Below are 72,089 nucleotides of genomic sequence, written 5' to 3' on the forward strand. Positions count from 1 at the left end.
AGTTAATCTAAATTTTTTCGTAATTTATAAGATTAGAGGCATAAGATTAGAATTTATCTTTCAGTTGAGGCCAAGATCGACACATACAAAATATTGTAAGCGGATTAAAAATCGTGTTGAAAATGGTTCCAAAACTATGTTTAGTGCATGAAGAAGAAGCTAAAATGGCATGACAGACATGTTCGGGGAGTATTTTTGAGAAGTTAATATGAAATTTTTTGTAATTTACAAGATTAAAGGCGTAGTATTTTCGTAATTTATGATTTTGTACATACGAGATATTCTAAGCAGTGTAAAAACCATGTTGAAAATGGTTGGAAACAAAAAGAAATTGAAAACTAACGAATATATTTTGTTAATTACAAAAGCAATACAATGAAAAAGCACAATAAATCGATATGAGGGCGTGATTGATTAGGACATTTGTTTTTCATATGTTCAGGATTCCTATAGATAGTGCATAGTTTCAGCTCTTTGGTTTATGAGATATGTGGGTTTGATGGAACGAGAAGTTTCACCAAAAGGCCAGGTTTTGATGGAAAGATAAATCTCCCGAGAAGTTTCTCAAATTCTATGTATGAGGGAAGCCCTTGGTTCTCGAGTGGATGTGTGCCATTTGTTATTTCAACGTCACAAATGATAAGAAGATATGTCTTTTTAGAAACGATAAGTTTCTCAAGAAGGCCAAATTACTTGTGTTGAAGAAGGTTAATGAGAAAGTCAGGTTTGATTAAAGAATCAGACAAAAAAATGGAATTCGAAACCACACCCACTACTGCAATAGAAGTGAACACCCTCCAATGACTTATTTGTTTGATTAGTGGTCATGATTAATGCCATCAAAATAGGGTGCTTTTCTAGAAACGATAAGTTTCTCGAGAAGGCCAGGTTACTCATGTTGAAGAAGATTAATGAGAAAAATGGTTTTGATGAAACAAGAAGTTTTTCAAGAAGATCGTGTTTGACGGAAGAAACTCAAAGGGTGGCGTCCTTATAAAAAGGCATCCTCTTCAGGTGACATAACTTATAGAACCGATATTGAGACAAGGATCTCTAAGTTTCGTGTCACCAGAAGAGGAGCCCCTTATAAGTAGAGACCTCGCATTAAAATCTAGAATGTCACTAGAAAAGGACGTCCTACATAGGCAAGGACTTAGCGCTATGCAAAACGCGTTTTCCATTGAGATTTCGGATACATGCCTTCGATCTAGTTTTACTAATCCTGCCATAATAACTGCATAATGGAATAGATAAGAGAGAAAACACACACACACACAAAGAGAGGGAGAGGGAGAGGGAGAGGGAGAGGAGAGAGAGAGAGAGAGAGAGAGAGAGAGAGAGAGAGAGAGAGAGAGAGAGAGAGATAATTAGGGAGGAAGGTGTGGTGACTTTGGTTGAGGAGGGCCTATTTTTAGGAGTCTTCGCACCCTTTCCAAAGTGAGGTTAAAAGTACTTTGCGTTCTACAAGTCGTGAGTTCTGTTGAAAAGATGTTTATTCAGACCAAACACGCGCTGTGTAGGACGTGAGGTCGTGGAATCTAATTTCAAATTTTAAATTTTTTGAAGAACGTGATAAATTGTGAAACATTTTAATTTCTCGCGTACGTCGTGTTTTGTATAACGCAAGATCGTTTAACCTAATATTAAATTGTATTATCTGAAAAGTGTTTCCACGTCAGAGGAGTCTCGCGCCCTATATAACATGAGGCCTTTACACACATTTTGTAAGACGCGAGGTAATCTTACGTGTGTAATTTGGGAGTATTTTTCTAATTAATGTCGTTTGAAGTTATTTATCTAATAAATGAATTTTTAGGTTGTTTTTAATAAAAACGCCGTTATCAAATCCTTTGCCTATTGAGAAAAAAAAAGGAAGAAAAAAGCTCAATTGAATTGACTTCCTATGTTTATCCATTCACATCTACTCAATTTAGCATTTACTTCCTGAGAAGTCTGGTGGTCTCGAATTATAAATGTTAACTAATTGGATTAGTTTGGGTTATGAATTTATAAGTAGAAAAATAATAAAATGATAAAATAAAATACTTATAAAAGATGAAATCGAATGTGATTCAATTTTATTTATCATTACAAATAAGAGAAATAAATAATCTATTATAGATACTAAAAATAATTATCTTATGATTCTAAATTTGAGATCTACCCTATTTATATAGTCAAATAGTTGATTATTCATGAAATCTAATTCCATAAAACTCTTTATATAAAATAAATATTTAGTTGTTAAAAAATAATTTTTAAATATTCTAATCATTAAAACTATAGTAAAATATAATTTAATTATGAATTAAAATCTAACGATTTAAATTCTAACAATTCTATGGAATCCATGGGAGCCCATTGAAAGCATTGCAAACCCAAAACAGGCCACCTTTAAGATGGCCTTTTACCATGGAAAACAAGTATCTTGAGGAAGACAATGGAAACATCAGCAAGTTGTGCATAGTTTTATCCTATAACTTAAAATACATTTAGCTTCAGCTAAAAACTCTCCTCGACTGTGCTTTGACAGCCGGCAACTAAAGTCCACATTACTTTGAAGACAATTCATGTGACAGGTCTGTCATATTTTAAGATATCTGTCAATTGGAACCAAATTAGTCATACACTGTTTGTCTGGTACTGGTTGTTGGAACATCCTTGAGTTTTATGTTTCAGATAGTAAATTTTCTGTCATGTGGGTCAACACTGTAGAAAACTCTTCAATGCTTTTGTGCATGGTTTTCAGAACCGGATCGATTAGCGAACAGGTCATGCTATCGATTCACTGGTTCAATCGGTCGAATCGGTCTGACCGGTCGAAAGAACCGGACGACGTCATAATTATTTAAAAAAATTAAATAAAAATACCAAAAATATTTAATAAAAAATAAATTTTTTATATCACAAGTTATATTCAAAGCAAGTCATAACATATATAAGTTAAAAATCATAAAATCAAGTGAAACAAAATGATTCAAATTAACTACAACATAATATTTAAGGTAAAACATATTAAATAATAAATATAATTATATAACTATAATTAAAAAATAAATTTGGGGTTAAAAAATCATAACAAAATGATATTGTTTGGTTTAATTTTTTTTAAAACAATCTCACATGGCTAAGAAACATAGAAGAACATCCTAAAAGTCTAAAGAGTAAAAATATGAGAACAAAACAATCTCACATTGCTAAGAAACATAGAAGCGCATCACAACTAACTTCTATAAATAATAGAGGTAATTTGGCATTCAAAATCATGGAACCTTTTGGTGAGCATTGAGTGAACTATTCTTTTACTTCAATCAAGCTCGAATTTTAGGCTTCAATCGAGTTTCTAATTTTTTTTTGAGTTCAAGCCTTTTTGAGTTCAAGTTTCAATATTATATTTCGAGTTTGAGTTGAACTTGATAATTTTTAGCTTGTGAGTTTGAGTTAAGTTGAGCTTACTTTTAAAGTTTTCAAATTCGAGCTCAGCAATACTCAAGTTCGACTTGGCTCGTTTAACAAACGACGTTGTTTGGTTTAATTTTTTTTTTAAAAAAAACAAAAATCCCGGTTTTCCCCGATTTTTTCCGGTTTTTTCCGGTTTTCAACCGGTCTGGTTCGAACGGTTCAGCGGTTCTGGCCGGTTTACTAATAGCGGTTCAATCTGTTTAGATTAAACAGGACTAAACAATGATTCTCAGTTAAATCGGTTGAACTGACCGGTCCGGTCCGATTTTCAAAAAGCTTTTGTGTTTTTGATTCATTTGTTTTAAGAATCTGCCAGATTCTTGTAGTTTCAGTCAAATTTTAATATAAAGAAATCTCAAATATTAGAATTAAATCGGATCATAAACTAGTTTAAGCCGGCTCATCACTCCACATTTCGATATGATTACAAATATAAAGTTTTTTCTTTTTGGAGTCTTCTTTGAATATTTGATCATCACATTAACATTTTACCACCGGCCTTATTCACTGATAGATCAGTTTCATTCAACAGAAAGCTGATTTCTGGAACTTTATGACTCCAATTTTCTAGGCAAGTGATCATTCAATAGATAAGATTATGAAGTAGGATTAATATATTCTTCATCTTATACTGCAAGGACCCATCAAGTAATTTAACCATTTCGATCGACAATGGCAGGTGCCTGTTAGGAGCAAGTATTCGATCGAGTCGAGTCAAAATTTGTTGAATTAGTCGAGTTGATGAGTCTTATTTTATAATTCAAAACTTTATTTGAATTTTTTCGAATCAATTCGAGTTTATAAAATTAGATCAAATCAAAATCCGTTGAATTCTGGTAAAATACCTACGTGTGTATCTACTCCTGGATTCGCGTCCTGATCATTAAAAACAAAATTATGATCTTTTGCAGTGATAGTGTGATACTTACAATCAAACAGCCAAAATTATGATATTTTGAAGTGATAGTGTGATACTTACAATCAAACAGCTAAGACAATCTTAAAAAGTTGTAAATTTAACTTAACGCGGAAATAAACAACGTTTTCTTCCTGCTCCAATGGCTTCCTCGCAAGGAAATTCCTATCAAACACTAGAGGAACAGCTAAGGGGGACAAAACAGGAGCGTTGTACTTGACAGTTGAAATAGTAATGAAAATAAATGGATTAAACCCAAATTCCACCACTAGTTTGTTGTTTCTTTCCACCATCCCAAATCTCCCGTTGTTATGAGTTACGCAGTTCCAAGCCACCCAGAATGGAATCAGAGGACCTGTTTCATGTCTTAAACGGCCATTACCTGTTCTTTGATTGGTCCGACTCAACCTTTATCCTTTTGTCTCACTTTAACTTTGAAGTATCTATTTAGGCCCCATCGTTTCCCTTTTGGCACCAACTATTTGCCGGCCACCTCTCGGATTATAAACCGGTCTCTCTTTGCCTCCATTGTTGTCATCCTCCAAGCTTTTCCTACTTTTTGTAACCTTTCTTTACAGCAACTCATGGCGGATCCTTTAAAGATGGAAGAAGGGCTAGCTCGTTCAAATGTGGATCATGTAGGAGAAGACAGAGAAAACATGGGGAAAAAGGAAGACAAGCTGGTTGAAGAACAACAACATTTGCAGCAGCAACAACCATTAGTAAAGCAAAAGACCAAGAGGGTTGCGACCTTGGATGCCTTTAGAGGACTCACCATCGTGGTAAGTGTGTGCATGCAGGTCGCCAGTTCCTCGAGTTCTCCGAATTCAGTTCTATCATTGTTGATAGTTTCGAATCTCGAATTTTCGATCTGTGGGTGTAGCTGATGATATTGGTAGATGATGCCGGGGGAGCATATGCTCGAATTGATCACTCACCATGGAATGGATGCACACTGGCTGACTTTGTCATGCCTTTTTTTCTTTTCATTGTTGGGGTGGCCATTACCTTGGCTCTCAAGGTACTAATTTCAAACGATTCCCTCTTGATTTTCAGTTTTTCTTATAAATATTACCTGTTGCAGAAAATTCCCAAGGTAAAGGATGCAATTAGAAAGATATGCTTGAGAACTCTAAAGCTTCTATTTTGGGGGGTTTTGTTGCAAGGTACTCATCACTCCCAAATATATTCGGTATTCGTATCCGACACATATTCAGATATATAACTCTGGGATATAATTCTCCAAATATATGGGGGGGAAAACTTAGAAACAAGTCTGGAATATTGCAATTGAAATCTGCAGGTGGATACTCCCATGCACCAAATGATCTCGTTATGGGGTTGACATGAAACAAATCCGATGGTGTGGAATCCTCCAGGTAAATAACATCTTTCATCCTTAGCAGACTCGAATGGCGATTGCATAATTTTGTCTTGAAAATGGATCCATCAGCTAATTATGAATTTCTTATGTGTAAACAGAGAATAGCTTTGGTTTACTTCATTGTAGCTTTGATAGAGACTCTCACCACAAAGCTCAGACCAACAGTTTTGAAACCTGGATATTCATCTATTTTCACTGCTTACAGCTGGCAATGGTAAATGAAGACACAGATTCTATGTTTTCAATCATAATCGATGCTATTTGAACTCTTCAATTTCGTAAAGTACCGATATACACTGTGCCAGTATTCATTTCACCTGAAGTTTACAATCCTTTTGTCTAAGTGAAAATCTAGGCTTGGATGATTTGTTGCTTTTGTCATTTACATGGTCACAACATATTCACTATACGTCCCAGATTGGAGCTTTGTTGTAAAGACAGACGACGAAACAACACGATACACGGTATTGCTAATATTGTATCTCAGAAGCTTAATGCATATAGTTTATCAACTTCCTCCAGCCTTCAGTTAACTGACAATCTTTTGTTCTATTTTTTTTCTGCTCTGCTGTTTTAAGGTAAAATGTGGGATGAGAGGACACTTAGGGCCGGCTTGCAATGCCGTTGGTTACGTCGATCGACAGGTTTGGGGCATTAACCATCTTTATGCTTATCCGGTCTGGAAACGCCTTAAGGTTAGTCTTTTGTGAGCTTCAATCTGCAATAGATTAGTCAAGTCATCACCGCTTACCATCTGATATTTTACTTTGTTTCAACAAAATTGTAGGCTTGCACTTATAGTTCTCCAAGTGAAGGTCCTTTCCGTGAGGATGCGCCGAGTTGGTGCCGTGCACCATTCGAACCAGAAGGCTTGCTAAGGTTTCCTTTAGTTAACCATAACTTCATTCTAAACATAATCCATATGCAGTGATTTTATTGGTTCTTGTTCTTTCTTAGTTCGATTTTAGCTATCCTCTCGGGCACTATTGGAATCCATTACGGACACGTTTTAATTCATTTCAAGGTTAGAAACTTTTGAAACTACGAAATGTATCATGGAATTGTAGTTTCCAGGGAACTGAAAAAAATTAAAGTGTTCTATTTGTAGGGTCACTCAGAGAGGCTCAAGCAATGGGTGCCAATGGCACTAGGCTTACTTATTTTGGCCATCATTCTTCATTTTACAGATGGTGAGGCTCCTGAAATCGGTTTCCATTAAACTACGCAAGTCGAAATCTAAAACTCGAGTATTTTCTCTCTGCAAATTTGTAGCTATTCCCATCAACAAACAGCTTTACAGTTTCAGCTGTGTGTTTCACTGCCGGTGCAGCCGGGATCGTATTCTCAGCATTCTACATTCTGGTAAAAACAATTCCGTACTCTTGAAAACATCATATTCTTATCCTTCAACGCTAACTGATCATATTCTCCGATGTTCCATTGGTGAACTGAATGAAACAGATAGATGTTTGGGGGTTGAGGACACCATTTTTGTTTCTTGAATGGATAGGCATGAATGCAATGCTGATATATGTGCTTGGGGCGCAAGGCATCCTTCCTGCATTTTTAAACGGATGGTATTATGAGTCAACAAACAATACTCTTGTAAGCAACATCAATCACCCATTCTTTTAAGATCAAAAAGTACTAATTCGATAATCACAATTTCATGAAATTTTCTGTATATATGCTCAGGTCTTTTGGATCCAAAAACACGTTTTCAACAACGTTTGGCACTCAGTGCGGTTAGGGACCCTTCTGTACGTGATATTTGCGGAGATCGTGTTCTACGGAGTCCTTTCGGGCATCTTGCACAAACTGGGCATCTACTGGAAGCTATAAGAAGTACAGAGATCATGTTGTATACTAGATTTTAAGCATTTCTGTTTGCTTGTTAAAAATGATCACCTATTTGCTCATACTGATTAAGTTTCTAATTTCTCTTGCTAAAAACAGAGGCATATCAACATGAAAGTAATTGAAATAGCGATGTTAAAGAACAAACCAAAGCTGCTTCTCATGTGAAATTGTGTTGCGTAGACCTCTAAAAAGACATCCATGATTTGCTGGTTAAATTACAATCTGAGAACTTTTGGAGTGATCTCAGTGGTTAAGGGAATTTTACTCTCTTAATGATCCGGGTTACTCGAGTAACATAGTCTGTTGCGTTAGTTTAAATCTAAATCTTTTAAACAAAAAATTAAGTTGCAATCTAAGATTGCGGAAAACCCCAAAACATTTAACATTTCAAAAAAATTCGGTGTCAAAATCTGATAAAATAACCAGTTACTTAAAGATTTTAGAGGGTTATTAAATAAGCAGCCAAGGATGATGGCATAAACAGAAAAAACTAAGAATAATCATTTGGATATTGACAATAAATTCCCAAGTAATTGAATTGGGTTGGTGAGTTTAAATACAACATTCTGTTTTGTACAAATGAATACAACAGTTATATGTACATCATGCACAAAGGGAGACAACAATGTAATAATGGTTAGAAGAAATTCAAGAAATATTTACAAAAATCCCATTGCCAATAAACCTTCTCAACAATCCCTCCACCGCTTCTTACTGCAAGGTGAAGCGTATCAGAAGAGATATGGCACTGGAACTGTCATGGTAAGCTTTTCGTGCAATCCACCTTTGATGGCTTTCTCCGCCGCAACGACCTGAACATTATGGATAGATGTGAATATCTTGAAACTACAAGTAGCCACAAGAAGGCAAGCAGACCTTTCCAAGGATCAGCAGACAATGATCATACGAATGCAGAACAGAAATGAAAGAAATAATGCATGTCGCAATGCGTGTAAGAGAACAGTTCAGAATGGAGGCGTGAAACCACGTTTTGAAAGTTTAACCAATAGGTTTCTAATAATAACATGTTGCTTTTGATTCGATGTTCAAGAAAGCTACTAAAATGGAAGACCACTCAAAGCTGAGGATTCTACCTGGAAAACTCAGCAAATACATTTTCATGATTTGTTTAGTAAATAGATCAGACTTGTATGTTTGATTGAATATGTGAATGGGGTCAACAACTACCAATTGTGAACCTACGTTACTCGAACTCTTCATTTTTCTTGAATATCGTGTCTGACACATGGATATGGAGACATGACCTCTAAAGATCTTCCAAATACATGGAGAAAACATAAAAAAAAAACCATATCCGTTTCAGATCCATACTCATACCTGATACTTACACCCGAGTCCCTGACTAAACAAACAAAAAGATTGCTCATTAACTAAAACATTAATATGGACTCTGGTACCTGATAAAACAAAGGAACAAAGAGCTCAAACAAAAGACACGGTGAGAGAATCTTAAGGCTATATTGTGAAATATTAGTTTAGAATGTCTCGGATACTATATTAAACTACGATTTTCAACTCAATTTCTTTATGTATGTAAAAGTGGAATTTGGTAATGATTTAAGAAAAGATGATTGATTCTGGTCCAATGCGGCATACCTCCCCACCATGCTCTAAAACAATATCTTCTACAGCATCACTGAGCATATCAAAGGAACGGCAAAAACCAATGATACAAAGCCGTCTGCCCATATCAAGTCCCTAGAGTCTTAAGTCTTTTAGAATTGAAAACCTCCGGTTTATGACAAATTAACAGCATGGAAGTTTCTTACATTTGTCGCTGCAATGTTGAAAAGAGCACCTAGACATAACCCTTGGTTAGAATCCATGTAATTACTCTCTTGAAACCATTGTAATCTTTGAGATGCTTTTGACTTCGCCTGCTTCTTCTGCACAAAAATTCAAAATTCTTCAGCCAAAATCCAAATAACTACATATTCTAAAAAGATGAACCAATGAATGAAACGAATGTCAAGACTAGAGTGAAGAAAATGTGGATTTATATTATCTTGCAATGAGTATGGATGAAGGGGAGGCTAAAGAATTGGGGGAAAAAAGAATATTGCAATATCAAAAAATAAGAAATTTAGAAGACAGGTGAAGGGTTAAGTTTACTTTTTAATGTTTATTTGGATAAATCATCTTGTTTTATGAATAACTTTAAAAGTATCCTTTTTTGAGAATTAAGATTCCAAAATATTTTGGGGGGAAACTCAATGTTAAAATTGTCAAATTATAGCTTTCATCTCTGTTCTATACTCAATCTAGGATTAAGTCCCCATACTTTTGGCATAATTATGTCCTAATTATTAATATTATGCATTGGTTGAACCAATCAAGTGGTCACAGTGGTTAAAAGGAGTGTTATTCTTTTGTGTGCATTGTCAATGACCAACAAATATTTTGAACAGATACTTCCTTGCGCAATAGACTATTCAAAAAAATATTATGCATTGGTCCAAATCACTAAATTAGTGGAAATAACTACTTTGATAACCATTATTGAATCAAATACAGGTACTAAGTCACCAAATTGAGTGTAGTACAGGGACCGAAACAATAATTTGACCGAGTCATAAAAAGGTAATAACAAGGTAATAAGAACACATACATCAGAAGTAGCTATACGCCGCGGAACCATTGAACCTCCGATTTGAATTAATCCATCTGAAGTGAACAAAGTGACTCTCTCCTCTTGAATCCATTCCACATCTGCAAAATCCAGTCAAATACAAAGAACAATAATATTAATTCAGTTCAATTCTTAACACCTATGACCCTTTATTGAACAATAATATAAATCACAACGCAAAACTTAAAAAAAATGCCCCAGTATCCTCAACACCCATGACTCTTTACTCAATTCAATTTAATTGTCTATTTCGTTACGTAAAAGAAGCAACATTACTCTATAAAAGAGAACATTTCTCAATACCATTTTCGGAAAGGGACCAAGGAAAGAAACCAAAAGTGTCATCACCGAGGAAGCCGCCGGAATTGAAGCTTTGGAAGAGAAACGAAGGAATCGAGAGGGGCGATTGGAGAACCTGGAGGAATTTGGGAGAGAAGAATTGGGTTCTCTCCATCGTGAAAGGGAAGGAAAGGGAGAGAAAGAACAGAAGAAGGCGACCGATGTTTTAGCCGTTAAATTATTGTTTTTATTATTATTAAAAGTTATCAATAGAGGAAATGGAGGAACATAGATGATCGGAGATAAAAAGGAGGGAAAGAGGGGAAACCGAGGGAAGAGAAATGGCAGAGATTCGACTCCACAGATGTCGTAGGATGGACACGTGGTGAAGGAACGGACATGTGGCCGAAAACGATTGGCTTCTGACTATAAATTAATTTAAAAATAATATTATTTAATTGTTTGAGAACAATAATCTAGTCGATTTTCCCGATATATCACCGGTGAACAATATATTTTTTGATTTAACACTCTTAGCAGTAAAGCGCGCCTCCTACACCGCGCTATACGGTGCGCTATACCTGGATATCTGACACGTGGGGTATAGAGCGGTACAGGGGTCGCGTTATACCCCTAATTACCCCCCTCACGTCTCCATCCTCCCTATAAATATCCCATCCTCAATCACTTTTATCACACCAAATTCTCTCAAATTCCCTAAATTTCTCTCAAATACTCTCTTTTTAAGGTATATTTTATAATATTTTTTCTATTATATTTTTACTTTATTTAATATTTTACTAATATAATTCTTTTACAGATATATAATGGAAGGCAGTCTACTTCGCTCGGATGGAAATCATATATCTCGACACTTTGCTGATACGGTAGCATTTTAACGTTTTAATTTAATTTAAATTATTAGTAATATTTAGTTATTTATTTAATGCATGATTATTAGATTAAGAATTAAATATTTCAACACTTTGCTGATACGGTAACATTTTAACGTTTTAATTTAATTTAAATTATTAGTAATAATTAGTTGATTCATTTAATGCATGATTATTAGATTAAGAATTAATTTTTGTAATTATTTATTTTTAGGAGAAGGACCGTGTGTTATATCCTTTTATTATGAATCTTAAGTTAGTAATACCCAGTTGTGTCTTGCCGTATTTAGTAGAGGTTGGATTCGGTTAAATAGGTAGATATCAGGGTCACTGTAAGATAGAGTCAGACTTGATTTCTGCCTTAGTAGAGCGGCGGAGGCCGGAGACCCACACATTCCATCTTCCATGCAGAGAGTGCACGATCACGCTTGAGGATGTTTCTATGCACCTGGGGCTTCCGGTGGATGGAGATGTGATATCGGGGATAACTTCCGGTTCTTGGACTACTTTGTGTCGGGATAGTCTAGGACGTGTCCCGGAAAATTTTATCGAAGGTAGGATACCGTTAAATTGGTTAGATGCCAATTTTTGGGAGTTGAGCGCAGACGCCTCTGAGGATGAGGTTAAGATGTATGCACGGGCATGCATACTGCAGCTGATAGGAGGGTTGCTGATGCCGGACAAATCGCGCAACCTAGTTCACTGCATGTGGTTGCGGCATCTTAGCGACTTTCGTCTCGCCGGATCATTCAGTTGGGGCTCGGCAGTTTTGGCTTTGTTGTACAGGGAGATATGTGGAGCCACTGACTACAGGCGTAATGCTATCGGCGGATATCTCCTGCTGCTGCAGTCTTGGGCATGGTATCGATTACCCTTTTTATGTCCCGTTGTGAAGAACACATTCGTATTTCCACTACTTCTGAGGTAATTATAAAACTGATTTTGTATATTAATAATTTTATACAGCATATAACAAATTGTTGAAAACATTTTTGATATTTCGATATAACAAATTAAGTTAAATGAATTTTAAGATTTTACAAATGATTTTATAATTTTATATTCGATTCAATTAACCGAATATCAAATTATTACTCCAAGTTTTTCAAGATCAATTTTAATCCTTACTAAATGTGTAAAATTGTGATTTGTACTTAAACTATTTTTGAAACAATTTTCACAAAGTATTTTGAACCAAAAACAAGCCTTAAATCAATTATTCAAAGGCATGCACCGATGCATCAGTACATGCATCGATGCATCAATGAATTAATTGAACATCGAATGCATTCCATGCACCGATGCACTCTCCATGCATCGATGCACTCTGAATATTTTCAAAACATCGAATGCATTTGATGCATCGATGCACAAGCCATGCATCGATGCATCAGGCTATTTTTCAAACATCGAATGCATTTCATGCATCGATGCACACTTGGTGCACCGATGCATCAAGTGTTCCAACGGTCAAAATATTTGAATTTTACACGAATGCACCGATGCATACTTGATCATGCATCGATGCATGAGATGCTCCACCTAGAAAAATTAATTGTTTTCACACTTAAACGGCTCTATTATCCCCACTATCACCAACGTTCAGAATTGATTCAAGGGGTATTTAAACAAGTTCTGGAGCCATTGATCAAGAACAAGAAACATCAATCAACTAGAATCAAGAGAGAATCAAAGAGAATGCATCAAACCTCAAGTTTGAGTATTTCAAGCCTATTTTTCATCCAATATTCATTTGCTTTCAAGAACACTTTTGTACTCAATTGTATTTATCCTTGAGTGTTCTTTTCTTTGTTCTAGAATTGTGCAAACATCTTACCTTGTGAGGTTTTCTTGTAAGTTTGCAAATTTGTAATCTTCTCTTTGGGAAAAAGAGTGTTCTCAAGAGTTGGGGTATACTCTTGAGGGATTTTGTAAGGTTATCTCTTTGGCCTCAAAAGAAAGAACAAATTAGTGAATTTGTTGGAAAATCCTTAGTGTGGATAGCTAAGGTAGTGGACGTAGACTTTGTTTAAGAAAGTCGAACCACTGTAAATCGCTGTGCAATTTCTTTAAATTTTCTGCAAAAGCTTCCACGAAATTTTTAATTGCCAATTCACCCCCTCTTGGCCGATTCCGTAGATCGATTAACTCAACAATTGGTATCAGAGCCTCACTCATTTGAAGGTTTAATCGCCTCTTGAGTCGATTCGGGAAGAGTTACATCGATTACCAAGTCATCAATGGCCTCCACTTCAAATTACGACTCCGGTCTTGATTCGATGCCCGTCAACAAGCCTCATTTCTTCAATGGAGCTAATTACGCCTATTGGAAGAATAGAATGATGTACTTCATTCAAGCAAGTGACATGGGAGCATGGAATGCCGTAGAAGAAGGATACATCAAGCCTATCACTCATCCAAGGTTGTGGAGTGAAGGAGAGACAAGAATGTTCCAGCTCAACTCCAAAGCCATCCATATTATTTTTTGTGCTCTTGGACCAGATGAATACGGAAGAGTTTCATCGTGTACAACCGCCAAAAATATGGGACAAGCTTCAAGTCACACATGAAGGTACATATGAGGTAAAGAAATCAAAAATTAGTATTCTAACGCATAGCTATGAAAATTTCAGGATGAAACCAAATGAAGACATCAAAGCTATGACGGATAGATTTTCAACGATTGTCAATGGTCTCAAATCATATGGAGAGATCATCTCAACTGAAAAGCTTGTGAGGAAGTTAGTCTAATCCCTCCCAAAATCATGGCAATCAAAGAAGACGACAATCATCGAGTCTAAGGACCTATCGTCCTTAACTCTTGAAGAACTTATCGGTTCACTCCTCACTCATGATATGATGCTTGAAGATGAGGTGGACCTTGATAAAGTTGAAGAGACACCAAAGGAAAAGGAGAAGAAGAAAAATATTGGAGTTGCTCTCAAATCCACAAAAGATGAGAGTGATTCTAATAATGATGATGATGACGAGGAAATGGAATTGTTTGCCAAATGGTTCAGAAAAATGATGAGACCTTACCAAGGAAGAAAATTCAAACGAAACGAAGGCCTCAAAAATGAACCAAAAGAGAAGGACCCAATCATTTGCTATGAATGCAAAAAGCCGGGGCATGTCAAATATGATTGCCCACAATTGAAGAAAAAGGGTCAATCAAAGAATAAGCACAAGGCTCATGTGGCTACATGGAGCGATGAAGAAGGTTCCGATGAAGAGGAACAAGAAGTAGCAAACTTGTGCTTGATGGCATTCGGGAAGATTCTAAGGTAACCTCTAACTCATCCGATTTGATGATTTATCTTATGATGAGTTATTTGAGGAGTACAATGGGTTGGCTTCGGATTATGAGAAATTTTTTTTTAAATATAAAAATGATGTTTCAAAATTGAAAAATGAAAACAAACTCATATCCAAAACCAACAACAATCTTGAAAGTAAAATCAAAGATTTGCAAATCAAACTAGAAGAGTTTGAAAAGAAAAATTTAGATTTGCAAAATTTACTTTCAAAGATCAATGATGATCATCAAAAGAAAATTGATGATCTTAAAACTTCTTTTGATAAAGTTGGAACAAAACATTTTGAAAAAGGTGGAAATTCAAAATCCAACTTTGTTAGAAAAAGTTTTAGAAACTACAATCATAGAGGTCCCCAAAGAACCTCTAATGGAAAAATTATTAGAAGTATGTGGGTTCCTAAAGAACTCATTACTACTAAAGATAAAAATATCCTACACAAATGGATACCTAAGGGGACTAGGATTTTGGAAACTAATGAATATGGACCCAAAATAATTTGGGTACCAAAAATCAAAAATTAATCTATGTTTGTAGGGAAAGGAGCATTGCTACAAGGCACGGGAAACAAATTCAAACTCATGGTACCTTGATAGTGGATGCTCAAGACATATGACCGGAGACAAAAGCCGGTTCATTGAGCTTAACACCAAAAATGGAGGAGAAGTGACTTTTGAGACAATTCAAAAGGTCACATTGAAGGTATTGGTACAATAGGTAATACCTCTTCCATACAAATTAAGAATGTTTTATATGTGAATGGATTAAAGCATAATCTATTGAGTATTAGTCAATTATGCGATAAAGGATTCAATGTCTTATTTGAAATTAATGGTTGTAAAGTCATTGACATTGCATCTAATCGGATTATGCTTGTTGGTCATAGAATAGGAAACATTTACATGGTGCATTTAGATTCTATTGATATGACTAATTTATGCCTAGTTGCTAAGGATGAGCATGATAGTTGGTTATGGCATAGGAGACTAGGTCATGCTAGTATGAGTGTTTTGCAACGGTTAATTCAAGGAGACTTAGTAAGAGGGTTGCCTAAGCTTAAATTTGATAATGATAAAATCTGTGATGCTTGTGCTAAAGGAAAACAAAAACGAGTTTCTTTTAAATCTATTAATGATGTATCAACTAGTAGAGTATTACAATTGATCCATTTAGATCTTTTTGGGCCAACTAGAACTACTAGCTTGGGAGGAAAACAATATGCATTTGTCTTGGTAGATGACTATTCTAGATACACTTGGGTTCTATTCTTAAGTACTAAAGATGAAGCATTAGAAAATTTCATCACATTTTCAAAAATAATCCAAAATGAAAAAGGTTACTCTATCACTAGTGTTAGAAGTGATCATGGAACTGAATTTGAAAATCTTGGATTTATTGAGTTTTGTAATTCTAATGGTATTAGCCATAATTTTTCAGCACCTAGAACCCCTCAACAAAATGGAGTTGTTGAGAGGAAAAAATCGAACTTTAGAAGAAATGGCTAGAACCATGCTTTGTGAAAATAATTTGCCAAAATATTTTGGGCGGAAGCCACAAATACCGCTTGTTATGTTGTAAATCGAGTAATGATTAGGCCAATTTTAAAGAAAACTCCATATGAAATTCTCAAAAATAAAAAGCCTAACATTAGCTATTTTCATCATTTTGGATGTAAATGTTTTGTTTTAAATAACGGTAAAGAAAATCTTGGCAAATTTGATGCTAAAAGTGATGAAGGAATTTTTCTGGGTTATTCCTTAAATTCTAAAGCTTATCGTGTATTTAATAAAAGAACTTTAGTTTTAGAAGAGTCTATACATGTTGTTTTCGATGATAATCCCCTTCCAAGGAAGGATTCTTCTGTTAATGATGATGTAAGTATTGCACAAGCAAATGACGTTAGACATGACGTTGGAGAATCATCATCAAAGGAAGAAACAAAAGATGAGGAAACTCATGATCCCCTCGAGAATCCAACCATTGAAGAAAGGGAAGTATCTTTTCCAAGAGAGTACAACTATGTCAATGATGGTGAAATTATAGGTGATCCATCAAAAGGGGTAACTACTCGATCTTCTGTTAGAAATATCTGTAATTATGTTGCATTTATTTCATGCATAGAGCCTAAGAACATCAAAGAAGCATTAAAAGATGAACATTGGATTATGGCTATGCAAGAAGAATTAAATCAATTTGAGAGAAGTAAAGTATGGACATTAGTTGAAAGGCCTAGTAATAAATCTACTGTAGGTACTAGATGGGTTTTTAGAAATAAACTTGATGAAAGTGGTAATATAGTGAGGAACAAGGCTAGACTTGTTGCTCAAGGCTATACTTAAGAAGAGGGCATAGACTATGATGAAACATACGCTCCTGTAGCTAGGATGGAAGCAATTAGAATGTTATTAGTATTTGCATGTTTTCATGAATTTAAATTATATCAAATGGATGTTAAAAGTGCATTTTTAAATGGTTTTATAAAAGAAGAAGTGTATATGGAACAACCTCCAGGTTTTGAAGATTCAAAATTTCCAGATCACGTTCTTAAATTGACAAAACCTCTTTATGGTTTAAAACAAGCTCCTAGAGCTTGGTATGAAAGATTGTCAAATTTTTTAATTGAAAAAGGTTTTTCAAAAGGAAAGGTTGACACTACATTGTTTTAAAACATAAAGGTAAAGATTTATTAGTAGTTCAAATTTATGTTGATGATATAATATTTGGCTATACTAATGATGTTCTTTGCCAAGAATTTTCTAAGCTAATGCAAAGTGAGTTTGAGATGAGCATGATGGGGGAGCTCTCATTTTTCTTGGGACTCCAAATCAAGTAAAGAAAAGATGGCATCTTCATTAATCAAGCTAAGTACGTCAAAGATATGCTCAAGAAGTTTGGACTGGAAAATGGGAAACCTCATAACACTCCAATGAGCTCTTCAACAAAGCTTGACTTAGATGAAGGAGGTAAATGTGTAGATGTTAAATTATATAGGTCAATGATTGGCTCTTTGCTTTATCTAACTGTAAGTAGACCGAACATTATGTTTAGTGTTTGCTTATGTGCTAGATTTCAATCATGTCCTAAGGAATCACATTTACTAGCTGTTAAGAGAATCTTTAGATACCTTAAGGACACTCTTAGTTTAGGACTTTGGTATCCTAGAGACTCTAGCTTTAGCTTGCATGCCTTTTCTGATGCGGATTATGGAGGATGAAAATTAGATAGGAAAAGCACCTCCGGTACTTGTCAATTCCTTGGAAATATATGCTGATTTCTTGGTTTTCAAAGAAGCAAAATTGTGTTGTATTATCTACCACTGAAGCGGAATACATTTCAGCTGGTAGTTGTTGTGCACAAGTTTTATGGATGAAACAACAACTTTTTGATTATGGAATTGAATTAGGTACCATTCCTATCAAGTGTGACAATACTAGTGCTATTTGTCTCACTAAAAATCCCATCCAACACTCTAGAACTAAGCACATTGAAATAAGACATCACTTCATTAGGGACCATGTCACTAAGGAAGATGTAGTTCTAGAATTTGTTGATACTTTGCACCAATTAGCGGATATTTTTACAAAACCCTTAGATAAAGAAAGATTTTGGACACTTAGAAGAGAATTAGGTTTAACTGACCTATCTTCACTTAGTGTTTAAAATAATTTAGCACTTTTAATAAATACTGAAAAATGCTTATAATAATAATTTTTGATTGTATTCTTGCTATTAGTTAGGGGGAGTTTATGATTCTTAATAAAAATTAATTTTATGTTCAAATAAAGTTTGAAGATTAATTTGATTGATTGAACATAATTAATTTTTGATATATGAGTTGCCATTACCATTAGAGCCAAATTATTTAGCATTTTAAGTGTTTAAAACGGATTTTTGACATTTTTGTGCTTCATGCACCGATGCATTTAACAATGCATCGATGCATCCTTGAATATGCATCGATGCATAAGACCATGCACCGATGCATCCTTCGGGTTTTAGGTTTTAAAGGCTTCATCTTCTTTATTTTTCAAAACCTAAACTCTAAACTTCTCACGACCGTTCGTCCCCTTCTCACCCTAAATCTCCATTTTGCTCAAAACCTTCGGGAAACATCGGATTCTTCAAGATTTTTATCCTACAAACCTGCTACACTCATTAAATCGTGCAAAACATCTTCTCATTCCCCTCAATCCGAATTTTTCAATGTATTTTCACAAAAACTCTATTTCATTAAATTTTTGAACTTAGGACTAGTTTAGATTAGTTCTAGTTTGAAATAATTATCGGGCATTGGCTATATGATGATTCTAAACTAGTTTCTACAATGAATTTCATCAAAAACGCATAATCTTTCAAAATTGTTTTTGAAATTTCGAATTAAAATTTTTTTTGAAAATTACTGATTCAATTGTATTGTTTTCATGAAAACTATGCGTATTATGACATTAATTTTAAATAGTTTTCAAAAATTTGCCCATTAGGACTTTGTTAGAGAACCTTGAATTATTGAGGACTCATTTGAGTTTTGGGATTAATTGTTGTGTATACATGTGTTTTAAAATTGCAGGTGATATTTCTTTTCTGATTTCCCTAACCATGTCTAATCCCAAACGCCCTAGGTCATCCTCGAGTCGGTCTCACCAAAACCGTCCTCCCGCTCCTAGACCTCAAAATCCATCCAATATTCCTTCATCCCTCATTAGTACTTGTTTTAACATGCCTGAAAACCGTAGGGATGAATTGTACTCTAGGTATATGAACTCCTTCCAATCCTATCGTATTAGGGAATAGCGTATTCCTTCTCTACAAGCTATGATAAAACTTGAATTTGAATACCTCTCAATTCTTCGCCGATGGAAGTTTGATAAACTCTTTTCTCTTCAACCCATCGTCTTTCACCAACTTGTCCGCATCTTTTATTCCAATGCGGTTTGTATTCAGAACACAACTCAGTGCGGTACTATAGCGATTAGATCCTATCTTTTAGGACAATATATCACTATTACTTCTGAATCCATCGCATCTCATTTTGGTTTAGATGACGAGGGTTTATTTAATGAGAAGGAAGATGTGGAATATCCATATCTTCCTAATGCTAGTGTCAGTACCTTTAGGTCTCACCACGATCGATTTCTTCACTTAATGATCTCTTGGTGGTTTAGACCATCCGCAGGTCGATACTCCACACTACGTACTACAGACTTATGGTGGATGCACTGTATAAAGAACAAAAAGAAAATCAATTTTCCACATATTGTCTTTAGCGCGCTTGTCGATATCATAAACATCATTCCCTCAAAGCATGTAGAAACCCTACCTTATGGTTGTCTACTAAGCAATTTGTTTATCAAACTCGGCCTAGATGTCTCCCTTGACAATCCTATTCCGCTCCAAAACCCAATCAATATCACATCCTTAAAGAAATCGGATTGGAAACTGGATGAGAACACCGGACTATGGTCTTTTCGACCCGGTAAGCAAACCCCGGGAGCTAGTTCTTCACGAGCTGCTCCTAGTTCTTCTCGTGCTCCTCCTCCTCCTCCAGCTCCTGACGCTGATAATGATCCAGAGCTTCAAAGGCTTATGAGAGATATTGACGAGGAAGTACCAGCTCGGCAAGATGATCAAACGCCACCTTATTTCCAATCTTTTCTAGAGTCGTTTGATCTGCGTTTTGCTTCCATAGAGTCTACGATAACTGAATTTCAGAGGGAGATGCGTGATCGTATGGATGCTCTTACTCTTGAAGTTAGAGCTCATTATCCTCCTCCTCCTCCCGATTCCGCTATGGATGATTAAACGTTATTTGATGATATTTGGTTTTAAACTTTAAGAACTTGGATTGTTAAACTTTTTGATTTGAATGTTTATGTTTGTTTGGATGTTTGGATGCTTGAATGTTTGAACTTAATTTTAATATATTTGGTTTGAATTTTATTCATTTTGCATCATTAGATATATGACCAATTATGCCATTTCACATTTTATTATGAATATTGTTTATGAAAACTAATGGCTAATCTCTCTTTTGATTGTGATCTTAGCAGCTTATTATTAATATATCAATTGGCTAATGTTTTTCAAAAATTCTTGTTTAAAACGTTTATATAGAGTCTTTTTGATTTAACAAAAAGGGGGAGAAAATTTAAGATGTGCTATAGTAAGGGGGAGTAAGTTTTTCAAAATCGATTTCAAAAATAATTTCTTAAACAAATCTTAAAATTACTCAAATGTTTTGTTATATCAAAAAGGGGGAGATTGTTGAAAACATTTTTTGATATTTCGATATAACAAATTAAGTTAAATGAATTTCAAGATTTTACAAATGATTTTATAATTTTATATTCGATTCAATTAACCGAATATCAAATTATTACTCCAAGTTTTTCAAGATCAATTTTAATCCTTACTAAATGTGTAAAATTGTGATTTGTACTTAAACTATTTTTGAAACAATTTTCACAAAGTATTTTGAACCAAAAACAAGCCTTAAATCAATTATTCAAAGGCATGCACCGATGCATCAATACATGCATCGATGCATCAATGAATTAATTGAACATCGAATGCATTCCATGCACCGATGCACTCTCCATGCATCGATGCACTCTAAATATTTTCAAAACATCGAATGCATTTGATGCATCGATGCACAAGCCATGCATCGATGCATCAGGCTATTTTTCAAACATCGAATGCATTTCATGCATCGATGCATACTTGGTGCACCGATGCATCAAGTGTTCCAACGGTCAAAATATTTGAATTTTACACGAATGCACCGATGCATACTTGATCATGCATCGATGCATGAGACGCTCCACCTAGAAAAATTAATTGTTTTCACACTTAAACGGCTCTATTATCCCCACTAATTATCACCAACGTTCAGAATTGATTCAAGGGGTATTTAAACAAGTTCTGGAGCCATTGATCAAGAACAAGAAACATCAATCAACTAGAATCAAGAGAGAATCAAAGAGAAAGCATCAAACCTAAAGTTTGAGTATTTCAAGCCTATTTTTCATCCAATATTCATTTGCTTTCAAGAACACTTTTGTACTCAATTGTATTTATCCTTGAGTGTTCTTTTCTTTGTTCTAGAATTGTGCAAACATCTTACCTTGTGAGGTTTTCTTGTAAGTTTGCAAATTTGTAATATTCTCTTTGGGAAAAAGAGTGTTCTCAAGAGTTGGGGTATACTCTTGAGGGATTTTGTAAGGTTATCTCTTTGGCCTCAAAAGAAAGAACAAATTAGTGAATTTGTTGGAAAATCCTTAGTGTGGATAGCTAAGGTAGTGGACGTAGACTTTGTTTGAGAAAGTCTAACCACTGTAAATCGCTGTGCAATTTCTTTAAATTTTCTGCAAAAGCTTCCACGAAATTTTTAATTGCCAATTCACCCCCTATTGGCCGATTCCGTAGATCGATTAACTCAACACAAATTTTTGTCCTTGAATAGGTGGTCTACTGATAGGAAAATTCATCAGGAGCTACCTAATGATTTAGAAAAGATTAGGGTGCTAATCGATCAGAAGGTTGGCACACATGTATGAATTTTAATATTTAAAAATCGATTTTTAGATTATAGTTATATAATTAGATTATTATTTTGATAAAAATTATATATTATTTATTTTAGTTTGAATGGATGTCATATTCTACTGATGATGTGAGGGCGGTGATCCCACATGAGTTGAGGGGTCCATTAGATGTTTGGATGGCGATGGTCCCTCTGATCTGTTATGCGACCTTCGAGTGGCACTCCACTGATCGCGTGCTCCGGCAGTTTGGTTGTTTTCAACTAATTCCGGAAGCACCTCGCAATATGGACGAGTTGTATAGCTTAGATAGACGCGGCAAGACAGATACAGATTGGCTGGTGAGGCATCATGGGTGGGTCGTGTTGTGGGAGGATCGACATCGGCGCCTTCCACGTAGAGAGCCCATTTTTACTGACTTCTTGATGTATGCTGAGGATTATTATGAGTGGTTCAACAGTAACGGGAAATCGTTTCTACTTCCCGAGGATGCACGAGGGCAGACATTTCCACGACGTCGATAGAGACGTTCACCGACACAGCACCATCGTCCCCCGATTCGTGGACAGAGAGCAGGTGCTTCCGGTTCATCCTCAGCTGCACAAGCAGGACCTTCCCAGCAGCCACCGTAGCCATATATGATGCCGCAGCCATATATGATACCGCCATCGCCTTTCCATTACCAAATGTCGCCGCCGCCGCCTTCACCTGGTTTATGACACCGCCACCGTCACAGATGACCCCTCCTGGAAGCTATTATGGGTCTATGTTTGCAGATCCGACATGGGGTTCATATGCTGGATATTTTGCGGGTTCAGCCTCATCACCCATGGTCGCAGCACAAACACCGCCTCTTGTACAGTTTTCACACTCAGCGTTGTCTGGGTTTAATGAGTTTTACAGTTTTCGCAGGCCGGTGGGATAGTCAGTCATACACCTCCAGAGTCCTTATTCTACGGAGGTTCTTCATCGTCATCAGCTCCTCATCAACCTAATGTACCTGCGCAAGACGACAACAATGACGACGACGACGATTGTGATGATGATGACAGCGAGGAGTCAGAACCAGTGATACGAAGAAATCCTCCTCGAGACCGACAGCCACCGCCCTGCGGAACACATTCGCGTCGCAGGCATCGATAGATTTTGTTTTTTTATTATATTTGTATTTACTTTATTTTGTTAAATTGTAATTTTTTATTATTTCTCATTTAATACTTACATTATTTTGTTAAATTTGTTGGACTTTTTTAATGTATTTCAGTTCGTTTTGTTTATTACCATTTAATATCAGTTATTGTAATTTGGTTATCATTTACCATTTAATACTTATTGTTATTAGTTTGTTAAAATTTAATGATTGTGTTTATTTTTTTTAATCTTCATCGGTGATTATCAAATGACATTAACTTAAAGTAAATGCAAATTAAAGTACAAGAATTATTATTTGATAATAAAATACATCATTTCCTCATCAATTGTTACTTGATGACAACAGAAGTGGACATGTTTTTCTAGTGTGTCCTGGGTTTCTACAATGGCCACATCTTTTGTCTTGTCTAGATCTTTCTCTAATATCCATATCGCAATGAATTCGATTGGATTTTGGATGACCACGCTCCCTCAATAAACTCGGATTTGGTACAATCGGAAGCCAATCTTGAACCTCATCAGGGTCTTTGTCATTACCTATGGGGGGAAACTCAAATTCGTATACCTTAAAAACTTCAGATAGTAGGTATACGGGATCCACAAAATGGTTATAGTCTTGACGTGTATGCAAGCAAGCTGCTATCACATGAGAGCATAGATACTTCAGAGCTTGAAAAAACCTGCAGTCGCACGTTCTGTCCCATAGATTTACTCTTAATGACACAGCTTCAATCCCTTTAAGTGGTCGCGGCAACTCTGTGACTCGAAACATTTCATGCCTTCTAGAGAAGCTTGTTACAGACATTCCATTTGATGCAGTAATTTTTTTCTGTAGATCTGCAACTAATCTAGGGTGATAGACATGACCGCCTTGCATCCAGGTTTGAGCTTGTCCCCCGAGCTTCGCAAAAAATGCCCCAAACGAAAATATGTAGTCTTTACCAAAGCCGCTACTGGTAAGTGACGTGTACCCTTTAAGGTTGAATTGATTGCCTCTGCCAAGTTGGTCGTCATGTGTCCATATCGATACCCACCATCATATGCGTTCGTCCACATTTCTTTATCGATGAGGCTGATGTAATCATATCCTTCCTCGTTCTTCGCCCGCAACTCTTGAAACATTGATTCAAACGTTCGAGGAAGTAGTTCGTAACCTGATCAAAAAATGTATAACTTACTAACTTGTTGTCTTTGCAAAATTAAAACGATCGAAAGAAAATAAACTTGCTAAGTTTTACTTACCCATGTGCACAATTAATTGACGCTCATCGTTCTTTTTGTACCTTCCATGGTAGTTCGCGGCAGACAATACCTATGTTGGACAAAGGGTGGTTGCCACATTGGACCCAAAGACTCCATTACTTCTTTGAACCCAGCTCCGCGATCTGAAATGACACAGATGTTTTCCCTCATGATAACATGTGCCCGTAAATTTTGGAGGAAAAAAACCCAAGAAGCTGTATCTTCTCCTTCGACAAGAGCAAAAGCAACTGGAAGAATGTTGCGATTGCCATCTTGGGCAACTGCCAATAATAAAACTTGCTTGTATTTTCCATACAAGAAAGTCCCGTCGATCTGGACCACAGGCTTGCAGTATTTGACAACATTAACGCACTGTGGGTAACTCCAAAAAACCCGGTAGAATTGGCATCGATCGCGAAGAACTCGATCATTATGGTATGCATAGGAGGTTTCAAAGTCCACAATTGTCCCAGGATTCAACGTCCGCACCAGCCTAAACTAACCTGGAAGTTCGTTGTAAGATGCATCCCATTCGCCATGAAGTTTGACAATGGCATTTTGTTTTGCCAACCAGGCTTTTTTTATAGGAGACAGTGTACCCATACTGCGATTGTATAACTGAAATCAACACTATAACAACTATATGAGAGCTTGCTTTGACCATGGGCATGATGGCTTGGCATATCACTTCAGAGTCCAAGTTGGGATGATCTTGGTTGACCCCTCCAGCACAACATGTGTGAGGACTGTTGTATACTGTTAGTTCACATCTGTTGGTTTTCCTCTTCCTCTTCGATACGCGAACCATCCAATTGCATCCGTTTTCATGCTGGGCACAATAGCATACATATTTTTTCGGTCGTGGAGCGGTCTACTCTGGACTGAACAGAATTACGGATATTGTAATTTTTGATAGCCATCATCGCTTCTTCTTTGCTTGAAAACTCCATGCCTAAAGATAACTCACCATTATTTATTGATGAGTAATACCCATAGTCACCGAGATGAGGCATATCCGCAAATTCTGGCCCGTACATTGCACCATAATCAGCTTCATATATGTGTGCAGGAGGGTCAGTTTGTGCCACATTTCCTGGAACTTCATCATCATCGGAGTTGAATTACGGTGATTCTGGGTGAATGAATAGTCTAGTCTCAGCACCATTCGCACCAGGCTCACGAAGCGGTTCTTCTGGTGGAGATGATGATTCCTCCATGCTCTCCACATTTAGGTCGTAGAACTTACTACTTGCACGCATTCCCCTTGAAATGGAAGGCATATCGACATTGAGATCGAAAAAGCTCACAGTCGAATGCCTCCCCCTAAAGCTTGAAGCCATCGCGTCAAATGGAAACTGCACAGATGGTTGCGTCGATGACATCTCCATATTAAGGTCAAAGGGATTTGTAGATGAATGCCTTCCCCTTGAACTGGATGCGATGTTGTCATACGGATTGTTCGTCGACCTACCTCGGTACATATCGTAAGGAGTTACGGATGAATGTCTCCCTATTATGGCATTAAAATCATTACACATTACTTTTGTTGGGCTATCAACATGATCAACTTGTTCAGTCAGCCCATAGTGGGAGCTTAATGATTGACCCCGAACAGTACACACTTGAACAAAATATGCATACATCTCAATAGCGGCGTCTGAATAATTACTTTGAGCTTCAACCATCATTTCAACATCATCATTATTCGAAAGTTCGAACGCTGTATAAGTTAATGGCAACAATGATGTTGGAAATCTATATTGCAACGACGACACTCTTCTACTACTTCCAACATGAATCTTCCTCGAAATCTTCGTTATCAGCTCCTCAAGAGTTATGTTTCTCTTGAATGATATTTTAACACGCTCATTTGATACGAAAACAACGCCGGTTTCATCTTCTCGAATTTCACCATCATAATAAACAATAGCTGAAAGTCGCGCCATTATTTGAGTTTAAAAGTGCGACACTATTATATCTGTAAAAAAATATAAATGAAACAAACCAGATTTAATAAATTATATATGAACGAACATATAGCACAATAAAAGTTTTACACATCAACGTAAATAAATTAAATAATATAATTTAATATTATTACCTGCACCGCAAAACTATTTCGACGAATGCTCCCGCTTTCTAATTTTACAAACAAAAAAATTAATTGAAAATAATTAGTATAATATTTTTTCAAATAATCATAATAAACAATAAATATAATAAAAAATTATAACAAAATTACGTTATAACGAAAAATCGTACGAACTTCTAAATAAAATATGAGAAGATTGTCAGAATTATTGACTCGTTGACGGAATTGTTGTATTAATTTATAAGTTGAGATGAGAGATGTGAGAAACTTAACCGGCTGAGAATGATATTTATAGCGAGGAAAGTTATACAAAACGCGGCACCTGTCCCGCGCTATATAAAATTATGTCAGGAGTAAAGGTATATCGCGATATCTGTCTCGCGCTATATAAAATTAAAGGTATGTCACGGTACCTGCCCCACGCTATACCCCTACGTGGCGTATAGCGCGCTGCAGGGGCCGCGCTATATCCACGTATATGTCAGATCACCGTATAGCGCGGTGCAGGGGGCGCGCTATACCCCACGTGGCACCAAATCATCGTATAACGCGGTGCAGGGGGAGCGCTTTACTGCTAAGGGTGTTAAATCAAAAAATATAATATGATCGGTGTTAGATCAAAAAATATATTGTTCACCATTGATATATCGAGAAAATCGCCTTTTTATGCTAATCCCGGCTTGCAAATTGCTTTTAAAGAGAGGAGAGACATCCCAATAGAGCAGGACAATATCTTCTAGGGTAAACTATCAAAATGGTCTCTTTTGTTTTATAAATGCTCACTTTTAGTCATCAAATTTGAAAAATAACGTTATGGTCAATTAGAGTTAATTTTATGACATGGCACGTTAGCAAGTGATTTATTTTTAATTTGACTCTTAATATTTAGACAAAATGTTAATATGACCCTTAAATTTTAGATAAAATATCAAATTAACCCTTAAATTTTAGATAAAATATCAAAATGACCCTTAAACATAAAATGAAATAGTATTAATTTAACTCGTAAACCTGACCAAAATTCCCACTATTGGCCGCTAGGCACCAACAGCCTTTTTAGCTACCGTTGGACCCTGAAACTTTGGATTTCATCTTATATGAAAATATAAACATGTATCTTATTGCCATGAGAGCCATAATTCTCATGAGAAATGAACCTAAAAAGCTTTTATTTTTTGTTCACCTGCGTATGAGAAAAAGATGCTTGTAATGGTATATATGATTACATACCAACAAAGAACACTGCAAGTAGATTGCAGAAACTGAACAAACATGATTAGGGGGTGTTTGGTTGGGGGAATGTGGTATTCTCATGGGAATGAAATCCACATTTTCCAGTTTGGTTGGTCGGGAATATCATTCCCGATAATGTTTTATTACCAATAGTGGATTTTTTGGATATATTACCGAGAATGTCATTACCCCATTTCCTTAGGTATTGTTGGATTACCGGCGTTTTGGACTAAAATACCCTTAAATTTTTCTTTCTTTCAAAAATATCATTCTTCTGTCATTGAATAATAAAAATTATACGAATGTTAAATTACAAATTTATCCTTAAACTATTTTAAATTTACAAAAAAAAAATATATAATTAAAATTTTATATGAAGTTCAGGGGTTAAAATAAAATTTTATCCTTTCATTAAACCCTTTTATATTTTTAATTTTGTAAAAAAAATTATATAAATTTTATGAATTTAAATTTTTTAAATAAAATATATAAATATTTTTCAACTTGTTAAAAAAATATATAATAAGGACAATTTGGTCAAATATACATTCTAATAATATTTTTTTACTTTAACCAAACACGGTAATCTTACATTCCTGCTAAACCAACCAAACACAAAATACAACATTCCTAGTAATCCTATTCCCTGGTAATCTTTTATTCCCACCAGTAATCTTTTATTCCTACCGGTAATCTTACATTCCCGTGAACCAAAATCACCCTTAGAGATTTGTCACTAATTTACATGTTCGAATTAACGATATGTTGTCTAGTTAATTCTCAGCTGGATTGGAGAAGCGAAATTAAGATAAATTTTAAACGAGTAACCATAGTTGCAGCATAAACTCCATGGCAGATGGTATTACACTATTGGGAGTTCTGAAGTAGTACCGTTGGAGTAAATCTTAATCTTTTAGCTCTTTGGCAATCTTGAACCATTCAGTGTGGAAATATGCGTCCATATTCAGTTTTGTCCAAAACCTTATCAACTAAATAATCATCTGCCATTCTTCATTCCATAATTCGCCAACAGATTTCATCACATCATGAGCCTCTGCATATCACCCTATTCAATTCCACTATGAACCGCCTTGACAAAGTTACCAGATCCACCTTGGTCAACGTATGTCACACATGGACCACTATCTGTAACTTGAGCTGCAAGCTTAAGAAGAATGTCTCCAATGTATTTGTCCATGTTTAGCAAAGTAGTGCGGATCATATCCATAAGGTGTATCATCTCTGTCTTCTTTTAATATCTTTGAAGTAATTTCCATGACTTTTACTTTTTATACGTTTCATTCATTGGAATTTATGAAGGCTTAGAACTAAGACAGCGGAGTAATATTGTCTTAGTTTAGGTTTTAACCCATTTGACTTCATTCCTTCACGTAACCTGCTATCGTTGACTTTTGTGTATCATTCTCTTCATATTCCCTCTTTTTAAATTTAGTCGGATCTTACGTTGCTTTCTATATGCACAGACTTTTACGCAGAGATTTACTTCCCATTACAGATGCGCATATGAAGACTGCATATGAAAACTGTTCAACTATGTATTTATTTATTTATTTATACATGCATTACATTTTATCTTTATTTTAAATTTTCTAACTGCAGGAGGTCTTCCACGGAAGTTGTTCTCAAACTGGCGTTTGGGGACAGCCTACTACCCTACCTCCCCTTACCCCATTGCATATGGGAATAGGGTGTTGTTGTAAAATGATACAACGTCTTACAATTCAATACTATGGCCATAAAGGAGAAAATTAGCCGAATCGACAAAAATGAGACATGTCCATAGAGCATGAGCATCATCAAAAGTACTGCCAAAGAAATACTTTCACTCTAGTTCATCTAGCTTAATCTCATATTGTTTACCGGATGAAAGGACTTTTACAACAACCATACCCTTCTGCCACTCGGTATTCCCAACCATTATTAATCTTTGTGCATTTGTCCGTGCAGCTCGTTTGAACACCCTAAAGGAAAATGAAATCAAAATGGAAATTACTCAAATGCCAAAACATGAAAGAAATCGTTCAAGAACACTGTCAAATTTAACTATCTTAAAGGACATAGTCCGTATTAGTACCATTTAAGTGGTTTGCTCTCCAAGACTAGATCAACACTTTGGCCTTTCTCTCTTAGTTTAGTAGCAACTATTGCAGCTACTCCTTGAAGATCACGATCCAATGCACAAACAATGTTATCTACTTCAAGGCTGAGTTCCGGTAAGAGTCCCTTTTCCTTGAGCAACTTTGAACCAAAATCCCCACACATGCCAAAAAAACAGTGAGCAAATGATAGAATCCATCCAGAAGGAAAAAAGGGCGCGCACACATATATACACGTACGTAGCCAACTCAACCATAGACAGCAAAGAGTTGAGAAAAATTAACAATTTAGATAAATTCATAATCAGGTTGGATTTTCTCTCTTACTTAACGCAACAAATGACACAAGTAACATGACTTGTCATACCATAAGGATCCTTGATATTGTTAGGACTTAGGAGTACCAAATTATTTGCATATGACATAAACGTTAATTCATTAGACTTCAACTTACTTCAACAATGACAGCATCACCAAACCCAAAGCCACAAGCTGGAACATCGTCCCCGCCAAAAGTAGAAAGTAATCGATCATATCGCCCACCACCACAAATAGCTCTCAGTTTTCCGTCCCTGTCAAAACCCTGAAAAATATTTGTCATACTGAAAGTTAAAAAGAGGAATGATAGCAGATAAATATATATTCAATACGGTAATAAGCTTCATTTTTCACAAAACAACTGAATGATTGAAACATAAAACAGGACTTTCCATGCTTACACCCGATAGTACAGGCATGGGCAAATGAACACCTCATAGGCAAACTTAATGCTATTGACGCGGTTTGGATAATTTCTTTGAGGTGCAGGGTGCTGTTCCATAATCATAATGTCTGCCAATTTGAAAGACTAATTATGTCTACTCAAATTCCATCGAGGTCTTCAATAAGTAATAAGACTTCTAGCCCTTAGAGAAATACACTACACGTCAACTCCCATAAAAGTTAAACCAATCTAGTTTATTAGCAGTAACAATATATTTCCATGAGACCCATACAAGTAGACATTGGAGAAGTAAACATGAATTGTCCTTTAAAAGTCAATTTCTTATGTAAGTGCCCACACTCTATATCAATATCAATGGAGGGAAAACTATATCATAAATCTAACCTCAAAAACGATACCCGTGTAGTAAGCAAGACCACGAACAACTGATGCATCAAACTGAATCCACTCGGAGTAACCAAACTTCTCAGCAAGTGAAAATAGTTCTTTCAAGTCAGCAATAGCTTCCCCAGCACCACCAAGTATCTCTACACTTGAGAAGGATATGGCACACACAATTAGAATTAAAAGGTTGTGACATTTTTCAAGAATATCTGAATGATTTACAGTCAGATTTCCATTTGAACCCTTTATCGTGGACACATAAACTTGTTTGAGGGAACTTAAGGCAATGATTTAATTTCAAATATTTGCTACAATCTTGAGAAAACAGAGCATTGAACAGTTATTATTCTTTTTCTCGCTTTGTTTGAGATGGTGATACTCTTACATTTTCTCATATTGGTTATACAAGTCTTTATAGAAAATGGACACACTGAAGCTAGCCCCATAGCTAAGAAAGGATTTAATCTAAGCAAATTGATGTACCGTAACATGTGACTTGTTGACTTTTTACCCTACCCTTTTTTTTCTTCTTCTTCTTCTTCTCTCTCTCACTCTCTTTGGGGTGTGGGGGGGGGGGGGGCAGGAAGAGGGTACCCAGATTTTCCTTTGATGAAAGAAACTAAATATCAAATAACATGTGGAAAAACCAACCTTCCAACTTAGTCAATGACTTTATCGAAAGAACTTGTAATAATTCCTCAATAGCCTCTTCTGATAACCCAGTAACGTTCAACTCTCTCTTAATTTCAGCTATTGGGATCTTTTCAATCTATTTCAGGAACAAGGAAACTAAATTAATTAATTAACAGCTTCATGAATAAAGGAACTAAAGAGAGGAGAAAATATAATCCAACAACTGAATCGCTCCTCTCAAACCTAGTAGTACTGGTAATAAGAATAATCATTTGAATACCAGAATGTTTTACCATTTACACAAACCTAGTACATGACTAAAAGAATAAAACCCAGTATTTAAGAGATCATAAATAGTTCAATTTAATCAGCGAACCTTGTCTATGATGATGCAAACCTTGCCAAACAAATTTTCAGGTACTGAGTAGCATCTCAAAACTTCTTGCAAAACCTGTGTGATATGAATTACAATCCCAGAACATATAATTAACAGTGAGTGTGTGTTGCACTTTCATAGAAAGTGAAACATTCAGCAAGGACAAAGACATCAACAGATACAGCTTTTGCAACCGTAACAGTGAATGTATTCAAGAAAGTGCAAGCCATGAAAGACCTCAAATGGCCCATTTCATGGATGACCGTACCTTTCGGCTTGACACCTTAAAGCCAACATCTGATTCTTTGATTCCAATTCTCTTGAAGAAAGTGACAATAGAGGCAATAAGTTCTGCCTCAGCCTACAAACAAAAAAATTAAAATCTAGATAACTAGAAAATGAATGAAGGATCCCAACAGAATCATACATGTGAAACGTTTAAACAAATTATTTATTAAAAGTGTAGGATCCATGTGCTCGGATTAACAATCAACTGTCTGGTTGGTACACATATGTGAAACAACCTAAAATTTCACTAGTGTGAGTGTTCAAAAAGTAGGAGGGATTTCTGCACTTTTGTAGCAGATAAGCACGGGTGAGCAGGAGACTGAGTAAAATAGTGTCCAAGTTTATATGACAATTAGGATACTGCCACGGTTGTCCTACAAAGGTTATATAAACTATAATTACAACAATGGTTAAATAAAAGGTCATATCAACAAACTGGTAATGAAAAATAGCATCTGCAGAAGCTTAATAGTTCATAAACAAGTCATATTAGCACATACAGTAACTTCAGGTACACCAAGAATATCCATATTCCATTGGTAATGCTCACGGCGGCGACCTCTTGTCATTCTCTCATACCTCCAACACTGACCAACAGCAAACCACTTCAATGGGAGGGATAAAGATTTCCTGAACCAAAAATAACAACAATAATAATAACTGTCAGATCAAGTTCTTCAATATGTATCTGGATAAAAAATAATACATAAATAAATAAACACCAAACATTCTTCATACCCTTTCTGAATCACTAGCCTTGCTAGAGAAGGTGTGAGCTCTGGCCTCAATGCAACACGACGATTTCCCCGATCTTCAAAACAATATAACTGCACATAGAAATGGAAAATTAGAACCGGTGTTGAGAACTTAGTCTAAAACAAAGCAAAGTATAAACAAACCACCAGCAAATATCAAGCATTCATATAGTGCATACTCTTAAGTCTTCATACTTTTTCAATCATGCTGTTAAATGTTACTACAGTCACACGTTTTTAAACTTATATTGCAAGTGTCCCCAGTGAATACATTAACTATCTTATTTCCGTAAGTAATTATGTGTTCGAAAAATTTCACTATTTACTGAATATCCGGTATCATGTATGCGAAATTAGAATGTTATCTTTCATCTCATTTTGAATTTAAATACTAACCACTCAATTATGTTCCTTAATTAATCAAAATGTATAGAAAGAGTGGAAACCTGATCTCTAATTTCTTCCCCTGCCTTCCTAATGAACAAAGCCTCTGATTCTAAAACCGGATAATCAACCTCTTCAAATCCAAACAACCGCGAAACCTTCAAAACATAAAAAATTTGTTCAATCAAATAAAATAATATCATCGAGCAAACAATTGGAAATATCGGAAACCAACCTCTCTGAAATGGTTAAATAACCAATTACGGAGTCGCATATCTTCAGGAGGGAAGTCGCGAGTCCCTTTAGGTGGATTCACATCAATCCTCTGAACCTCCTCCGCCACTAGAGACGGAGATAGTGCGCCGGACCTGCCTCTTACGCTGCTTCTGCCGCCATTCTCAGATGAGTGCTCCGAAGCTAAGGAGCTGAAGGTTCTACGCTTAACGGAGACTGATTGCCTCGGGATTTGAAATTTCCGAGGTGCGAGAGAGGATTGAGAGAAAAGGAGCAAAGGTTTCAGCGACAAACTTAGGCGCTGATTCAGCAGCAGAGAAGGAAGTGGAGGCATTTGCGGCAAAAGCTTTTACCGTTGCTAATCAGCTCGGCCGCATTTGCGGATAGTGTGGCTGTATTACTTGGGTCTGGGCCGTATAGGTTTCTAAAAGGCTTAAATATAAAAAAAAGTGTCTGAAGTGTGATTTTAGTTATAATTTAGTGTCTAACGTTTATTTCGTTCCAGTTTGGTGCCTAATATTTCATTTTGTTACTCAAAATAGGTCAAACCGTGACGGATCATTAAGTTTGGCCATTAAGTGACACGTATCACAAGCTGATAATTTTAAAAATTTTATTTAAAATTAAAAAATTAAATTATATATATATATATATATTTAAAAAAAACACAAATGTTGAAATAAACCCAAAACTTTGAAAACATTTATTTCAACCCCTAAACCCACGTCGACCGTCATCTTTTGACGTCGACGAAGCTCCACCTGACTTTCCCTCCCCTCAGCAACCAAAACCCCCATAAAATCGTGTCTGGTCAACAATCAGAATCGCGATTTTCATCCTAGGGTTCTCGGGGTTGTCACAATATCATGGGGGTTTTGGTCGATGAGGGGAGGTCGAGTGGAACTTCGTCGAAGGCAAAAGGCGACGACCGGCGTGGGTTAAGGGGTTGAAATGAAAGTTTTCAAAGTTTTGGGTTTATTTCAAAATTTTTGTTTTCTTTTTAATATATATATAATAAATATAATTTTAAACAAAATTTTTAAAATTATCAAGATGTGACATGTGTCGCTTAACGGGAAAATTAATGTCGTTAACAACCTAGGCACCTAAATGAGTAACAAAATGAAAAGTTAGGCACCAAACTGAAACGAAATAAATGTTAGGTACTAAACTGGAACAAAAGACATATGTTGTGCACTTTTTTGTATATTTAAGCCTTTCTAAAAGGATTAATGGTTCGTCAGGCTTTAAACTTTTGTTGAAATTGTTTTTGGGTAAACTACAATAATGTGCGAGTACATTTTTGTTTTCTCCACTGAAGTTTCAAATGTAACAAATTGGTCACTAACATTATTGATCTGTAACAAAATGGACAATAACTTTATCATTTGGTAACAAAATGGTTAATCCATAGTTATCTCTATTAAATTAATGACGTGAGAACGTTAATAAAAAAGTTAATATTTAATTTTACCCCTAAACTATTGCTAAAACATTAAAAAAATTGTTAAACAATGATTTTATATCTAATTTATAGTTAAGTTCAAATACTCCACCACCACAACTATATTCAAACCATCTTCCTTACAAAACGAAAATCAGACTACATAGATAAATGAAACCTTTCCATTAAAGACAAATACATGAGTATTTAAAGCCATATATTCAATTAATTTTAATATAAAAAATAATGTTTTTGAGATGATTTTCGTTTTGTAAGGAAAGTAGTTAGAATATAATTGAGATGGTGGGGTGTTTAAAAAATTAGAAAATATAAAGTTTTTGGGATAAATTATATATAACATACATGATTGTTTAAGGACCTATTTGATGTTTTAACAATAGTTTAGGGGTAAAACTAAATATTAACATTTTTATTAACGGTATCACATCATTAATTTAACAGAGATAACGAAGAAGTGAACATTTTGTTATAAATCGATAATGTTAATAACCATTTTGTTACAAATCGTCACATTAATAACGTTAGTGACTAATTCGTTACTTTTGAGCACTTATGTTTGTATAGTTTACCATTAGGGTAGTTTAATGACCATTTCTGTAGTTTACTCAAATATTAATGAATAATGACTATTAGTGTAGTTTACTTTTATCTGGGGCTCAAAATTTTAATTATTATGGTATTTTTTTCTTACATAAATTTTATGGTTAACTACATGATTAAATACTTATGTTTGTTTTTTTTGTCTATTTTCCCATTGATTTAAAAAACCATAATATATTGTCACATTTGTTTTTGTTTAATTAAGATATAGGTTACCACGAGTTAATTTCCGTTAACAATTAACAAATTAGGTGACATGACGGATAATTATTTTAGTATAATCACACATTTGGTCATGTTATTTACTTATTCTCACAATCTAGTCTTAATTTTAATAAATTAAAATAAATTTAATATTCCAATCGAATGATGACATGTGTCACCATTCGGTTAGAGAAATAACTTTTTTTAATTTAAAATATTTATTTTTCACCCACCAGAGGGTGACACTGTCACCCCCTCTAGTTGAAATAAAACAAATTGGGACAACTTAAAATGTTAATAGTATTATAACTTATTTTCTTATCTTATATAACATTTCATTGTAATCTATTATATTACTCTGACTAATTACATTTTCGATTTTAATTTATAATATTTTGTGTTCCATAATAAACTTTTATATTTTTTTACCGATTATATTATTTATTAACCTTATTTTAGACTACTAGAGTAGAACTTCCCATGAATTAACCATTTACCTGAAAAAAGTGTTTCTCCATACTATATTTCAATACCCCATTGGGGAGTTATCTTATAAAAGGTAGATTAATATACGGATAATATACGATGTTACAAGAAACATAATAAGATATTTAACAAAATCGATTTAGTATTATCGAAAATATTGAATAATAATAATATTGTAGGTGAAAATCATAAAGAAATATTAAAAATCTTGATAACCAAAAAAATTAACTTATTGGTAGATATCGATACTTTACAAATAAGTATCGTTAATAATAATATAAAAAATTAAAATTTGACAAAATCATATTCAATATGACAACATCATAACTCCCCCGAATTGGAGAAGTCCAAATACAAAAAGACATAAAGTAGTGTGACCGAAACAGCCTTTGCTTTCCTAACAAGAAATGGTAATTCCATTCGTTTACTGTCCTTAACTCTATTATAAATAAGCGTGAATTACCCGTCGACCCTTTCTCATCTCTTTCTTCACACATTCCGAAATTTCGTCAAGAATCAAAACCCCAAAATATCTTATTTTTCTTTATTTCTTTTCGATTCTTAAGTCTGTCAAAACCCATGTCTAACCAAGCTGAATCGTCCGACTCGTAAGTGCCCAGATCTCTTTTGCCCTTTGTCATTGATGGTTTCCTTTTGATTTCTCTATTCTGTTTGTGATTTTGTGTTTTCAGTAAGGGGGCTAAGAAGGATTTCAGTACCGCTATCTTGGAAAGAAAGAAGGCAGCGAACCGACTTGTCGTCGATGAGGCACTCAACGACGATAACTCCGTTGTTTCTCTTCACCCTGATACCATGGAGAAACTCCAGATATTTCGCGGTGACACTATTCTGATCAAGGTTTCTACTTTAAATTTGGGTTTTATATAACGTGCTCTCTTTTTATTGGATTTTAAGTCTTGCTTAATGGGTATCTGCTCTATGTTTAGCTGTTTGTATGTTTTAGGGTATAATTCTGTCTTTTTTGTTTAAAATTTTGGGTTTTATTGATGGGATTTCCTGTGTTTTTATGATGTTTTATATTGGTCTTCAATTGGGTCTCTACTGTGGTAGCAGTGTCGGATCAAGAAATTTAAGAATGGGGTCCATAATTTTATTTTTCGTTTCTTAAAAATAATGGGTATGCAATTTTCTCCCTTAACACATTAAGTTAAATTTAATCATTTTCCCAAAATAATGGGATGCACTTGGCCCCTACTGGAGCTTAGTGCATCCGCCCCTGTGCGGTAGGCTGGATGTATGAAGGAAGTTGTATGCCTAATTTTTATTTGCTTATGTTATCTATTTAGGGTCTAATTCTCACTTTTTTTGGCTTGAAATTTGGGTTTGAATCTCTTTTGATAGACTGGATTTATGATGCAAGTTATTGTATGCTTGATTGTATTTACTTATCTTATGCTTAATAACTGTTATTTGCTTATGTTAGTTTGGTGTGTTCTAGGGTTTAATTCTCACTTTTTTGTTTGAAATTTGAGGTTTTATTTGAAGCGTTTTCCTACTTTTTTTATTTTATGTATTGTCTTCATTTGTGACCTCTTTTGTGGTAAGATGGGATGCATGGTTTTCTTGTTGAGGGTCAACATTATTTCTCTATTTTCTGTTATTTTTAAGGTAACGATGATAATTTGCTGAGCTTTCCGTTGAAGGTTGAATCTTTACTGAGAAATGTGGATTATCAATTTATAGGGCATTGTGGGGTCCAAGCTTGGTTGAATATGAGTGTTATTGACTATCTACTAATTTGCAATTCTTCATGTGGATTTCAATTTTATGTCTTAATGCTGTCTTTTTCCTTGTTCTTTTGGTCTGCAGGGTAAGAAGAGAAAGGACACCATCTGCATTGCTCTTGCAGATGACACTTGTGAAGAACCAAAGATCAGGATGAATAAGGTTATCAGGTCAAACTTGAGGGTTAGGCTTGGTGACGTCGTCTCTGTGCACCAGTGTCCAGATGTTAAGTATGGGAAACGTGTGCATATCTTGCCTGTGGATGACACAATTGAAGGGGTTACTGGAAATCTCTTTGATGCATACCTGAAACGTGAGTTTATTTCTGATCTTTTATTACCAAGTTATGGTCATTTTTTTGTGGTGTTTAGGTTAGTTACTAGGCAGGTAAAGATTAACCAATCATAAGGCTCATTGATTGATTGAAAATATAAAATGGTTCCCATTAACATAATTGACTGGAATATGTAATGTTGGACTCATGATAATATTGTCTGTAAATGCTGACCGATGATTGTGGATTTACAGCTTATTTTCTGGAAGCATACCGTCCAGTAAGGAAGGGTGATATGTTCCTTGTCAGAGGTGGAATGAGAAGTGTAGAATTCAAGGTTATCGAGACTGATCCTCCTGAGTACTGTGTTGTTGCACCAGACACAGAGATATTCTGTGAGGGAGAGCCCATCAGGAGGGAGGATGAGGACAGGTTAGATGAGGTAGGTTATGATGATGTTGGTGGAGTGAGAAAACAGATGGCTCAGATTAGAGAACTAGTGGAGCTTCCATTGAGGCATCCACAGCTCTTCAAATCAATTGGTGTGAAGCCACCAAAAGGAATTTGCTTTATGGACCTCCTGGGTCTGGAAAGACTCTGATTGCCCGTGCTGTTGCGAATGAGACTGGGGCTTTTTTCTTTTGCATCAATGGTCCGGAGATCATGTCAAAATTGGCTGGAGAGAGTGAAAGCAATCTGAGGAAAGCATTTGAGGAAGCAGAGAAGAATGCACCATCTATTATATTCATTGATGAAATTGACTCAATTGCTCCCAAGCGAGAGAAGACCCATGGTGAAGTTGAGAGAAGGATTGTCTCTCAGCTGTTGACATTGATGGATGGGCTTAAATCCCGTGCACATGTTATTGTGATTGGGGCCACAAATCGTCCCAATAGCATTGATCCAGCTCTCAGACGGTTTGGAAGATTTGATAGGGAGATTGATATTGGTGTCCCTGATGAAGTTGGTCGTCTCGAGGTGCTTCGTATTCACACAAAGAACATGAAGTTGGCTGAAGAGGTAATGTCAAAAACTAAGCATTGATTTCCTTAAAAATCCTGTACCCTTTTCTTCACCTGAAAGAATGAAATACTGAATCTACAATATTTTCCCGACATAATGCACAGGTTGATCTAGAAAGAATTGCCAAGGACACCCATGGTTATGTTGGTGCTGATCTTGCAGCCCTCTGTACTGAGGCAGCATTACAGTGCATCCGAGAAAAGATGGATGTGATTGACTTAGAAGACGAGTCAATAGATGCAGAGATACTCAACTCTATGGCAGTCACAAATGATCACTTCCAGACTGCTCTTGGAACAAGCAATCCATCAGCATTGCGTGAAACTGTCAGTATTTCCAAGATTCTTCTATTGTGATACCACATTCTTTGTTGATTATTAGTTCTTGGGTCAGTTCTGTTTCTGACCATTCTTTTCTTACATTCTTTCAGGTTGTTGAAGTGCCCAATGTCAACTGGGAAGACATTGGAGGCCTTGAGAATGTTAAAAGGGAGCTTCAAGAGGTAATACTTCAAATCCGTTTTCTTTAATTGTCTGTTTCTCATGAAAAAATAACTTGATCAACTTGTTACATTGGTATGCAGACTGTTCAATATCCAGTGGAACATCCTGAGAAGTTTGAGAAGTTTGGGATGTCCCCGTCAAAAGGAGTTCTATTCTATGGCCCTCCAGGATGCGGTAAAACACTTTTGGCCAAAGCTATTGCCAATGAGTGCCAGGCAAACTTCATTAGCGTCAAGGGTCCGGAGTTACTTACAATGTGGTTTGGAGAGAGTGAGGCTAATGTCCGTGAAATTTTTGACAAGGCACGTCAGTCTGCTCCTTGTGTGCTCTTCTTTGATGAACTTGATTCAATTGCTACTCAGGTATGCTCAAGGCCTTTGAATTCTATCTTCACAGATAAACTGATTCTGTAGTATTATGTATTTCAATGCATGGATTGTTTCTAGCAAGGAAAACATGCTCGGCTTTGCACCCAGTTGAGATGGTTTTGCCTGCTGGCATATATTGCTCACATTTGTTTTATATTTCAGAGAGGAAGCAGTGTAGGTGATGCAGGGGGTGCAGCTGATAGGGTTTTGAACCAGCTGCTTACCGAGATGGATGGCATGTCTGCAAAGAAAACTGTTTTCATCATTGGAGCTACAAATCGACCTGACATTATAGATCCAGCACTTCTACGTCCAGGCCGTCTTGATCAATTGATCTATATTCCTCTCCCTGATGAGGAATCACGCTATCAGATCTTTAAGGCTTGTCTGAGGAAATCACCATTAGCAAAAGAAGTAGATCTCAGAGCTCTTGCTAAATATACTCAAGGCTTTAGTGGGGCAGATATCACTGAAATATGTCAGCGTGCATGCAAATATGCTATTAGAGAAAACATTGAAAAGGTATCGTAATAACTACTTTCCATCGCATTAACTCATTGTATATGTATGTTTTTTTTCTTGATGTTTAAAACTGTAACATGAGATTATATTTATTTATCATTTCAGGATATTGAGAGAGAAAGGAGGAGGGCAGAAAACCCTGAAGCCATGGAAGAAGATGTGGAGGATGAAGTTGCGGAAATCAAGGCTGCACATTTTGAGGAATCGATGAAGTTTGCTCGTAGGAGTGTGAGTGATGCTGATATCCGCAAGTACCAGGCATTTGCGCAAACATTGCAGCAGTCGAGGGGATTTGGAAGTGAATTCAGATTTGCTGAAACTGGTTCACGGGCTCCAGCATCTGATCCCTTTACAGCTTCTGCAGGCGGAGCTGATGAAGATGACCTTTACAGTTAAATTGCCATTTCATCTATTTTTGCGCAATTTACGTTGACAGTTTGTCTTTCATGTGTGTGTAGTTTTAAAATAGACTATTATGTGAAAACCCGAGCCGTTGAGCATGACTCTGAAAAACTAGTTTTGTTACTCTTGAAGTTTTCAATTCCTACAAGATTTAAATTCAGTTTACCCTTGTAAAATCCTCTGTCATCATCAGTCTTCATTCTCTCTTTTATCTTCATGTGGATCAAAGTTTAAAAGTGAAAGAAAAATTTAATTCAATATGATTTCACATAGGGTGTTTATCGAGCGAGTCGATCGTGAGTTGGACAGTGCTTGATTTGTTGTTCGTTAAGCTCGTTAAAATTTTGCTTAATTTGGCTCGTTTTAAAAACTTGTTGCTCGGGTTCAGCTTCAGCGGGTGGAGTTCTCCGCGACCACCTTGAAAAATTCCTTTTTGGCTTCAACAAGAATCTTGGTTCAACCACGGTGATCTCTGCTGAGCTCTGGGTAATTTTTGAGGGTCTTAAACTTGCTTGGTCACATGGCTTCGAGGAGATTCAACTTCAAATGGATAGTTCGGACGTTTATCAACTACGGTAGAAACTCTTTAAATTAATATTTGGTAAATTAATAAATTCTCTAAAATAATAAATTTATCCGGTCCCGACTTGGGCTAATGTAAAAAATTAAAAAACTCGATAAAATAATAAGATAATTTTTCGTGAGATCCTTTTATAATTATCGGTCCCAAGAAAATCATAAATTAATAATTCATAGAAACTGAAAAAAATATATTACACTCTATTGAAATATGATTCAATAGTTGTCTGTTTTCCTTTAAAGTTCAAGTCTATTTGGAGCTCATTATTAATTTAACTCATATCTTGCAACGTAATTTTAAGAGGCATAGACTAATTTGCCTTTTTATTTGGCATGCACAATATAATTACTTAAAAACTCTTTAAATTAATAATTATTAATTTATCGATAAATTAATAACTCTCTAAATTAATAAATTTCTCCGATCTTGACATTATTAATTTATAGAATTTTAACTGTATGTTAAAAATACTTCCGTGGATAGCTTGTACTCACTAATCCGTAAGATTGCATTACTCCTAAATTGTGCTTGGGTTGTGGAATTCAATCTTATACGTAGAGAAGCGAATATGATTGCGGATTATCTAACGAAGATGGGTGGTTCTATGGCACTCGACAAATTTTCGATTCCACAACAGCACCCCTCGAAGATCTGTTGCAGCGTGATAACATGGGTCCTCCTTAGGTTCGATCAACACATGCCTAATTGTCTCTCTTAGGCTCCTTTTAATTCAAAAAAAAAATAAAATTATTGCTCGACTCGTGCTTATTAAGACCGTTGTTCAACTCGTTGTTTGTTAAGCTTATTGAAATTTTTATCTTATTTTATTAACTATAGATAAAATTTACGAATACTATAAATTAATAGATTAATTATTTATCATTTTTTATTATCTATTAGTAAATTAGTAACTTTTTTAATGAAATAATTTTTTAAAATAACTATTATACAATATAAAAAAATTAACGTGCTGCTCATGAACTTATCGAGTCGAGTTGGTCTTTGCTCGACTCAATTCGTTAAGGTATCGAGCCAAGTTCGAGTTTGACTCGAGTCAATCCAAGTCGAGCTTTTATCGAATTTTAACCGAGTCGAGTTCAAACTGCCCATGAGCTGTTCAACTCATCAATCCCCTAATTTCACATATTGAATTAAATTAAGTTTAATCTTTTTTATATGCATATGGATATGGTTTTAAATTCCATCAATAACGGATTATTTTTTTGGATAAATTATAACGGAGTATTTAAGTTTATTAAGTATTAACCTTTATATGCATGAATTTGTATAGTATACTTTGTTTTTTTTATATATGCATATGGATTTTGAACAAGTTCGATTAAATTGAGCCATTTTCATATAAAGTTGAAATTGGTCAGAGATATTTTAGAATTTAGAACACACTACCAATAGTTGGAGTTTCGATCGATTTTTCAACAGAAAACACTTGACACAAATTTTTCTGCAACTATCAAACGATCGGTCAACAAATATAAATTTATTTATTCACCCATTTTTGTGATCTAATCTATAAATATATTCCTTCTGATAATGATCAACGACAAAAGATGTAAATTTCAGTTTATTTATGGACTAGTAAGATATTTATGAATTAATGGTCAGTTTTAAAAGAATTTCATTTTCAGATATTGTGTTATAGGCAGACTAGGTGTTTGATATAAGTTGTAAATGAAAATGTTACGGCAATTTAGGAGGTGATAGTTAATTGACATGCGGTGCATGCGCATGTAGAGCAAAGTTCCCACCTTCAAGTAGCCACCCATTTCTCCCGGCCATTTCTTCCCGTCCCAAAACCAAGGTCCTCCTTTCAAACCCAAACACACGTTCACTCCACCCTTTTGAGCAGAATTCCTTGGTTTTCTCTCAAGGGTCTACCTCTGAGGCTATCCGATTCTTCGCCCTTTGTCAGTCTTCATTCTTGGTCTGCATGTTTTCAACCATTTCTATTTGAAAAAAACTTCTTTTTTTTAAAGTTCATTATTTTTCTTTTGGTTTTGGGGTCCTTGAATGTTCATGGTCTTGTTTCAAACAAGTATTACAAAAACTCAAGACCATGTTTTAAAAGATATTATCTACATTTGACAATGCCATGGTTCATTCACAGAACTCAATTATAGTTGGTTGTTTCAAGTTTTTCAATATAGGATTTGTGATTTGTAGAGTTCCCTCTGGTGATCAAAATGAGAGGAGTTATTAGACCCCATCTTTTGCTTTGTCTTCATGTCTTTTTATGTTTCTTTCCTTTTTCAAAGTCTGTGGAAGGGGATGAATACAGTGAGACACAAAAACCCGCCTACCTTCCGAGTGTAACACAACTCATCCATGAAGAGATTTCGAATCTTACTAAGTATTTAATCCAAGATATCGGTAGCGATTTGACCTTCTGCATAAAGAACGTGTAAGTTTTTTCATAGTTTTACTGTTGTTTTGTCTTGTCTCTGTATCATGCTTGCCATCCTTATATTTTCGCCATGAAGGACTTTTTTATTCTTTCATTGGTGAACTTGTTCTTATGTCTTCTTTCTTTTCAGGAATGAAGATTTGAGCGGGGCATTTAATTTTACAAATAATATTGATTTCATTACTACCTGTATCAAGAAAACAAAAGGTATGAGCCTTTATATGGGAGAAATGCTATATTTCTCGAACTTGCGTCATTATGATGATTCAAATCACCATATACTTGTTTTTTGCCAACTAAATATTGTAATAAATTAATAATTTCCATGACTCAAGTCTCTTTTTAACTCTTTAATATTTTGCAGGCTTAAAAATGGTAAAATTGGGCCATAAAGTTTATAGGCACTTGACAAATTTTTCTGATAGCCATAATTGCCATGTTTCAAGTTTTCTCTTTGGCGTTTTCTTTTTCCATCTTTGCAACGTTTGGTCGTATTTTTTACCTGTGGAGCTGATGATGAATTATGATTTTAACAGGAGATGTCACCCAGAGACTATGTACAGCAGCAGAAATAAAATTTTACTTCAATAGCCTATTTTCGAAGGGGGGCAAAACCGGTCTTGTAAAAGTTAATAAGAACTGCAATTTGAAATCTTGGATTTCCGGATGTGAACCAGGATGGGGTTGTTTTGCTAACCCAGACCAGAAGTTTGAACTAAAAGATGAAAATAACATGCCTTCCAGGACCACAGACTGTCAACCTTGTTGCGAAGGATTCTTTTGCCCTAGAGGTCTTGCTTGCATGATACGTAAGTACTCAGCACAACCCTTTTATTTCAATTCCGAAGTGCAATGGTATTTTGTGATGAAGTTAATAAAGATTCATGAAAAAAAAAAATTGGAACTATTTATTGATTGAAGTGGAACTGAATGAAGAACATTTATCGTCTTTCTCATGTTCATGCAAAATGAAGCATGCCCTTTAGGTTCTTATTGTCCACTAGCAACGCTGAATAAATCAACAGGAGTTTGTGACCCGTAAGTTCATACTTCTTCTCTTCTACTCTTACATGAACTTATCATTAAAGTTAGGCGTAATATTTATTGGTCGAGAAATTTTGCAGATATAATTACCAAATTCCTCCTGGAATGCCAAATCACAGTTGCGGTACTGCAGATATTTGGGCCGATGTCGGAAGTAGTAGTGATATTTTCTGTTCACCAGGATCATACTGCCCTAATACCCTTGATAAAGTTTCTTGCAGTGAGGGGTATTTACTTTTATCCCTGAGCTCATAGCATCAATAAAGTTGTTTGCAGAACTTGTATTTCATCTCAAGATAGCATACATGATTTGATGATATTATGAAAATACTGCATGCTTGGCGTTTACATTTTCTGATAAGTTCTTTTGATGCAATTTTAGGCATTACTGCAGAAAGGGTTCCACTACCCAAATTTGTAAGTTTGTTTGTTTTCTTATTTTATTCTTTTAACCGATAGACTTCCTGGAAGTTTGCTTTGAATTTTTGTTCACAGTATTTCCTAAACTCAATGTTTATAATATGTAAAAATATCAGGAGGTGCCTCTAAAGTATACTGTTTGAATCAACTTATTAAAAAAGTTGATATTTTCACAGTTTTGCATATATGTCTATATTGTTTACATAGGCTAGCTGATGAAATCCACCAAATTTACTATATGTTTCAATATTTCCATCCCATATATGCAAAAAGTTTCCATGTGACCTGTGTGAAAAATATCAGGAAGTGCCTCTAAAGTATATTGTTTGAATCAACTTATCAAAAAGTTTTGAGGCACTTCCATGAATCAACTTATCAAAGATGTTTGAATTTTGATATATCAAAATATTTGAGTGTGTATAATAATTGAGTGGAAGTGCCTCAAAACGTATATTGTTTGAATCAATTTATCAAAAACTTCCCTAGCCTCAAGGTGTCTAACTTATCATTGATGTATGCAAAAAAGTTTCCATGCAACCGATTTGGAAATATCAAAATGTTCGAGTGTATATTTCCAGAAAGTGCTTCAAAAGTAAAACCTTTGAATCACCTGATGGAAATTTGTTGGAAATGATTTATGCATCACAAAGTTTATTTGCAATTCCATACCATTGATTCTACCAACCTTCCTTGATCCAAGCCTCAAGGTATCTAACTTTCAATTGATGCATATGCAGCAACGTTTGCCCAATGCTGTTGATTCATTCGACAAAAAAGTGGATATCCTTTTTTTAATGGGATTTTTATGAATACTTTGCAGCTTGCTTCAAATTAACCACCTGCAATCCAAATACTTCGAACCAGAATATTCACGGTTATGGAATCATGGTTTTCGTAAGTGATTTACTAACTTGTCATTGATTACTCTTCTTGAGCTGGTTCTGCTTGTCATTAAGGTTAGATATAGGGTTTTTCATCAATCATGTCTGTCAAATTATATACATTTTACATAATTCTTTGAATCATTTCTCATGAAGCTAATTTCAATGAAGGATTTCATTTACCTGCTTATGCAGAATTAAATTATGTTTCCTTTTTCTCTGTAATATAATCTATTTTAGCTTTGCTGTTGCACCGGTTTCAATGAGTTGACTTGTACTTTTTGTTGAATAAGTAGGTTGGACTCGGTCTTCTGCTGCTCATTATTTATAATTTCTCTGATCAAGTTATTACTACCAAAGAAAGAAGACAGGCTAAATCCCGAGAAGCAGCAGCAAAGCATGCGCGTGAAACTGCACAAGCTAGGGAAAGGTGGAATGCGGCAAAAGAAGTTATGGCAAAGGGGGGTTGGCAGGAGCACCTTTCAAGGACATTTTCTCGAGCAAAATCAAAAAAGCGAATTGAACAGCAGAAGGCATCGGGTGCAATACCACAACCGCTATCCGAGGAAGCACCAAAAGGTTCAAAAGAAAAGAATAAGGAACCAGGCAACCTCACAAAGATGTTGCATTCCCTTGAAGATGATCCCAAGAGTCATGAAGGTTTTGATGTGAGTATTGGTGGGAAAAATGTGAAAAAACAACCTCCAAAGGGTAAAGACATGCATACGCAAAGTCAAATTTTCAAGTATGCCTATGGTCAAATTGAGAGGGAAAAAGCACAGCAGACACAGAACAAGCACTTGACCTTCTCAGGAGTAATTTCCATGGCTATGGATCACAATATCCGGAGCAGGCCTATGATTGAGATTTATTTTAAGGATCTAACCCTTAGTTTGAAGAAGAACCACAAACATCTGCTCAGGTGTGTCACTGGGAAACTCAGTCCTGGCCGTGTATCCGCAGTTATGGGCCCATCAGGAGCCGGGAAAACTACGTTTCTCTCTGCTTTGACAGGGAAAACTGCAGCTGGATGCGCTGTTACAGGCCTGATTCTTGTGAATGGAAAAAACGAACCTATCCAAGCATATAGGAAAATTATTGGATATGTGCCTCAAGATGATATAGTGCATGGGAACTTGACAGTAGAGGAGAACCTTCAATTCAGTGCAAGGTGCAGGTATGTGCTTTCAAATTTGTGATACAATCGAACATTATTCATCATCTCATCGTGTCTTACCGCTCAGTTTTAAACAGGATATCTTCCTGTAGCTGGTTAATCATTGAATTCAAAGATGCATCTTACCTCTTGTATTATTTAAGAGACCTTTTCTCATAATCACAAGTTCAATAATCTTAGTTGTATTGATATTCGTTGTAATTGTTAAGGCTTGATGCAGTATATGTGCTTCGTGCAATTTAAATTAAATGAAAGTTGTGAAAATAAGGAAGGGTTTTTATGAAATCATGATAATCAGCACCTTTTTAGCTCAAGCAACATGGTAGACTTCCTACGGGCTATTCTGCTAATGGTCATGCTGTAAATAACTATCCATCTAGAACATAATTTACTGTTTTTATGTTTGATCGGTATCCTATAAGTTTCATTCTTACAATATTATTTTGGTGGATTCCATCTCATTGAAGACTAGCTGCGGACCTGCCTAAAGCCGATAAAGTTTTAATTATTGAAAGGGTTATTGAGTCCTTGGGACTACAGGCAGTAAGGGATTCACTTGTTGGGACAGTGGAGAAGCGAGGGATCTCCGGAGGGCAGAAAAAACGTGTAAATGTTGGACTAGAGATGGTTATGGAACCTTCTTTATTGATCTTGGATGAGCCTACTACTGGTTTAGATAGTTCTTCATCACAGTTGCTCCTTCGAGCTCTTCGACGTGAAGCTCTTGAAGGAGTAAACATCTGCATGGTACTTCACCAACCAAGGTACGATTCTTTCTAAACCCAAAAATAAGAGAGTGACAAAATAAGCTTTCAGTTGACTGAAAAGTTGGAAACCGGGCCTAGAAGGTGCTATTTGAGTTGTTTTTTTGTGTTAGTTCTCCTTTTTACAGCAAATTGATTGTTTATGACACGATGTTGCATTGTTATATACATTTCTGCTATATTGAGATTTTCCATTTGGAATTAGTGATGAGCTTGTAAGGAATAGTTTAATTAAAAAAAAGTGTATGCTTGTTTGTGTCCGTGTATGGTTTATTATAGATATAAAAAGCTTCAAAGGTTGAAATTATGTCAAGAAATAGTTGCATTTTGGTTTTCCAATTTGTGAAGCTAATTGTTAGTTTCTTCTGATTCAGCTCTACCCTGTTCAAGATGTTTGATGATTTAATACTTTTAGCCAAAGGTGGTCTGGTTGCATATCTTGGACCTGTGAAGAAGATTGAAGAATACTTTTCCAGCATAGGGATCGACGTACCTGACCGTGTTAATCCTCCAGACCACTTAATCGACATTCTGGAAGGGATTGAGAAGCCAGCAACAGTGACCCGTGAACAGCTTCCTGTCCGATGGATGCTACACAATGGCTATCCAATTCCCGTAGATATGCTCGATTTGACTGAAGGACTTTCAACACCCTCCGGTTCAAATCCAAATACTTCTGGTGGTCATGATGGAGGACAATCATTTTCTGCAGAAATGCCTGAAGATTCAAAGAGTAGTCTCTCGATCTCGAAATCTAAAGACTTATCAAACAGAACAACACCGGGTATATATCGCCAGTACAAATACTTCCTTGCCAGGTACAACCCAACATCAGTATTCCCATCATATGAAAATTTGGCTCATAAATATTTCAGCCTAATTTCCAGCACCTTCATATAATCTAATCCCCGGTTGACCAATCTTGTTCCATAACAACATGAGAGTCTGTTATTGACCAAACATCTACTGGTAAAAGATGGTCTCCTTGTAGATTAAACAAGATGATTTATCATATGGCAAAATTTCAGGGTTCTTAAACAGAGACTAAGAGAAGCTCAGATGCAAGCCATCGATTTAATGATCCTACAACTTGCCGGAGCCTGCTTAGGAACTCTTGCAAAAGTCACGGATGAAACACTTGATGACAGCGGCTACACATTTTCAGTCATTGCCGTGTGTAGGTTGAAGCACAAAAGCTTGGTATAACATACCTGTGTTATCATTGTTTTTTTAACTCCAAGTCACCTTCATTCGCAGCACTGTTATCGATGATCGCAGCATTGAGATCGTATTCGCTCGATAAATTAGAGTACAAAAGGGAGACGGAAGCCGGGATCAGCCGTCTAGCTCATTTTCTAGCCAAAGACACGATCGATATGTTCAACGTGATTATAAAACCAGTGGCGTATTTATCAATGTTCTACTTCTTCAACAATCCAAGATCAACCTTTCAAGATAACTATGTCATACTGACGTGCCTTGTTTACTCTGTCACTGGTATGGCTTACGTATTAGCCATTGCCTTTGAACCTAGTGTGGCCCAACTGGTACGTTCTAAAAGCATCATCATCACATCAACTAATGGAATATTGGTCGTTTTCTTATTTTAGTTAATGAACATCCTAATTTCTTTCCTCAGTGGGCAGCGCTTGTTCCTGTTGTTTTGACCCTAGTTGCAACCCAGGGAAAAGATAGTATAGTTCAGCAATATTTTGGCAGATTTTGCTACACCAAATGGGCTCTGGAAGCTTTTGTCATTGCAACTGCTGAAAGGTTAATAATGTCTTCCATTTCCCCCCTTTCAAATACTTTGACATAGATAGGATCTTTCAAGAATTTATAAAAAGAAATTGAATATATTCGTATCCCATTCTTAAACAATGTACAAATCTCACTGAATTTACCATGAAACCTAGCACTAATATGTGGGAGAGTTATGTTAATTCATAATGTCACTAAACTTGTCACGCATAAAAAAAAAAGATATCGATCTAATAATTTTATCATGTTGATAGAGAATATATCTAATTTTGTTTGAATCGTCCCTCATCAATATGTATTCAGAATAATTGTGAAAGTATATGATCTTTATAAAAATTCTCTCTTGTTTTATTATACAAATATTTGAACCTGATATTCATGTTTTTGAGCTTATTCAGGTACTCTGGAGTTTGGCTATTAACTCGTTGCAAATCGTTGGAAGGTGGGGGTTATAGTCTCCATGACTACCCTATTTGTTTATTTGTCCTTGTTGTCAATGGCGTTATCGCACGCATTGCAGCTTTCGTCATACTTGTAACCAGATGAGTTTGGACAAGCAAGATTTCAACTTTTACTCTTTGTATATATAAAAGGAAACTCAGCATTAAAAAAAAACCAAGATTTCAACTTTGACTTTTTATTTTTGTTTGCATTGAAGGAAATTAAGCATTAAACAGAAAACGAGAATTCAGGACTAACAGTTAGAACTCGTATCCTGTTGTATTTTTATTATTTGTTTGTTTTTATTTTTATAAATTTTGATGTACTAATCATTTATTTCAAGATATATACTTTGATTCTTTGTATATTTGTGTATACTTGATATTTTGATTCTTTGTATATCTGTGTTTGTATTTTATTTTTTTATTAAAAATAATAAATATATATGGTTAAGTTCTAATAAATAAAATCCACTAAAAATCTCATCAATCACATCTAGAAATCACTTGCAGAACCTAAAAGTATATTTCACTTGGAAGAAGCTTGCCATGTTTTGGGAGGGAATTGTAACAAGCTAAACTTAATTAAGTCTAAAGTGTCATACTAGGTTATGGAGGCTGTTCTTTTTCTTTTCAAACATACTGAACGATATCATAATAAAACATAAATAACTTATATATAATCATTTTACAAAATCGAAACTCCGTAACACATAATTTAAAACAAAATAATAAAACTTGAAGGCCCCGTTTAGTTCACGATATAATTCATTCCTGAGGAATATTTTTTTCCCGGAGGAATATACCCACTGGGCCACATTACCAAATGCTAATAAAAAATTAATATCAATAATGATTTTTTTACTGTTTTTTCAGAAATATTAGTCCCCCATCTCCCTTAGGTATTTCATTATGAGAAAATAACCTCAGTGACCAAAAATCCCATATAATATACGATTTTAACCAACTTTTTCCGGATTTGCCAAAATGACCAACAAAATCGCAATGCGATCGCTAATTCGCAACGCGATCTCCATTATCGCAAATTCGCGTTGCATTTTCGCAATGCGATAGTTGAAAATCGCGTTGCGATGGTCTACAGTATCGTTGCGATTTTCCCAATTTGCAATGCGAATAAGTAAATCGCAACGCGAATTGGGAAAATCGCAATGCGAATAAGTAAATCGCAACGCGAATTGGGAAAATCGCAATGCGATACTGACTATCGCAATGCGATAATAAAAAATCGCAACGAGATACTTACTTTCGCAACGCGATATTGACTTTCGCAACGCGATAATACATAATCGCAATGCGATTTTCAAAGTGCCATTAGTATCCTGGCCAAGTATTTTATTTTTAAATTCCAAACATGAATATTAATATATTGGAACACTGAACTGTCCACAGTATATCCCGTAATCGCAACTCATAACCTAAAACCTAAAATCACAACTCAGTCCCATCTCCATCTCTCACTCTCTCACCCATCTCCGACGAAATCCGTCCCCATCTCCGGCGAAATCCGTCTATCTCCATCTCTCAGAGCCACCCTCACAATCAGAAATGGAAAATCAACCAAATCAACCAACGAGGGTTAGTTTTTTTAATTATTTTCTTTTTGAAATTTTTGCATTATTATTAGGTTTTTCATATTGAAATTGATGATAAGTTTACTGGTAATTTCAATAATAGATTAACCATTTCACTTAGATTGCTTATTAAATCAACCAAGAATCGCAACGCGAAATGCAAATCGCAACGCGATTTTAGTTTCGCGTTGCGATTCTCTCGTTGCGATAGTCATTTTCGTGTTGCGATTTTCATTTTCAGAAACTATTCTTCTTCTGCAAATTGAAACTTGAATGAATTGCATTACTTCAACCAAAAAACAAAGACAAATACGAAATTCACAGTGTTGCATATTTAAGTTTGAAGAATAAACTACTACTATTTATGTTTATTATTGTTTTTGGTATATCTTCACAGTGTAGTTTTTGGTATATCTAATTTAGTATGTTTATTATTTTTGTAGAACTTTTATTCGGCTCAATTGACCTTGAGAAATAAAGTCAGCCTGGCCAAAACAATTGCGTCGAAGCTTTCACCTGCACAAAGAAAAATGTTTGAGGATACATGCTTCGGGCCATGGCTGAAAATACAACAACCCGGTGGAGATGCGATGTTGACACACCCGTTTCTTCAAACCATGACTAGCGATCTACCAGAGACTATACAACGTCGTGATGAAGAGATATGGTTTGATTTTCCACCGGCGTATACGTGTTTTGGGCGGGAGGAGTTTTGCTTAATCACCGGTCTACGCTTCGGACACGATGATGTAGGTCGGTACACTAGACACATTACCCGCCCATCATGGCTATCCTGGGTTTTTCCTGAGCTGGAGAGGCTGAGTCTACACGTAGAAGACCTGACAAGATGTTTGAATAATAAAGATGGTTTTACTCGAATGGATGACGTCGACGTTGTCCGAGTATGCCTTCTAATTCTTTTGCATGCCGGCTTTTTAGGCAGAGAGGCCAGACAACCTATTCCAAATGATCTAATCAAATTGGTAGAAGACCTAAATGCGTGGAACCTGTTTCCGTGGGGCTCGTATTTATGGAAAGCTACATGGAATAAGTTATCGTCTGCCTTGGATGATCGAAAAAGTTTGCATGGCGATGGTTCCAAATACACTTTGACAGGCTTTATTTGGGCCTTTAAGGTAAGAATTTTTATATGATGTTTCCAAAATTATAAGTAATTATTTAACAATTACTAATGTTTGTTATTATATTGTTTGTAGATTTGGATATTTGAGGCCTTTCCCGCCATGAAGACATATGCAATAAAAACTTCAAATGATATTCCCAGGGCTATTTCCTGGAAGAGGAAACGGACCTTGCAATGGGAAGATTTACTACGGTATATGACAATAAATAATGTAAGTTAACATAAATACTACCATATATTTATAAACAAGTTATTACTAGTACACGTTTAACTTTGTTTGAGCTTTTATATTGTTAGGAGGCCAACACTCCTCTACAGAGGCTGACACCCACGGAAGCTGAGCTTGCCACTGATTGGTGGCAAGCTAGTAAGCGTTTTTTTGATGGAACGGTTGATGAGCAGCCTCCACTTCGGGAGCCATCACCTCGCCCAGAGCTATCACCTCACCCAGAGCCATCATCTGATCGACCCGGCTATACACCTCCACAACGACAGCCATCACCTATTCTGTCACATCATCGAGCCTCTTCTCCACCATCACCGCAAAATAGGCGACCGGCAAAGATGCCACGACGTTTATCTCCCTGTTCTCCACCTCAACGGGATGAGTTAGGGGAGTTACGTGATGAGGTCAATGCCTTGCGTGAGGAGGTCGGTACTTTACGCAAAGACGATGGTGCATGGCGTGTTGAGGTGTCTACATTACGCGGTGAGGTAGCCGCTCTACGTGAGATGGTAGCATCGTTGCAGAATGAGGTTCATACTCTACGCAACGAGGTAAGTTTAAGATTTTTCATACTCGTAATTCATTCGGTTGCTGCCAATACTGCTAAACTGTTTTTGTTAGTATTTGTTTTTGGTTTTGTTTTTGTCTTTTGGTTGAAGTAATGCAATCCATTCAAGTTTCAATTTGCAGAAGAAGAATAGTTTACTTTCGCAACACGAAAATGACTATCGCAACGCGGAAATGGCTATCGCAATGCGAAATGAAAATCGCAACGACAAAATCGCAATGCGAAATGAAATCGCAACGCGAAATGAAAATCGCAATGCGATTTGTGTTTCGCGTTGCGATTTTGTCGTTGCGATTTCATTTCGCGTTGCGATTTTGTCGTTGCGATTTTCATTTCGCATTGCGATAGCCATTTCCGCGTTGCGATAGTCATTTCGCGTTGTGATTTTAAGTTTCGTGTTGCAAAAGTAAACTATTCTTCTTCTGGAATGTTTATATATGTTGTCCTTTTAAATGTTTATATAAGTGCTTACTTCTGGAATGTTATCTGAGCATTTTGTGAACTATGATAGAATAATGATTTGGGTGAATACAATGCTAGTTTGAAACATATTTGTCTTTGTTTAATATCATGTCTGTTTATTTACTGATTTATGTATTAATTTTTTTTAGCGGCCCGATAAGGTGGATGCTTTACGTCGGGTTTTCCTTGCACGACGGAGTTCACGCATCAGACGGCGTGGACGTGCTATTATGTCTCCGTTCACCCCAATGGTGCGAAGACTCCGCAAGAAGAAGCCCGACTCACCGGTCATCCCTCAAGAGTCCCCTTCAATCATTCAAGAGGCCCCTATTCTCCCTCAAGATTCCCCCCCACCGTTCAAGAGGCCACTGTCATCGTTGAATAGGTCCCTCCCACCATTCCAGAGCCCGATTCACATGGGGTAATATATCGAAGTATTGAGAAACCCCCACCGGTTCCGGACATGATGGATGAGAGTTGGCTCTCGTATGAGTTACCGGCTAGTACCCTTCCGGTATCTGAAGTGGAGAGGAGACAACTACCGGAAACAATTGTGGATAATACCCTTTGGGCTAAGACCGCAGTTGATTTTTATCTACATGAGCGGAGCCAAGGGTGTTACACTGACATCAGCAAACTCAACGATGAAATGTTTTTGTTGCTTGATCGGTCTTGGTGGGGTGTGCTATTAGGGGTTGAAGACAGTGGCTATTTGGATATGGAGGTAAGTCTTATATTTGTCTTATATATGATTTTGATTAATTTGTTTAAAAATTAATGTAATTCACTAATATATGTATTTTTTTGTAAAACAGCATATCGATGCGTGGGTGTCACGTCTACTAATAATAAGGAAGCTTAAGAAAAATAAAAAAAATTCGCTATATACAATAATGCCGATGGCTTTTCACGCAGTTCACTTGAAGAATCAACGAGATGAATCATTTTTGTTGGGCAATGGACAAGCTAAACTTTATCCTGCATGGTGGGAGGTCGATAAGGTTAGTGTTTATTTTTTAAATTTTTTAAAGGTGTTCATAAATAAGTGCGCAAATAAATGAATTATTACTTATGATCGCAGGTGTTTATCCCTGTTTTGGAACGTCGTCACTGGCTTCTCGTCCAACTTCAGCTCCCATCCCTGAAGATAATAGTGTATGACAGCATGATCAATTACATATCACTGTCTGATTTGAGAGATATTTTCAAGGGATGGAGCTCTCATTTGGCTAAATTCTTGGATGGGATTAAGTATTGGAGTCATTCTGGACACAAGAAGCCAAAGAAGTTCAATGTCATAGTTGTCAGAGACGAGACCGCGCCACAGCAATCGCCGGGAGCCAGAGGGGATTGTAGTCCTCTCGTATGCCTTTGCTTGGCGCGTTTGACGACGGGAAGCACAGAGTTTTTACCTCCTACCGATAGAGATAGAGCTGCAGTAGGCTTGTGGTTTCGGCATTATATGGCTAGAGCAATATATTCGAGACGCTGCCTACCTGCATCCGCGTTATGAAAGTGTCCATTGTTAATTGGTAAGTCAAATGCAAGTTTTGTTAACATATATACTCCTTTTGGTTTGAAAATGTTTGGTTAAGTACCTAGAATTCAATAATTTGTTGTTTGTAGGTTTTAGATGTGTAGGAAGTCTTGTTTGAGTAAATGTTTGGTTTCTGCAGGTTAATCCTTAAGTGAGCTGCGTGAAATGGATGTACGGTGGGAGGGGACTCTCGAGGAATGATAGGGGCCTCTTCAACGATAGGAGTGGACTCTTGAGGGATGATAGGCGAGTCGGGCTTCTTCTTGCGGTGTCTTTGCACTATTGGGGTATACGGAGACTTAATAGCACGTGCACGCCGTCTGATGCGTGAACTCTGTCGTGCAAGAAAAACCCGACGTAAAACATCCACCTTATCGGTCCGCTAAATAAAAATACAAATATCAGTAAATAAACAGACATGATATTTAAACAGTGAAAACAAAGATAAATATATTTCAAACTTTCAACCAAAAGACAAAACAAAGACAAATACTAACTTCACAGTGTTAAAGTAAAAAGTTTAGCAGTTTTGGCAGCAACCGAATAAATTTACTAAGCAATCTAAGTGAAATGGTTAATTTAAGTGAAATTACGAGTAAATTTATCATCAAGTTAAATATGGAAAATCTTAAACTTACCTCGTTGCGTAGAGTATGAACCTCATTCTGCAACGATACTACCATCTCACGTAGAGCGGCAACCTCACCACGTAAAGTAGACACCTCCACACGCCATGCACCATCGTTATCGCGTAGAGTACCGATCTCCTCACGCAAGGCATTGACCTCATCACGTAACTCCCTTGACTCATCCCGTGGAGGTGGAGAACAGGGAGATAGAAGTCGTGGCATCTTTGTCGGTCGCCTATCATGAGGTGATGGTGGAGAAGAGACTCGATGATGTGACGGGATAGGTGATGGCTCTCGTTGTAGAGGTGTATAGTCGGGTCGATCAGGTGATGGCTCTGGGTGAGGTGATGGCTCTCAAAGTGGAGAAAGTGGAGGCTGCTCATCATTCGTGCCATCAAAAAAACGCTGACTAGCTTGCCACCAATCAGTGGCAAGCTCAGCCTCCGTGGGTGTCAGTCTCATTAATGGAGTGTTGGCCTCCTAAAAATATAAAAACTAAAACAAAGTTAAACGTCTACTATTAATAACTTGTTTATATATGATAGTATTTGTGTTAACTTACATTATTTATTGTCGCATATGGTATTAAGTCTTCCCAATCCAACATACGTTTCCTCTTCCAGGAAATAGCCCTAGGAATATCATCTGAGGATTTAATGCATATGTCCGCATGCTGGGGAAAGCCTCGAATATCCAAATCTACAAACAATATAATAACAAACATTAGTAATTGTTAAATAATTAATTATAATTTTGAAAACATTATATAGAAATTCTTACCTTAAAGGCCCAAACAAAGCCTGACAAAGTGTATTTCGACCCATCGCCCCGCAAACTTTTGCGGTCATCAAAGGCAGACGACAACTTAGTCCAGGTAGCTTTCCATATATACGAACCCCACGGAAACAGATTCCATGCATTTAGGTCCTCTACCAATAATATTAGCTCCTGAGGAATAGGTTGTCTGGCCTCTCTGCCTAAAAAGCCGGCATACAAAGTAGTAGAAGGCATACTCGGACAACATCAACGTCATTCATCCGAGTAAAACCATCTTTCTTATTAAACAATTTCTTCATGTCGTCGACGTGTAAGTTCGGTTTCTCTATTGACTCATCAGGAAAAACCCTGGATAACCATGATGGGCGGGTGATATGACGAGTGTACCGGCCTACATCATCGTGTCCGAATCGTAGACCAGTGATTAAGCAGAACTCCTTCGCCCAAAACAAGTATACGCCGGTGGAAAATGAAACCATATCTCTTCCTCACCACGTTGTATACTGTCGGGTAGATCGCTAGTCATGGTCTGAAGCCACAAATGGGTCAAACTAGCATCTCCACCCGGATGCTGTACTCTCAGCCATAGCCCGAAGCAGGTTTCTTCAAACAATTTTCTTTGTGCAGGTGAAAGCTTCGAAGCAATTGTAGTGGCTAGGCTAACTTTATTCCTTAATGTCAATGAAGCCGAAAAAAATTTCTACAAAAAAACAATAAACATACCAAGTTAGATATACCAAAAATTACACTGTCAAGATATACCAAAAACAAAACAATAAACATAAATAGTAGTTTATTCTTGAAACTAAAATTTGCAACACTGTTTTTGTCTTTTGGTTGAAATGAAAATCGCAACGAGATAATGAGAATCGCAACGCGGAAATGACTATCGCAACGAGAGAATCGCAACGCGAAATGACTATCGCGACCAGACAATCACAACGCGAAATGAAAATCACAACCGCGAAATAAAAATCGCAACGCGAAATGAAAATCGCAACGCGAAATGAAAATCGCAATGCGATTTTGGTTTCGCGTTGCGATTTTTATTTCGCGTTGCGATAGTTATTTCCGCGTTGCGATTTTCATTCTCGAAACTATTCTTCTTCTGCATTACTTCAACCAAAAGACAAAGCAAAGACAAATACTAACTTCACAGGATAAATAGTTTAGCAGTATTGGCAGCAATCGAATGAATTTAATAAGAAATCTAAGTGAAATGGTTAATCTATTATTGAAATTACCATTAAACTTATCATCAATCTCAATATGAAAAACCTAAAATAATGCAAAAATTTCAAAATAAAAATAAAAAAACTAACCCTCGGAGGTTGATTTTTCTATTTCTGAATGATTGTGAGGGATTTTTGACTGTGAATGGTTGTGAAGGATTTCGCCGGCGATGGGGACGGAAATCTTTGGAGATGTGGACGGATTTTGCCGTAGAGAGTGAGAGATGGAGATGGGACTGAGTGTTGTGTTTTTGGGTTTGAGGTTATGAGTTGCGATTACTGTGGACGGTTCAGTTTCCGATTTGTTAAGAAAAAATTCGTGTTTGGAATTTGAAAAAAAAATACGCGTTAATACGAATGGCACTATGTAAATCGCGTTGCGAAAGTCAGAGTCACGTTGCGAAAGTCAGTATCTCGTTGCGATTTTGTATTATCGCATTGCGATAGTAAGTATCGCATTGCGATTTTCCCAATTCGCGTTGCGATTTACTTATTCGCATTGCGAATTGGGAAAATCGCAACGACATTGTATACCATCGCAACGCGATTTCTAACTATCGCAACGCGAATTTGCGATAATGGAGATCGCGTTGCGAATTAGCGATCGCATTGCGATTTTGTTGGTCATTTTGGCAAATCCGAAAAAAGTTGGTTAAAATCGTATATTATATGGGATTTTTGGTCACTGAGGTTATTTTCTCTTTCATTATTCCCATCCCCGTTGTCTTCGTTATGGTTGAAATCTTCTTCTTCTTCGACTTAGTTATGGGTTTGTGTTCTCAAAATTGAAATTCCCAAAAATTGAAATTCCTAAAAACGTTCATTCCTTCCTCACACTCCACCGCTCTAGCCTCCAGCTGTGCGCTCTCGATCCATAGTCGTCAACGGTTGCGGGCTCATCGCAATCGAAGGAGGACAAGAAGAAGAATTTAGCTCTCGCTCCCTTTGCAAAGCCACTCGCTGGCAAAAAAAACTATGTAAGAAAACCAAGCTCATCCACAAAGGTATCTTTTTTTCCAATTTGTTCTTTTAATCAAAATCATTATATGCAAATTTTAGCGTGAACAGAGAAACCCAAAGCTGTAATTTAATGAAAAATATTCAGAAATAAATTTACAATAACCTTGTTTTTCTACAGAAACTTGTATGGAATGGTTGTTCTCTTTTTTATTCTAGTCCTCGATATGGTTTCTAAGGAAACCGAGTTGGATGCTTTTGTGTTTTCAATGGTTATCAAGGCATGTTCCAATTTGGAGCAGTTGAATTTGGGAAGTCAACTACATGATTTGATGATCAAGAAAGGATTTGGGGAAGGCTGTTGTTTGTTTCTGGACAATAGTTTAATGGATTTTTATGCAAAATCTAAGGATTTGAAAGGATTAGTATGAGTTTTCGACCATCTATTTGAGAAAGATTTAGTTTCATGGAACAAATTGATCATGGGTTATGTACATAAATTTCATTACTTTGAAGTTATTAGGAATTTCAGAGTTTTAATGCATCAAGTCTGTTATTGTGATGATTTCACCATTACAGGTGTTCTCAAGGCAATTTCGAGTTTACACGAGATGGACTATGGTAGGCATGTTCATGGATATATAGTTAGGACCGGCTTAGTATCGAATAACTATGTTATGTGCTCTCTTTTGGATATGTATATCGAGTGCATCGAGCATGAGAGCTCGGAACAGTGGAAAAAGGTTCCTTTGAAGGTGTATGTTGGCTTAGAAAGAGGTGAATCCAATGAGAATATTATTATAGCAAGCCTGCTAAAATGGTGCTCTCTGTTATTGAATCTTGACGCAGGGAAAGTATTCCACTCCTTGGCCAGAAAACTAGATGTTCATTCCGATCCATATGTTACAAGTGCTTTGATCGATATGTATTCCAAATATGGGGTGCCAGAGGCAGCTTCAAGGGTTTTCGAAAGAGTAGAAGATCCAGGAACCGTAAGGTGGTCAGCTCTGATCTCTGGACTTTCATGGAATGGGTGGTTTGTGGAAGCACTTACATGTCTCCAGAAAATGCAGCTTAATGGTATTGAAGCAAATGAGTTCACCTCAACATCTGTTATTCTAGCTAGTGTGGCTTTAGGTGATCTTAGAAAGGGAAGAGAATTACATTGCAAGATACTCAAAGCTTGTTATGAATCAAATCTTTCTGTAGTTAACATGCTCATAAATCTTTACTCGGAATTAATCACCATCAAGCACTCAAGATATGTTCTTCGATTTCAGATTATGAGATCTCATGGAATTTATTGATACAGACCTGCCTCAAGGCAAAAGACCATTAAATGATTCACAGACTTCTCAGGAGGATTCAGTCGTGATCCGGTTATATTGAACCGATCACTGTTTGTGATATTTTTAGATCATGTAACAGCCCGGTACATTTTTATATGGGGATACAAGCTCAGGCTTACATGATCAAAAGAGGTATTCTTTCGTATCCTATGAGTGGAAACGATCTCATTCAGATGTATTCTGAATGTGGAAAAATTGCAGAGGCTAATTCGGTGTTCGAATTGATGCCCGAGAAGAGTTCTTTATCTTGGACGTCGATCATCTCTGCAAAAGTGGAGCATGAATATCCATCTGAAGCTCTGACTTTATTTAATGATATGAGGAGGAGGAATAAATAAGTGGACTCAAGCACGTTAAAATCAATCTTGAAGGCATGGTTTATCTATTAAATTTTTTATATTCTTATTTAGTTAAATATTGATGTAAAATTTTAATATATTTTTAGATAAATAATGTAAAAAATAATATTATTTATAATTAAAATAATACATGATATATATTTACTCTTTTATTCTACACATTTATCTTTTAAATTTTATAAAAAATTTATATAAAAATTTTATTAAAAAGTATATAAATTTAAAATAATAAAGTAATATATTTTCGATGATTTTTTATATAAATATTTTCATTTAAATATTTAGAATTCCACTTGTTAACACATATAGAACAAGGACAATTTGGTAAAATATACGTTCCAGTAATCTTATATTCCCTAAACCAAACACTGTAATCATACGTTCCTGCCAAACACAATAATGTAACATTCCTAGTAATGTATCAGGTAATGTTACATTTCGGTAATCTCATTCCCGGAGGTAATGCTACATTCCATGAACAAAACGCACCTAAAGTTTACAACTCAAATACATAGTAAGGTTCTATGAATACACATACCCAGTAAAACTACAATACAATACTCTGTCGGAGATGCTGGAAGTCCTGCTACGACGGTGCTCCACGAACTGCCCAAGCTACTGACCTACCAACGGAAAACATATGAAGGCTGAGCTTAACAATATAATCTCTAATCTAGAGCTACATAAGAATTTCATAAACACGAGCATGCTAAAGACATGATACTAAGCAATAGGTACATGCTTAACCTAGATCAAGTGCTACCTACTTAAGGCTTTACTGCTCTATCACTGAAGTAGGGGTCTCATGCTTCCCTTAATCCTCTAATAAGGACCTCACCATGTGTACACCTCTAAAGGGTCTCTAACCCTAATGACTGAACATGCTACGCATTATCTAAATGCGACACTGAGACTTATGATCATTATCTGAATGCAAACTTGACATATTGTGCATTATCTGAACGCAAAAATCGACTAGTATCTGGTCTCACATAGCTCTCAGATACTAGTTACTGTGGGAACCCTAGTGTCATATAGCATCAGCGTAATTCCCACGAACATACTGAATGATCTCTTGGTCCTCACATACCTATCAGGTAGATCATTGAGGGGAACCTGGTGTCACATAACATCGATACAATTCTCGTACAAACTGAAGCATTGGCTTGGTCTCACATAGCCTTCAAGCCAAGCTTTAACATATCTGACATACTAAACTGATAAGAATATACATGCATGACTGACACAAATGGACATGGGATAGGTCTGGTGGTGTGGTCAAAGGAATTTACGTGCATCTCGGAGCAACACCCCAGGCTACATTGAATACGGAATAACCTAGAGGTAAGAACCAAAATTTACGTGCATTGAAAGCTTACCCAACCGAACTGACATAACTAACCATGCAAATATAAGGCCCATAGGCCACATAATACTGACATTGCTAACCCACTACTCGCGAGTGTTCGGGTCTCACACCTTAGTTAACCCATGAAGTTCCCCGTGCACTGGTAATGTCCCACTAGGGCAAAAAAGGTATCATGGGTATACATTAACATAGTTGGACTCCCTAAAGTGAAGTCAACATCATACTAGCTGTTTATTTTAGCATTCTCTTACCTAGAACGTTATGCGATGGCTTACTTATTATCTGAGGAATTGGCTAGCCCGATATCTGGCTCAAGTTCATTTCTAAGTAGCGATACTCTATTCGAACCTATCGTACTTCCCTTTAGAACTTCTTGAATTGAAAAAGACGACTTACTTTTTATGGGTTCACTGACATTCTTGAAGCTCATACTTTTTGCAACTACTAAATCTGACATAATCATCATACAACTTGTCGAATATCTCCTGAACGATCCTCCGTCTTAACTTTTTGTATTTGTCCTCATTCAAAGATACTTTGGCATATTACACTTAATATGGTTACTCCTGATGTAACTTGCTCTTACGAGTGTTTTTAGACATACTTAGTCATTTATGTTCCTCACGGACTAAGTCTTACTATTACTGATCGTCCTTAGTTCTTAAGGACCTTAAACAGGTCAAACGGACCATCAAAAGTGAGTAGTATCGATACTCTACTTGTAGTACTTATACCCTAGGGTCAAGTATCAATACCCCTATGAGTATCGACACAAAAAATGTAATCTGTTGTGAAATTGGGGCCTAGTATCGATACAATCACCTGAAGTATCGATACTATAGGGGTAGTATCGATACTCCCCTTGGAAATATCGATATTACAACCTAAAATCCCTATTTTTTGCCCTAATTTAACCAATATCAATATTGTTCATCACAGTATCAATACTCAACCCTGGAACTGATATTTTAGACTTGGAAGACACTCAAAATTTACCCTAAAGGCCATCGTTTGATTCTAAATCATGTACCAATGTTATTGGGAGTTATTTAGGGTCTTAAGGAGTCTTAGAACACATATTAAACATCAAATTCATGATTTATGGCATGAATAAAAAATGAAACACTAAGTATTCAATTACACAAATCTTAGCCATTTCTTATGATTTATGAAATCTTAATACTCCAAAGGATTATAAATACAATACCTTGATTTTAGAAACCCGAAATGAAGCTCCTTTAGATATCAAGCACATTTCTTTTTGAACTTGGTTGATTTTTCACTATTTTTCCTCAAACCAAAAAGAAAACAATGATTCTTAGCATGAAATTGAAATGAGGAGGATTATGGACGAATTTTGAAGCTTGGAGGAGCATGAAAGAATCTCAAACACTTACCTTGAATTTTGGCCAAGCTATGGAGAAGGGGAATAAAGGAGAATGAAACCCACGCCCAACACCATTAAAACCCCCAAAAAATCAACTTCCATTTTCCTTAATGGTCAAATTACATTTAGTACTTGGCCTTTTGTCCCTTATTTGAAAGTCCATTTTAAGGCTAATTGGTCCCAAATCCAACCCAATTAAACCCAACAACTTAAATTATGAAATCTACAGGGTCCACTTAACTCTCATGAAACCCGAAACTACTAGCTCAAAATTTGGGGTGTTACAAGAAAATGTTAGAGAAACACTTGGAAATGGATGACTTATTCTCTTCTCTTGTGCACTTGATTATAGTTGGAGAATTAATTGTGGTAATACATTTTAAGAACTTGTCACTGTTCTTTTTGTCGATACAATCATTTAAAAAATTAAAGAGAAAAAAGAAATGATCTTTGAAGTGTTAAAGTTTTGAGGCAAATAAGTTCTAAAAGAGAGAATGAAAAGACATGAAAAGAGAATACAATAGATTGAAGAAAAATTATGGAGAGGCTTCTTGCTCTGCACTCCCATCATTCTAACATTTTCATTAAATAGGATTACAAAATACAAGATAACTTAAGATGATATAGCTATCAAAACACAAGAGTAAAAGAAATACTTAAAATAGACACAAAACAACTAATAGTCATCATTCTGGTTGACATACAAAATATATATAATTTTCAATATCCTACTCAAAATACATCAACATGAAGTGTTTCTAATTTGTCAATCGTATAGTACAAAAGCGACCAGAATCTTTGATAAGTACTCTATTATGGGTTTGTCTCATCCTCTTATGTGCATAGCTATAACAGGGAGGAAAAATCAAAACTAGGAGAAAATACCATGTGTTTTACTGTGTGAACTTGCTAACATGGTTTTGTAAATGATTTATGTTTAAATTTGTTCTATATTTGAACCCATAGACCTCAGTGGTAAAATGAAGTGTTATTATCTATAAAAATCTTAAATTTGAATAATTACGTTTGTAGGATGTGATCGCTTGCATTGTCAACGTATGCGTATTATTCATCTTACTATAGAACATATGTAAATTTTTGATGAGTATGACGATGAAGAAAAGCCTTTAGTAAGTTTTGTATTGTCTATTAAGAGTGAAAAAAATCTCTGATGAAGTAACAAAAGGTGGCACACTTTTTATGTTTACCAGAACAATTATCGATAAACAAATAAACACAATTGAAAAAGAAAAATAAAAAACACCAAAATTTATGTGGAAACTTGAAAGGAAAAAATTAACTACAAGTGAAGGATAAAAATTTCACTAATATGAAGGAAGAAAATACAAGAGGGTATTGGAGAAAGAAAAACTTGATATCTAACTCTTATCCTTAGTATCTTTTTATAGGGATATATACTTGATCACAAAGAAAACTAAATAAAGTAAAAAATTACTTTAATAAAGTTCTCTACTTTTAATCAAAATAGGTTTATTACTTTCCCAATTAAATTATGTCACTTTGAATTCGAGTCAAACTTTATTAAATCTCCTCTTTAACATGAATTCTAAAATTTTATATGGATAGATACTTGATTACAAAGAAAACTAAATAAATAAAAAATTACTTTAATAAAGTTCTCTACTTTTAATCAAAATAGGTTTATTACTTTCCCAATTAAATTATGTCACTTTGAATTCAAGTCAAACTTTAATAAATCTCCACTTTAACACGAATTCTGAAGGTGCAAAGGATTCAAGACAAAACACCCAAAATTTGATGAGGCACTCAAACTAAACAAAAAACAATTCTTTGCTTCAACGAACAAGCTCTCCACCTCTTCCACAACTCCCCTTAAAGGAGTAATCTTCAATAATGGACACCAAATAATTCTATCTAACTTTGTTCAGTAATGGATTTAATCTTCATATAGACATGATTATCATAAGTACCAACTTTGTTCACAAATGTATAACCATGAGCAATATCATGCACAACATGATCCTGGTCATCAATGATAATTCTATCTTCAAATTAGTTATACCCACAAAATTGATTTTTTTTACTTTACATGATTATCCTACCCACAATTAGCTTATTCAACAAAAAATATTTTTTTGTATAATTTAGTCAATATGTTTTTATCAATAATAACGTTATTAGAAACGGAGGATAAAACATCAGTTGCATTATCTAATATTGTTGAACCTTGTAGAACATAAAAATTGGCATCCTTTCTATGATCTTTCATCACAACAAGAGAGCTCTTGCAAATTTTCATAGCCCTATCCATCTTCACTGGAGAATTTATACTCTTTTGAATCTAAGGTACCTAAAAAAATTAGATTTTTACTCAAGCCTGGAATATTTCTCACATTATCAAGTATTCAAACAATCTCATCAAAAATCTTAATCTTGATTGTGCCAATAACTGAAACTTTATAAGGAACGTTATTTCCAAAAAATATATCACCTGTAAATATAACTTTATATGTCGCAAACTAATCACGATTAGAGCTCATATGAAAACTGCTACCATATTCAAGTATACACACATCATTTGTTATAAAGTTGTCATCAACCGCAACTAGGAGTTCTCAATCATCGTACTCCTCCACTACATCGCTCTCTCTAGATTTTCTAGAGTTATGCTCTTTAGTTTCTTTTTTTATTTTATTTTGCAACCGGTAACACTCTACTTTAACATGACCTTTCTTTCTACACAAGTGAAAAGTTCTTCCTTGATTGGTAGATTTTGATATGTTCATTCCTATACTACTAGAAGAGCGCTCGCCTTTTCTTCCACGTTCTGAGCCGGTTTACCCATGCACTATGATACCCTCTACTTAGGGCTTGAAACTAGTTACACAATGTTTCATCTTATCAAACGAGTGCGTGCAATTGTACACTTCTTCAAGAGTGAATGTTTCACGATTTTACAGGATTGTGCTTCAGAAAGCTGAGTAGGAATGAGACACTGAATATAGGAGGATCAATCCTAAGTCTTCTTGGTCATACTCCACTTATAAAGTTTCTAGATTAGATACAATTTCCTTAAATACGGTCCGGTGCTCTTCAAGAGATAAAACTTTTGTCAACTTGAGCGAATAAAATCGATGCTTTAAGTGCAGCTTGCTGGTCAATAATTTTTGCATGCATAATTGCTCTAACTTCACCCACAATGAAACAATTGTCTACTCCTTCAATACATGTTAAAAATCTTATTTAATAGGAGTAAATGAATCTACGAAAGAGCTTTATGATCCTTACGCTTTTCCTCATTCGTCTATTGTGTTGTCGACTTCTTATCAAATCGTTCTATTGTATCATCAAGATCGAACTATATAAAAACATCTTGAATCTTCATCCACCATAGTGAGAACCTAGTGTTATAATGCCAAAACGATTATCAACAAACAAACAAAAATGATCGAAAAAGAAAAACAAAAAATACCAAGATTTACATAGAAAACCTAAAAGAAAAAAACCACGGGCAAAGGTGAAATATTTAACTAATATGAAGGAAGAAAATACAAGATGATATTGGATAAAAAAATTGATATCTAACTCTTACCTTTAGTGTCTATTTATAGGGACAAATATTTGATTACATAGGAAACTAAATAAAATAACAAGCTATTTTAATAATGTTATGTGCTTTTAATCAAATTATTTTTATTAATTTTCTAATTAAATTGTGTCCATTTGAATTCGAGTTCAATTTGTTAGAAGATAAAGGCATGCATAATGATTGATCAAAAAAATAGTCACCAAAATTTTCCGTGGAAAATACGTTCGGGAAAAACCACAGGTAGAAGATGAGAAAATTCACTAATGTCAGAAGAAGAAGAATACAAGATGAGTCATCAGGGACAACCTAATCTTTAACTCTAATCTTTAGTATCTATTTATAAGGATAGATGCTTGATTACAAAGAAAACTAATAAAGTATAAATGTACGAAAAGTAGATTTTCTACATAAAAGAAAAACAAAATTTCTACTTTTAATCAAACTAGGTTTCTTGCTTTCGCCAAAAAAATTAATTAATTTGTGTCATTTTGAATTTGAGTTAAACTCTAGTAAATCTCAACCTTAACACAAATTCTGAAAGTACAAAGGTTTCAAGATAAAATACTCAAAAATCGATAAGACACTTAAACTCAATAAAAAATAATTTCACTTTAACGAATAAGTTCTCCACTTTGAGAACATATTCTCCACTTCTTCCATAAAACCCCTTAGGTGGGTACTCTTCAATAATGATTGTCAAATGAATCTAACACAAACTTAGATTTAGTCTTCAAATCGGTAAAGAAGTCATAAGTACTAACTTTGCTCATAACTTGTTCATTACAAGTAATATCATGCACTACACCATCTCGATCATCAATGGCAATTCTATCTTTCCCGTTATGTTTACGAAACTAAATTTTATTCTTCTCAAATATGTTATGCCCACATAACTAAACTCTCTTTTTCTTCTCAAATATGTTATGCCCACATAACTAAACTCTCTTTTTCCTTATCAAATACATTATTTATGCCCACATAAGAGAATACTTTTCTCTTCCTAAAACCGTTATACCTATGATTGTTTTGTTTAACACAAAATCCTCTTTCTCCACAAGGAAAAAAATAATAGTTCATCTTCTATAATTGTTGAACCCTACGACATATAAAACTTGGCAGTCTTTTTATGCGCCATCATCAGAATAAAAGAGCTCTTGCAAATTTATGTACCTTTACTTTCTACATTGTGAATCGGGTGTTGTGATCCAACAACGACTTCTCATACTTTAAAGATGTCATTATCGTGATCGAGTCAAACAACCTAGACACTTTAATAACAGATTTATTAGAGTTTGACTCAAATTCAAAGTGGCACAAATTAATTCAAATAACCTAGTTTAATCAAAAGTAAAAATTTTCTTTGTAATTTTATGTAGAAAATATACTTTAAGTAGATTTTTAATTTATAAGTTTCTTTTGTAATCAAGTATCTATCTCTATAAATATATACTAAGGATTATGGTTAGAGATTAGGTTAGCTATGATGACTCTTTTTGTGTTCTTCTTCTCTTGACATTAGTGAATTTTATCCTCTTCTGCTCGTGTTTTTTCACGAAAAAGTTTTTCACGTAAAATTTTGGTGTCTATTTTGTTAAGTGATCAATATGCATGTCGTTATCTTCTAATAAATTGGTATCAGTGTGTCTTAATTGATTGACTCGATCATGATAATGATATCTTTAAAGTATAAAAAGTCACAGTTGAATCATAACATCATATTTGCGTTGTGAAAGGTAGATATACGTAAATTTGCAAGAGCTCTCTTATTCTAATGAAATGATATAGAAAGACTGACAAGTTTTATATTTTGTAGGATTATTTTTCTTTTATGATAAAGAAAGGTTTTGTATTGAACAAAACAACCATATGGATAACAATTTTGGGAGCAGAAAAGTGGTTTATTCCGTAAGCATAACGAAATTGAGAAGAAAATGAGAGTTCAGTTCTATAAGCATAACAGATTCGAGAAGAAGAAAAATTAGTTTCATGAGAATAACAAAAAAGATAGAATTGTCATTGATGATCAAGATGGTGTTGTGCGTGATATTGCTTGTAGTGAACAAGTTGTGAACAAAGATTGCACTTAAGATTTCCTTATTGATGTGAAGACTAAATCCAAGTTTGGACAACCTTTGGATTCAGTTGACAATCATTGTTGAAGAATACCCCTATATGCGGTTTCGTGGAAGAAGTGGAGAATATGTTCTCAAGGTGGAGAACTTATTCGTTGAAGTAAAGAATTATTTTTGTTGAGTTTGGGTATCTCATCGAATTTGAGTGTTTTCTCTGGAGCCCTTCGCACTTTCAGAATTCATATTAATATGGAGATTTATTAGAGTTTGACTCAAATTCAAAGTGACACAAATTAATTAAATTAATTGAGGAAAGTAAGAATCCTATTTTGATTAAAAGTAGAAACTTTCTTTTTGTTTTTATGTAGAAAATCTACTTTAACCAAATTTCTACTTTGTAAGTTTTATTTTTAATCAAAATCAAGTATCTATTACTATAAATATATACTAAGCATTAGTGTTAGATATTAGGTTGTACATGGGAACTCCTCTTGTATTCTTTTTCTTTTTACATTAGTTTCTCTTTTTCTACTCGTGATTTTTCTTTAAAAGGTTTTTCACGTAAAATATTGTTATCTATTTTATTGAACGATCATTATTCATTACGTAATTGTCGACACGTTTCTCTGCCTCGCGACGGAGAGTGCAAATAGTACACCTGAGTGTAGCTAGTCTCGAAAAAGTAAGTGTTTATTTTCCTTGAATCAGATGAAAAACCAAATTGTAGAGTCACCACCAATCTTTTAATATGGTGAGATTGGTCACCAAAATGTTACATTATTCTAATAAAATTCCTGAGAATAATATTAAAATAATACAACAAAGGGTCTACTTACCAGAAAAATGAGTTCGGGAGTCGGTTACGCGTAGGGAATGATTAACACCTCCACAATGCCCAAAATTGGTACCGGTGTTTATTAATTAGTGTCTTTGCAATAAATTATAAATTTGTTTTTAAACTTAAATTTACAAATAACTTAAAATAAATAAATACTAAATAATTTTTAATATAAATATTAATAGTCTTATTATAATATTTAATATTAAAACTATATAGATTAAATTATAAAGTTATCCTAATATATATAATTATACTAATATTATAATTAGTCTTATAATAATAATTAATGATGAAAACATAAAATATTAAAATTAATTAACATAATTCGAAATACAATTAAAAATGGGTACTAATAATGTAATTTACCCTAAATTATTATATAGGTCAAAATATAAATTATTAAAAACATTAAGGACTGAATATGAATTTATCATAAATACATATATATATATATATATATATATATATATATATGTGTGTGTGTGTGTGTGTGTGTGGAGATGATCAAACCTCATTTCTCCTTCTCTGTTTATCTCTCTTAGAGAGAGAAGCTCTCGCTTATCACTAGAATTCCCTCACCGTAGGGAATTGATCCCCGGCCGGCAGCCGACCATCTCCGTATTCTGCCACGGGTGGCCACCACCCACGGTGGCCAGACTTTACCCAAACATACCCAAATGAAGCCCGAGTCGTCCTAAAGCTAAATCCAGCAGCCGTTTCCCTAAAAAACCTTAAATCAATGGATCTAGAATTTTATACCTTCAAAGTTTGACTACTCCGGTGACGCGTGACGTTGCGTGGATGTTCCGACGGTGGTAAGGCTTCCTTCACTATCTTCTCTCTGACTTTTATGTGGTTTGGTTGCTGCTTTGGTTTTCTTTTTTTTTTTTGTTGTCTTGCAGATTCATCTCTATTTATAGGGGTATTCGATGCTCTCTTTGGACCGATTAAAAGACTGGACCCCGGTGAGTCACGGGAGCTACGGTGGTGACTCACCCTAAGGGACTGTGAGCTGTGCGGTG

General features: G+C 35.5%; 2 protein-coding genes and 4 pseudogenes across 2 annotated transcripts; 4 read left to right on the plus strand and 2 right to left on the minus strand.

The window, feature by feature from the left end:
• The first annotated feature begins 4,959 nt into the window (after positions 1 to 4,959).
• On the plus strand, positions 4,960 to 7,696 carry LOC120165676 (annotated as a pseudogene).
• Positions 7,697 to 8,196: 500 nt separating this feature from the next.
• LOC120165697 lies at positions 8,197 to 29,258 on the minus strand (annotated as a pseudogene).
• Positions 29,259 to 29,771: 513 nt separating this feature from the next.
• Positions 29,772 to 34,310, minus strand: LOC120165675 (histidine--tRNA ligase, chloroplastic/mitochondrial-like). The gene is made up of 11 exons (XM_039175146.1): positions 33,915 to 34,310; positions 33,742 to 33,837; positions 33,279 to 33,367; positions 33,041 to 33,170; positions 32,521 to 32,613; positions 32,253 to 32,327; positions 31,895 to 32,012; positions 31,244 to 31,386; positions 30,590 to 30,718; positions 30,114 to 30,277; positions 29,772 to 30,000 (listed from the first exon to the last, which is right to left on the minus strand). The coding sequence occupies exons 1-11, from the start codon at positions 34,245 to 34,247 to the stop codon at positions 29,862 to 29,864; spliced, it is 1,509 nt and encodes a 502-aa protein (XP_039031077.1). The 5' UTR covers positions 34,248 to 34,310; the 3' UTR covers positions 29,772 to 29,861.
• A 2,830-nt stretch (positions 34,311 to 37,140) lies between these two features.
• Positions 37,141 to 41,645, plus strand: LOC120165701 (annotated as a pseudogene).
• A 1,033-nt stretch (positions 41,646 to 42,678) lies between these two features.
• Positions 42,679 to 51,101, plus strand: LOC120165698 (putative white-brown complex homolog protein 30). The gene is made up of 16 exons (XM_039175159.1): positions 42,679 to 42,770; positions 43,839 to 44,028; positions 44,360 to 44,505; positions 44,639 to 44,715; positions 45,045 to 45,317; positions 45,483 to 45,546; positions 45,633 to 45,779; positions 45,935 to 45,969; positions 46,793 to 46,866; positions 47,150 to 48,030; positions 48,498 to 48,794; positions 49,169 to 49,612; positions 49,823 to 49,971; positions 50,052 to 50,341; positions 50,434 to 50,567; positions 50,954 to 51,101. Exons 1-16 carry the CDS (start codon positions 42,679 to 42,681, stop codon positions 51,099 to 51,101), a joined length of 3,441 nt encoding a protein of 1,146 aa, XP_039031090.1.
• Positions 51,102 to 60,313: 9,212 nt separating this feature from the next.
• On the plus strand, positions 60,314 to 61,857 carry LOC120165699 (annotated as a pseudogene).
• The last annotated feature ends 10,232 nt before the right edge of the window (positions 61,858 to 72,089 follow it).

This window comes from Hibiscus syriacus, unplaced genomic scaffold, assembly GCF_006381635.1.
Source record: "Hibiscus syriacus cultivar Baekdansim isolate YM2019G1 unplaced genomic scaffold, ASM638163v2 tig00111587_pilon, whole genome shotgun sequence".
NCBI lineage: Eukaryota > Viridiplantae > Streptophyta > Magnoliopsida > Malvales > Malvaceae > Hibiscus > Hibiscus syriacus.

Coding starts and splice junctions, on each gene's coding strand:
- LOC120165675 (XM_039175146.1), bottom strand. CDS start 34,247: ATGCCTCCACTTCCTTCTCTGCTGCTGAATCAGCGCCTAAGTTTGTCG. Junction 33,368..33,741: donor GGGAAGAAATTAGAGATCAG/GTTTCCACTCTT, acceptor TTCTATGTGCAG/TTATATTGTTTTGAAGATCG. Junction 32,328..32,520: donor TTAAGGTGTCAAGCCGAAAG/GTACGGTCATCC, acceptor CATATCACACAG/GTTTTGCAAGAAGTTTTGAG.
- LOC120165698 (XM_039175159.1), top strand. CDS start 42,679: ATGGGTGGTTCTATGGCACTCGACAAATTTTCGATTCCACAACAGCAC. Junction 44,029..44,359: donor TTTGTCAGTCTTCATTCTTG/GTCTGCATGTTT, acceptor CCTTTTTCAAAG/TCTGTGGAAGGGGATGAATA. Junction 50,568..50,953: donor GTCATTGCAACTGCTGAAAG/GTTAATAATGTC, acceptor GAGCTTATTCAG/GTACTCTGGAGTTTGGCTAT.